The sequence below is a fragment of the Oryzias melastigma genome, linkage group LG8 (genome assembly GCF_002922805.2).
Source record: "Oryzias melastigma strain HK-1 linkage group LG8, ASM292280v2, whole genome shotgun sequence".
Lineage (NCBI taxonomy): Eukaryota > Metazoa > Chordata > Actinopteri > Beloniformes > Adrianichthyidae > Oryzias > Oryzias melastigma.
The window spans coordinates 10,056,460-10,125,461 of NC_050519.1; the positions used below are offsets into that span (position 1 = coordinate 10,056,460).

At 39.7% G+C, this 69,002-nt stretch overlaps 7 protein-coding genes across 11 annotated transcripts in view; 4 read left to right on the forward strand and 3 right to left on the reverse strand.

The window, feature by feature from the left end:
- Window positions 1-354, forward strand: part of rsad1 (radical S-adenosyl methionine domain containing 1) — a 3,874-nt gene extending 3,520 nt beyond the window's left edge. The window contains exon 9 of the mRNA XM_024271302.2: window positions 1-354. This exon is cut by the window's left edge and continues 270 nt beyond it. The gene's annotated coding sequence lies outside the window, so the exon portion shown is untranslated.
- Window positions 355-1,417: 1,063 nt separating this feature from the next.
- rasd2 (RASD family member 2) lies at window positions 1,418-2,927 on the reverse strand. Its single transcript, XM_024272396.2, has 2 exons — window positions 2,180-2,927; window positions 1,418-2,087 (listed from the first exon to the last, which is right to left on the reverse strand). The coding sequence occupies exons 1-2, from the start codon at window positions 2,685-2,687 to the stop codon at window positions 1,564-1,566; spliced, it is 1,032 nt and encodes a 343-aa protein (XP_024128164.1). The 5' UTR covers window positions 2,688-2,927; the 3' UTR covers window positions 1,418-1,563.
- Window positions 2,928-8,844: 5,917 nt separating this feature from the next.
- epn3a (epsin 3a) lies at window positions 8,845-18,343 on the forward strand. 5 transcript variants are annotated; one of them, XM_024272756.2, is made up of 12 exons: window positions 8,845-9,457; window positions 10,573-11,235; window positions 13,834-13,946; window positions 14,231-14,251; window positions 15,188-15,265; window positions 15,605-15,724; window positions 15,985-16,068; window positions 16,160-16,286; window positions 16,366-16,533; window positions 16,606-16,674; window positions 16,762-16,998; window positions 17,076-18,338. In XM_024272756.2, the coding sequence occupies exons 2-12, from the start codon at window positions 10,698-10,700 to the stop codon at window positions 17,360-17,362; spliced, it is 1,842 nt and encodes a 613-aa protein (XP_024128524.1). In that variant the 5' UTR covers window positions 8,845-9,457; window positions 10,573-10,697; the 3' UTR covers window positions 17,363-18,338. The 5 variants fall into 5 exon arrangements, with proteins under 5 accessions (XP_024128524.1, XP_024128527.1, XP_024128528.1 ...); XM_024272757.2 differs by lacking the exon at window positions 8,845-9,457 and adding an exon at window positions 9,486-9,655; XM_024272759.2 differs by lacking the exon at window positions 14,231-14,251 and having other exon boundaries at window positions 8,846-9,457.
- A 1,053-nt stretch (window positions 18,344-19,396) lies between these two features.
- On the reverse strand, window positions 19,397-21,712 carry arl16 (ADP-ribosylation factor-like 16). Its single transcript, XM_024272765.2, has 5 exons — window positions 21,548-21,712; window positions 21,370-21,425; window positions 21,174-21,290; window positions 19,910-20,025; window positions 19,397-19,785 (listed from the first exon to the last, which is right to left on the reverse strand). The coding sequence occupies exons 1-5, from the start codon at window positions 21,621-21,623 to the stop codon at window positions 19,620-19,622; spliced, it is 531 nt and encodes a 176-aa protein (XP_024128533.1). The 5' UTR covers window positions 21,624-21,712; the 3' UTR covers window positions 19,397-19,619.
- On the forward strand, window positions 21,290-24,502 carry fn3krp (fructosamine 3 kinase related protein). The gene is made up of 7 exons (XM_024272764.2): window positions 21,290-21,439; window positions 21,907-22,057; window positions 22,582-22,733; window positions 22,803-22,894; window positions 22,988-23,070; window positions 23,170-23,292; window positions 23,384-24,502. Exons 2-7 carry the CDS (start codon window positions 21,917-21,919, stop codon window positions 23,720-23,722), a joined length of 930 nt encoding a protein of 309 aa, XP_024128532.1. The 5' UTR covers window positions 21,290-21,439; window positions 21,907-21,916; the 3' UTR covers window positions 23,723-24,502.
- A 484-nt stretch (window positions 24,503-24,986) lies between these two features.
- On the forward strand, window positions 24,987-45,993 carry tbcd (tubulin folding cofactor D). The gene is made up of 39 exons (XM_024272755.2): window positions 24,987-25,466; window positions 25,544-25,594; window positions 25,667-25,764; window positions 25,862-25,963; window positions 28,030-28,176; window positions 28,729-28,784; window positions 29,357-29,486; window positions 30,120-30,165; window positions 30,291-30,423; window positions 30,588-30,715; window positions 30,786-30,846; window positions 30,991-31,065; window positions 31,185-31,279; window positions 35,123-35,279; window positions 37,750-37,807; window positions 37,891-37,920; window positions 38,202-38,287; window positions 38,731-38,811; window positions 38,884-38,957; window positions 39,078-39,195; window positions 40,146-40,206; window positions 40,300-40,322; window positions 40,399-40,430; window positions 40,541-40,603; window positions 40,691-40,767; window positions 40,902-40,983; window positions 41,065-41,183; window positions 41,272-41,363; window positions 41,636-41,776; window positions 42,532-42,615; window positions 42,707-42,865; window positions 42,990-43,128; window positions 44,285-44,406; window positions 44,484-44,561; window positions 44,642-44,728; window positions 44,820-44,907; window positions 45,070-45,179; window positions 45,249-45,333; window positions 45,449-45,993. The coding sequence occupies exons 1-39, from the start codon at window positions 25,280-25,282 to the stop codon at window positions 45,467-45,469; spliced, it is 3,576 nt and encodes a 1,191-aa protein (XP_024128523.1). The 5' UTR covers window positions 24,987-25,279; the 3' UTR covers window positions 45,470-45,993.
- znf750 (zinc finger protein 750) lies at window positions 31,373-34,679 on the reverse strand. The gene is made up of 3 exons (XM_024272762.2): window positions 34,551-34,679; window positions 32,125-33,350; window positions 31,373-32,037 (listed from the first exon to the last, which is right to left on the reverse strand). Exons 2-3 carry the CDS (start codon window positions 33,333-33,335, stop codon window positions 31,506-31,508), a joined length of 1,743 nt encoding a protein of 580 aa, XP_024128530.1. The 5' UTR covers window positions 33,336-33,350; window positions 34,551-34,679; the 3' UTR covers window positions 31,373-31,505.
- Window positions 45,994-69,002: the final 23,009 nt, after the last annotated feature.

Here is a 69,002-nt window from a genome sequence, read left to right on the forward strand (position 1 = left end):
ATATTTGTAACAATCCTGATTGATTGTATTATTATTTTTTAACTCCAAACTCCCATACGTAAAAATAATATGTCCTATTTTAGTGTTGAAAAGTACAGACTTTTAGCGGTTTTGTCCTAGTTTTGTTACAGTCAGACTCATTCAATTATTATTATTTTAAAACTTCTGATGCATTCTGGTCAGATGATTTGTCAATATATATTAAATAATTTTATTAAATTACATTTAAACTAAGTGATATAACGTTCTCCATAATTCGACTGGACATGATTACTCTGTTCTGAATGTCAAAGGTATCGAAACACAATAAAAGTTTAAAAATTCAACTTAAATATTGTAAAAAAAAAAAAAAAAGCGAAATAATCTTTTTGTAAGCATGTATAGTGCACGTTCAAGTTGGACTCAAAACCAGTATTTTAGCTCCAATTATATTTGATTAAAAACAAGTCTATATCTGAATGAGAGGCAAAACAAGCCAATATAATTATATCTTTACTGCCATGCTTGACATTTAGTATGAGATACATGTAAATATATGCTTCTTTTGACTGTTTTAGAGTAAGAAAAAACTTTGGTTCTGGTTCTGATTTCAGTTCTTCTGCCAAGACTTTCAAAAGGACTGACTTCAAATGGCACAAAAACCTCATTTCAGGAAAAAAAAATCCACATTCATCCATGATGTAATCAAGAACGTCTGGCCATAAATGGGATTTTTGCTTATTCTTCACTGACTATTTCACCACATTTTTATTTTATTGCCATGGCAAATAGGTACGTAGCATGAAAGTGCATGTTCATCTTAGCTTTTATTTCCAGATTCCAAGATACGGATAAAAGCTCTTAATTATACAAAAGAAAATTGCATAATTTCCTTTCTTCTATATTACATAAAACATAATAATTTGTGAACAAATGTGTCTGGATATCATGAAATTAAGCTAAAATTTGATTTCAAATGTATGAATATTTGACATTTTTCATATAGAATAATTGAAAAAAACATCTCGTAAAGATGTGTTGAAGAGAATCTGAACCTTTTAGAATCAGATTCACCCTTAAACTATATTTGATCAGTGGTTTATTTTCCATATAAGCAACAGATTTTTCTTTCTTTCCACCTGCTCACAAATGATGCTTCAACAGCTTATTCCCCGTTGATGATGATATTAATACTTGTTACCATGGTGACTCAAGAGCGTCTGAAGCAGGTGCTGCATCAGAGATGTTATGAGGTCTCTGCATCACCACGAATCTGCTCTTCCTAGTGGGCGATCTGCAATGTGAAGGACGTTTTACGCATCGTGAATACTTGAAGATGCTCAAAGTCCGTGACTCATAACTCACACCTCTGCTTGTTGATGACGTCGGTGGTCATCTTATAAGCTGATTTATTAAATATGGGATGAAAAAGACAAAATCATTTGACAAAAATGTATAACTTTTATTATTACATCACATTTTACAAGAAAAGCGCACTGGTCCAGCCGGTGCCAGAGTATAACTCTTTACTTAAATGACATTGCAGCATACTACTACAATATGTTTGTGGAGAGACATCACGATTCATTGAATCTGACACTTCTCGGGTTTTTTCTGCTTGGTGCTTGATCCAAGCACCAGTTTCAGGTCGCTGGTGAAGCTCGGGCGGCGCGCCAGCGGGTCCACTGCGGCGCAGGGCGCAGCCGGCTCCCGCGAGTGCCTCCTCCTCCTCCTCCTGCCTCTCTGGTCGACGCACAGCGACTGGTAGGTGGGGATGGATACGATCTGATGCCGCGACGGGCTGGTCTCGTCGGGGAGTCCGCCAAGTCCGGCCAGAGCTCGGAAGACTCCCTGCAGCCCGGCGCCGGTTTTGGCTGACGCTTCAAAGAATGGGACGTCCTCTCCAAGGAGGTCCGTCACATCCGAGCGCGTGACGGCTCTCCGTGCGTCCTGGTCCGCTTTGTTCCCGCACACCACAACCGGTACCATCCTGGGATGGTGGGATTTGAGTAATTTGGCTTTTGCAGCTCTGATTTCTGTGAGCAGCTCGTGGATTTCAGTTAAAGAGTCTCTGTCATCCAAACTGAAGATGAGGAGGAAAATGTCACCTGCAAATAAAGATGAAAAAAGATTAAAATCATCATCTTTATTATCGTTATTTCTTTAATTTCAGTGTTTTATTAAAGCATTTCAGCCTCACCTGTCAGAATAGATAATCTCCGCTTTGCTGGGAAGTCTCTCTCACTCGCAGCATCCAGAAGATCCACTTGGTACCCCTCTCCTCCGATGAAGAACAGCTTCCTGTAGAAGTCCTCTGCCGTTGGTTTGTAGCCCTCCTCAAACTCCTCACCCAAGAACCGACGAATAATATTACTTTTTCCCACTCTAGGCGCCCCAAGGACAACTATTCTGTGACAGTTCCTGTGACTGATCAGACCCGATAAATCCACAGAGATGTCACCAGCAGACTGGATGTTTCCCCTGGAGCTTGAAGACCTGCGCTTCACCATCTTCTTATCCTGTGGTCTCCAGCACCCTTTAACGGACTTGATGATGCTGGTTTTGGTGGGGTGCTGCAGCATCGGGGTGCAGAGAGCTGCGCTCTGGAGCGCCGGGTGCGCAACGCGCGCCTGGAGGAGGTCGCCGCAGGAGTGGAACACTCCCAGGATGCCATCAACCGCGAGCTGAAACTTCTCATTCGCGTTCATGCCCCTGTTGTCAGTGTAGTGAGAGGCTGTTGCAGTCGGATTCTGCCAATGTCAGCCCCATCTGTCCACCGATGCGGATCTGGGTCTCCTCTCTTATAGTGCGCGGAGTGTGCGTCATCAGCCTCATTCAGAAAGTACTCCTTTTTTAGAAATACACCCCCCTCCCCTTAACGGTTTCACTCATGGGGAAAATAATCCACTTAAGAAAAAACATGTAGAACAATCCAGAAAAGTTGATCAGATTTTAGTGATCAAGATGCAAATTGACCAAAGAGGAGAAAATCTGTCTCAAATCTATTTTTAGCAGCATGCGTATGTTTTCTGACTCATTATGGATAATTATAGATTATGAGCTAATGAATGGAGTCCATACAGCTCAAATCCCTGAGGATATAACCAGTGGAGGTGTGAAATGCAGGAACTTTGCAGCATTTTCTCTAAAATCATCTTTTTTTTTTATTTACAGCATCCTGACCCATCACTGCAGCTGTGGTTTTTCTGCTGCATCATCGGCATGCAGCCTCTTTGTTTAGTGATCACGACTTACTCCATAAGCAGGAGATGCTGTTGCTCACTGGCTTTATGATTCATAGAAACTTGATGAGTCTTTTGCAGCCCCTTCAGCAAACGTCACTGCAGTGTTACATTTAAATGGAAAAAAATGTTTGTCTGTGAGGGAAATGACTGCAAATCAAATTATTCTCTATTTTCATGCAAGATAAACTGATCAACTTGCTGCCCTGCAAGCAGTTGAGTTTAAACGCCAACACATTTTTATATTAAGTCATTGACGTAAGCATAACGTTGCCTTTTGACATAAGAAGGGTGGGGTTCTGGGTTGAAATGCATTTTTGGAGCATAAAATTGTTATAAAAGTACAAATTTCTTTTGAGCAAGTTGGTTTCAAGGTCTGAAATTGTATAAACGTGAATCGATTCAGCTGACGTCTTAAAATTAAAAACTCTTGAAAAAGAAAATCCTACTCTTTTTAGACAGGACTGTGAATATTGGTTAAAAAAAAATAATTAAGTGTTTTCAGTTTAAGACCTAAAACATCTTACAGCTCTATTCACTAGGGTGTGTATTGGCAAGAGTCTGATGACATGATACATATCTCAATACACGTCTCACGATATGATACATATCGTGATACATCTAAAGACAGTACCAGAACAATTTTTGACTTTTTTTAAGAGTATGACTTAGAAAAAAACTCTTTCTGAATATTTATATGTCTCACATTGTAATAAAAGGGTAAAATTCATTTTATTTAATGATCACAACATTAAGCGCTCCAACTCTATACTGGCAGGAATGTGGCACAGAGTTTCGGTTCGATACCATCCAAAACTTAGTAGTATATGTTTCAGAACAACAAAAACCGCAAGGCTGACTTAACATTTAACACGAGTTGGTTCTTGTGAGATCTTCTTGTAGTTTTGTAGAAACTCTTCTCAAAGAGGATCAGTGTGCTGTGCTGCTCAGTAGGTGGAAACCAAAAGTCAAACACTGAAGGACGCTCATAAATTATTAATTAAAAATCGTCTAGTCAACATTTTAAATCGATACAAGTATCGCAAAATAAAATATCGCGATATCACTGATTTGATACCTCCTATACCCCTACTAGTCACCCATTCTTAATGACAACTGTTATTGTGAATAAACGTCTTTATTAATTGGTTTTGCACATTTTAATTTGTATTTTGGATTTTAGTAGCAGTGTTTTGTGTTGTTTCAATTCAAATTTGTAAAAGAAAAGAAAAAGCTTAAAATGTATAGAGTTAAAAATTATATTATTAATAGTTATTTCTTTTTTTCATTAATTTTGTACATTTTAATTGGAAGGGATAACATCATATACACTTTATTTGACTAAAAACAAGATTTTTAGCCTCCATTAGTCATGTATTTTGTGCATAATCTTAGTTGATAATAAATTAAATAAAGCAAAAAAACCCAAAAACTAAAGAGCCATTAGGTAGTAAAAAGACCTGAATCTCCGAGAAGAGCCAGAATTCATATCACTATGGGAAACAAGGACAGACTGATGTTTTTACTTGGTCTGAAAATGTTGGCAGCAGACATCGTGAAGCCAAATAAATGAAGGCACCACTTAGCAATGAAACATCCTTATCATGCTATTAAACCACTTACGTTTTTTAGCCTAAATGTGTGTGGTATTTATTTATTTTTTGTTCAATGTTCCAAATTTATACAGAGACTACTAATTATTTTTTTACAGGCAAATAAGTCTATTTTTTGTATCGTATTTAAAAAAATGTTAATAAAGACTTATTATTTAGAAGGTTGTCTATGTTTTTTTTAAATTATTCTTTAATAAAAAGAATAATAAATGTTTTTGAAGAGATATACTTTTAACTTGAGCAAATTGACTTATGATGCCATTGATATTTGCAGCAAAAAGTTGCAGGGGGGGTTCGAGAGAGTAAGTTCTTCATAGGTGAAGAATTTTTGAAGTGCCAGCCTCAACCAGCACCATAACTTGCTAACCTTATACATTAAACAAAAGGAGGAGGTCAAATGTTAAGTCCTCTGTGTTAAACATAAACTTCTCTAACAGACTGACTTAAGATAGTTTGCAAAAATGTTAGAAATGTTCTCATTTGTGCTTTGAACCCAATCAATTTTGGTCTTTTGCTGTATTTTAAAATGTTTTTCATAGATTAAAATCCAACAGTATGAGGATGAAAAAACACACAGAAGCCAAGTGTTGTTGTGTGGGCAGGACTCGTTTTGTTCTCATTCAGAGCTGTCTTCTTTTGTAAGAGACATATTAATATGTCTCCTTCCAAATGCTCCATCTTTTACAAGAAGGAACGTAATAATCCAGCGCTGACGTCCTGCCTGCTTCTCTTAATGGAATTAATCTCCATCAGTTTAAATATCTGCTTCAGACCCACAATGCTCACTAGATTTTTTAGGTATTTCAATCCTCAATGTTACCATACACACCGTTAGTAAGGTACCTAAACATAATAATACTGTGATAATAATAATATTTAATATTATTTGTCCCATTAAATAAGGAAAATAAGGACATTTTTAGTTTTTTATCATAATTGAAGAAAAAAAAAGAGAGGAAAAAAATCAATCGTGCACAAATATCTGGATACTTGAAGTACAGTACATTTTGCTAAGGGTCACTGTTAAAGGATACAACAGGCCTGTGGGATCTTAAAAACAGATGATACAAATGCCTTGGATAGTTTTTTTTTTTAGTTTTTTTGTTAAATGGAATATGTACATCGATGAACATTTATTCAGTCATAGATGTAAATGTACCAGATTATAGCAACAATACTAATTTACATATAGTCGCTTGGAAGGTACATAGAGATACCAGGAAAGGACAGAACATTATCTCTCTCACACACACGGTCACATCCTGGGAAAGCACGTCACAAGACAGGATAACAGCAAAAGGTTAAGATCAGTATACAAAGTCACAATAGAACCTTATCACAGAAAAGAAATGATTAAAATGAGAATAAAATCACAAGAAAAACACATCACAGGACAGTGTAACCGTAGAAGCCTAAAACTCAATGATTACACAACTGGTTGGTTTTCAACAAATGCTTAAGGCAAATTTTGAATGTTTGTAAGGTGGGACATTCTCTTACAGGGAGTGGAAGACTGTTTCAGATTTTACTGGTCTTCACAGACAGTTTTGTTCGAGTGCAGTTCTCCTGTGTGGAACCAATCACAGTCCCTTCTAGAAGAGGCTCTGGTCCTCAGACCACTGTGAGCTCTTTTCTTAAGAAAGTCAGGCATGGAAGGAGGGGCAAGTAAGTCCATGAAGCACTTTGCATATCAAACATTCAGATTTAAAATAGAAAAAAATTCTCAAAACTCAATATAAACTCAATATTTACCTAAAATGTTACAAGTGTTAAATGACTTTTTATTTATTTTTTTATCACAGACCTTCAGGGATGTCTTGTAGAGCAATTGAATGATTTTACAGGTAGTTACATTTGCAAGCGACCAACATGTTAAACAGGATCTTTGAATGTAAAAAATATTCTAGCTGCAGTGTGTGTTATAAATGGTCTTACTTGCTTAAAATTATTCAAGATATTCTTTTAATGTGGCTTTTAAAACTCAGTGTAGAACTAAGTGTCACACCAAGATACTAAAGTTTAGAGACAATTTGCAGATCCTGTTTTCCAAGAACACACCTGAATCGAAAACTGCATTGTGTTTGACTCTGCTGATCATCAGTTACTACTTCACAGACTACGTAACAATGGTTTGGGTAATTATGCAATTGAGTGGTACAGGGGACTATCTTTCAGAGAAAGCCCAATATGTGTTTGTAGACAGTGTGAAATTTGACTTCTTGAACGTTAGCAGAGGAGTTCCACAAGGGTCGATTTTGGTCCCTATGCTTTTCACTATTTTATAATCAACCTCGGTAGTCAATTGCCAAATGTTAGTTCCGTCCATATGCAGATGATACTATCATCTACACAACTGCTTTACCTGCTATTTTATTTTTTCTCCATCAGCTAAAGCTTTGACCTGAATGCATAAAGACTAAATATGACCTTCTCCGGAGTCCATTCACTAAATGTATTATAGATTAGTATTCACATTCTGGAAGGAGTGACAATTGAAAACTCTCTTCTTATAAATATCTGGCTGTATGATTGATGTTCTTTACATCTCACATTGAACATCTGCTGAAGAAAATTGAAGGCATTGCTGCTGTGCTTTTATTACAGTATAGCAAACCCTATACTGTTAAAAAAAAAGACTTGTTCAGACCACCTTCTTCCCAGTTCTGGATGATGGGGACGTTTTGTATTTTAATTGCCTCTTCAGTCATCCATTGACTCAGTTTTTCACAGTGCCCTTCGCTTTATCACCTATATCTGCCTACTGTGAACTGTACTCTGCTTTCATGGCCGTCACTCAACCTCAAATAAAGACACGGGTTATATGTCATCTACAAGGCCACTCTGGGAAAACTGCCCTCATACTTATGCCGTCTCCTGTCTCTAGCTAACAGTGGATATAACTCCCGCTCCTCCTGGCTTATCCTTATACTTCCCAGGATCAGAGTTTGGGAAAACTGCCTTTACCACTCTTGCTCCCGACATGGAATAGAAATCTAGGTGACTGCAGGAACACATCTCCCTTAAATTCGTTTTATTTTCATGTTTTTATGTTTGTCTGTTGGCCAAGTCTATCTAGAAAAAATATATTTTTTTATTTCCAGGAACTTCCTGGTAAAATAAAGGTTGAATAAACAGATAATGTCAAAAAAATAAAACCAAACACATTTAATCCTCTTGACCAGCAGAGGGCAACAATCTAACAATAATGTCCTTGGATGATTACTGATATTAATGTATTAGTTTTTGTAGCAATATTGACCACTAATTTAATATTTTTATTTAAAATGAATATTAAATGTATGCTATATATATGAAAATAACTTTATCTGTCTTCCATGAAAACGATCGCCTTCCTTCTCCACTAAATTCTAATGAGTCTCAGCATAATGACAGGAGCTCCGCGTGCCTCTTCAGGAGGAGCAGCATGACTGCAAGCACAGAGTAAGGCCCCGCCCCCTGCGTGACGCCACCAAACCCCTCCCCTCCACCGTTCTTGCCTGCATGCCCTCCGCGCACTGACCTCACCACGCTTTTGTTGGGAAACAAAAAAAATGTTGAGGCATCTGTTTTGACAAGAAATAAAGACAGAGGGTGCCAAAACAGAGAGGAGAGGGAACAAATGGAAATGGAGAGATGCAAGATGAGGATGATCCCTGGGAGGACCGAAAACTGACTTTTTGTGTGCGATAGGTGTCCTGAAGGCTGTGAAGAGTTTGTGTCTTAAACATCTATGTTGCTTCCAAGATGTTGTTTTAAGGTGGAGCTGGTATTACCTGTAAATCCAGCTCAGTCTGTTTCACTTATCTCTCCTGCTGCTTTTCTCTCAGTAAGAGATTCATTAAAAAAACTGTTTTTCATGTGATCTTGAGATCTTTAGTGAGCCAAAACAGATCAAAATAAAGATATTTACTTATATGGATGCATACATAATGCAGAAGGAGGGCACTTCCTAGCATTCCATTAGAGAGCATGAATAAATAAAAGAGAAAAGGGCTGCTAGAAAGGAAATGGCTGGTGATTTTTTTTCTTTTTGTGGGTGTTTTTCTCTTATACTTCCTTGAATGATGCAGCAAATACAGATGAGTGCTGGAGTTTGAACTCCAAAACATTTTTCTTCATCTTTTGCTATAGGGTTTGATATTTAAAGACAGTTTCCTGCCTTTACCCTATGGGGCGGAAGCGCGCGCGTCTCCAAATTTACGCATTTGGCACAGCTTCATTCTGGCGGTGGCCCCTCCACTGTTGGAGTTTCTATCGAGCACAGCAGTGAAGGAGTTAAGTCTGACTCCGCATACCGCACCGAGCAGGTTTTTCTCTCTCTCCTCCCCCTCCTCCTCCTCCCAACTCCATCCATTTTTCACTGTGTGCGTGTCTGCGCGCACGGCTGTGCCATATGCGGGCTGCGTTTCTCTGCTTTACAGATCTGTGGATTTGTAAACAGTCGAAGTTTGGTGACAGATCAGCATTTCTCGACTCCTTTCACAGCTTTCAGACCCCCCAGCTCTCCTGTTCTTCCTCCTCCTACTCCTCTCTCCGACGGGATATGCGGAGAGGCGGGGACGTGTCCTTTCCCACCCAATTCCTCCCCAAGTCGGGACCCTGCTGACGCGCTATGGCATGAAGGTAAGAGGAAAAGTGGAGGCATTCAGACGCTTCGTTTACACGGTGTACTTTATCCGAGTTTGTTCGAGGTTTGAACTTTTAAAGTCGGGGGAAAACATCGCTGAGTCACCGTCAGTCTTTCACCTCGACGACGCAGTCGCGGAACCAGTCCTGTTTGGGGACAGAAAGGACGCGCCAACCCATTTAAAAGCAGCCAATGTGAGACAAAAAAGTTTGATTTTTGGTGTTTAAAAATCTATTTCTAAGAACCGAGACTATAAAAGAATGTCCTCCAACTGCGCCTGAAGGAGAATGTGCCCCAGAGGACTTTATTCCTTCATTAACTTTACGATAAACTCTTATGGAAAGTCAAATTTACGCATGGGAATGTGTTTGAGAGCTATTATGTAATGCTTTTGAAGAACGGAAGTCAATATCAAAGCAACAAATGCACAACAAACTGTTCTCCTATAGGCTCAGCAATGGAGGCGCCCTGACTGGAATCTGATCAGAGAAAGTGATTAACTGTCACCTAATAGCTCTGATCACTGTTCAAGCAGTGCTCTGATTTGAGATGTTCTGGAGAGGGAAATTTACAGCATCTAAACGAAGTTTTAGAGGGATCACACTCACTTTTAGTGCTCCAATTGTGACCAAAAACTCCAAATGAGTCTTGTTTTCTTATAGTTTGATGGTCATCTATGGACCAAAAGGTTGAGAAACATTTTTTTTGTGGTTTCTTTTATCCAGATCCACCAAATTTATCATGTAGACAAAACAGTTCAACAGTCAAGGCAAAGTCACAAACCTTCCCAGGGATTCCTAAAATAAACATAAATGGGATTCAGCTGTTCATTCCTTTCTTGTTCAGAGCTTCTGTAAGATTTTTGGAGTTTTAAAATGCCCCTGCTGTACCTGACAGCACTTCAAAGTCAAACAGATGCGGTCACATGAGGTCTAAAACAAATATTTGAGGGGAAAAGTCAAAATCTGGTCAGTGTTTATTCACGGTTCTGCTTTCTATGTTCATAAAATGGAAGCTTAAACTGTTTTATCATCTTTACAAAGTCGTCTAAGGATCAGGAGTTGAAAAGTAATGTCCTTTATTTGTCTTTATTTGTGTTTGTCTCCAACAGGACCACATATTGTGAACTGAAGTTGGAAATCGTTTTTTACGACTTGAACGGCTCATCTTCTCCAAAAGCAGTGACTTGACCTGCCGTCTCTTTACCTGTGCTGTGCGTGAAACCCCACCGCCATCATGCAGACCTCATCGATCCGCCGCCAAATGAAAAACATGGTCAACAACTACACGGACGCTGAGAAAAAGGTCCGAGAGGCCACTTCCAATGACCCCTGGGGACCATCCGTCCCTCTCATGACGGAAATCTCAGACCTGACCTTCAACGTGGTGGCCTTCACCGACGTCATGGGAATAATCTGGAAGAGGCTCAACGATCACGGCAAAAACTGGCGCCACGTCCACAAGGCCCTGACGCTGCTGGAGCATTTGGTGAAAACAGGCTCTGAGCGTGTGGTCAAAGCCTGCAAAGACAACATACACACCATTCAGACACTGAAGGACTTCCAGTACATAGATCGAGACGGACACGACCAGGGCGCCACTGTCAGGGAGAAGGCGAAGCGGTTGGTGTCTCTGCTGAAGGATGAAGAGAAGCTGAAGAAGGAGCGATCTCATTCTTTGAAGGCCAAGTCGCGCTTGGCGGGGCTGTCCTGCCCCTTGGATGCCCCCCTGCCCAGCCCAACTTTTAATTCCGATTTGCCACCATCCTACCCATGTAAGCAAACGTGATGTCATCTTGGTTCAAAAATTGGAAGCAATAATTGTTGAATTTCAATTTAAACTGCCACAACTATCAGGAAAAAAAAAAAAATCCCAATTTAGATAATCCATTAGGGACTTTTCTATTTTCCGCTCAGCCTGATCAGCCAGATTTTACCTGTGATCTTTCTATTATGTCATCTGCTTGCTATTTAAAGACCGGTAGCACTTTTGTACAATCATACTTCAGATTGTTATTATTAGTGACTCGTCTTTTGTGCTTGGGCCTAGAAAATGTACGTTTGGCTCTCCTCTGACGCTCTTGCTGCATTCTTTCCACTCTGAGCAATCCTGTCAGCTGAAGTGATCTCACAGAAGACAGAGGCCCCTCCATGTGTCTAACCTTCTTAAATATTAATTAAGTACAAAACTATCGGTGACTTCTCATGCAGTGAATCTGGTTGGGTAACTTCAGGTGATGGGAAAGTCTTTCCTTTTTAGAGATACTTTACTAGAGATACTTTAGATTTTACCCACTAATGATCAAATGTGTTTGATACATGCCTTTGCTTCAGACACACTTTTTTAGTTTAAAAGTTTTGTTGTCTTTCATCTGCTTTAGATGTATTTCCAGAGAAGGATTTTTTTTTGGCATTAATTAGTGTCTAATCATCTCCAAGGAAGTAATCATGTGTATGAACAGTAACCCGCAGCAAGAATGTGGAAAGTCTGGTTTTTAGCATCAACGTCAGCATTTGTGTGAACCATGCTTTTGTTAAATTGCGGTTTGACTTTAATATAGCACCTCTTTTATGTTTCATAAGCAGGAATGGCAGATGCCACGAAATGGTAAAAACGTGCCCTGTTTGTACCGATTTCAGTTGGTCTTTCCCTCTTTAGCCCTGCCCCCACTGAACACGAAAGATGAAAGATTCACTTCAATCATCTTTTGATTTATTTAAAAGGGTTTGAAGTGGTCTTTTAATTATGTTACTATTTTTTTTTTTTAAGTTAAATCAAAAACCTGTCATTTTCTAAGACAGTTTTATTAGAAGTTCTTCTCTGAAATGTGGGCGGAACCATTAGCTCGGATAAACCTAACAAAGTAAAATTGGTGAAGAATTTTGGAGCTGTACAATTATGCCCAGATGTCGGCTCAATCTCGGTAAACAAAGACGTGCATGGATCTAGTCATCTACAAGTGGATGCATCATTTACGTAACAAATACGATTCACAACACTTAAGAAATTAAGAAATACTCAGTTTTATTCTTAGGCCCAATCCGAATTCTTCCCTTCCCCTTGATTTGACCCTCCAAATGGAGAGTTATGACAAAATAGTCTCTCATATTTCGGGCGTCACTTTCGTTTGATGATGTCACCAATGTGCCGGTCTGCTAGCTTTAGTGCGGAGATCCAGTGCTTGAATGTACATAACGACAGCGGTTTTATAACTTTAAAAGGTCATGCTTCAACCAAAAGTCATTACTTACATTTAAATGTAAACGTCTGGTTCAGAGCGCACCCAAGGAAGAAAAGCACTTCTCAGCGCGACGCTGTTTACCCTCACGACAGAGGACTTTGTATCCCTCCGCTTGGAGAGTGAAATAAAAAATATATATATATATCCCACACTTGCAGAGGGCAGAATTTGGATTGGGCCTTAGTTTCTTAATTAATGTCCCCTATTATTAGAAAAAAATGCTACAAGGACATATGCTAAAACTACCAAAAACACAATTTTCATCAGGGTGGGTCTTTTAGAATCCTTTTCAATTTGGAGTACTGTACAGGTCAGGCCTCCTTGCTTCATACATAAAGTAAAAGTCTTGAAAAGAGGAAGTTACTTGATCAAATATGCTATAGAACACAATAATGACTTTTTGGCAACTTGGTGCAACTTTACTCTTTAAAAAAACCTCTATTTAGGTATTAAATGTCATTAAAATCAGGGAAACCTTTGGTTTTATCCCCTCTATGTGATAGAAAAGTGAGACGTCCTCAAACGTGTCCAGAGAAGGGTTCAACAGGAATATTCACTTTGGGATTCCTTAAGGCTTTTTACTTAACTCAAAACTTAAGAGCAGCTGTAGGAGAATTTGTTATTACACTTGAGTGAGATTTTATATGAATATTGTGCACAGTTTGATCAAAATGCTTACGGATGTGGGGGGAGATGGGATGTTGGCTGCAGCTAATTACCAGCAAAAGATTCAGCTGAGGCAAGAGGCTGGCGAGGGGCAGCACACTGGAAGTGATTTGTTTCTGACTGCCTTCGCTTCAACCCTGTGACCCCCCAGCTTGGCACTCACTGTGCCACCTCCACAAATAGGAGAAATATCTGCAGCCAACCTCCCCATCCTGAATGATTTTGGGTTAACAAGGCAAGGTGGGCCCCGATCCAATGCCAGTCTCCCCCCCGAATGAGCGTCCCCACACAGCCGCCCCATTGTTCTCGCTGAAGGCAGAGATAGGCGGACGGGGCGAGCCATGCCAGCAAATGCCACGAACAACGAGCAGTACAGAATTAACATGCAAAATCAGCGCCAACCTCAGCCCCTCTCAAATGATTTCCTCTTCTCCTTGATTTTCATTCTTCTCTGGTTCTTTGCAGCCCTCCCGTCTCGTCTGCCCCCAGACCTGGAACAAGCTCTTCCAACAAGCACTGTGGAAGAGGAGCGGCAGCTGCAGCTGGCCATCGCTTTGAGCCAGCAAGACAGTAAAAAGGTACCTCTAAAAGGAACACACACTTCAAGGTTTGCTGCCACAGCCAGTATCCCTTTATGAAAAATTCAAAAAGTGTCAGATCTGCAATGCATAATGTCTTAAAAGAAAAAGACAAATAGGATGTCAAAAGTTTTATGGCTTTATGACATGGTTTTAGTGAGTGTTGAGTGGGATTGCAACATGAAAACTGTTTGAGAAGGGAGACATTTTTGTCGATAGAAAAACATAATTTACACCTAATCTTTGCAGCTTTTCATTTTTTGTTCTGATTTTGCATATTTTAGTTGCCTGAAGAACCAAGACAGGTGGGTATTAAAAGTTTGTTTCTTCATATTTTTTCTATTCTTTCTTTAACCCTTTAACATTGGAGATGTCGCCGGCGACACCGAAATAAAACACTCTCTTCGATGTGTTGCAACTTTTCAACCGTTCTGAAGTGGTGAAAAGCTGCACAAAGCTGCTTTTCACCACTTCAGAATATGCCAGAATTACATTGGTTGAAAGGCTACAGTAAGTCAAAATCGCTAAAGCTCCGTTGCTAAAGGGTTAAAAAAAACTTTTTGTCTTATTTCAAGCTTCATCACTTTTATAGAGAGAACCATATTCATAAAAAATATATTATCCTATTAAACAAATTATAATGTACATAAAAAATAATTTAAATGAAAAATAATTGCGTCATAAGAAGTGTCAATTCTGTTCTTTAACTGTAGGGGGCAGCAGCTGCAGAAATATGCTTCATCTGCTGGTGCAAAGCCATAACAGAGGAACAATTCAAATGTCAAAGAATTACAAAGTCTTTTAAAGCCTGAATTATACAAATATTTTGGCTAATTGGCCTTTTTAATTTTAGAATTTTGTGCCCCTCCCTGTTTCCCCTGTGCCATCAATTCTCTTAACTGCTAACTGGAAATTGATGTGATGCATGAAAGCATTTGGCCAGTCAGTTCACGTGACGTGAAACATGAGGAAGCTGAGATGGAAGGGACAGAAGCCAAGCAGGAAATGTGCATTGATCCTAAAAAAAAAAAATTCCCAGTCTGCTTGAGATGTCTCCTCAGCCTCTGCAGGAAAGCACTAAAGGGCAAAGCACTTTCCTGTCCTGAAATCGTATGAATCACCATCATTAATTTGATCTATTTTCTGATCAGTTTGTTGTAGAGATTTCTTGGGCAATTGCTTAATCGAAATTGAGCATGCTTTTATTAGCCTTCCTCCTAACTCGTGCTACTTGACTCCAGCATCCTCCCGCAGTTCAAATGGATGAACAGACTCAACTTGAGATGGCTTTGACTCTCAGCCAGAAAGATGCCAATAAGGTAGACACATGCTCGAACCAGGGCAGATTTTTTCTTTGCACCTTTTCCCTTCGGCCTGAGCGTTTTTGGAGCTTTCCTTCTCTGAAAAAAAAACTGCACAAGGGACTCACATTTTCCAATAAACTAATATGACAATAATTTTTGAGCGGAGAAGGACAGCTGTGACTTTAACCCCTCCGCTATGATCCAAAATTAATTTCCTCTTTTTTTTTTTTGTTGGATGCACACACCTGATGCCGAAAGGCTTCACTCTAACTGGTATTATTGCATGTAGTGTACATCTACAGTTTTCAAGCCTCAATTCTCATCTCATTCCCTTTCCTTTTAACATCCTCTCAGTCGGTGCAACGTCCACCAGCCTCTCAGCCAGTCCAACGTGCACCCCAAGTCTCCCCAGACCTGGATGAGGACACCCAGCTCCAATTAGCCATGAGCCTGAGCAAGGAGGAACACCAGCAGGTAGGAGCTTTTTGTGCATCCCTCGTGTATTCTGAGCAGCTAAAAGTTAGATATTCTTTCCTCCTGACCAGCACAATGGTCAGTGGTGCTCTCCTCCCCTTTTCAGAACTTTCTAGTTTGTACCAGCAGGGTGTACGATGCCTTTGGAAAAATACAAGCTGTGCTGTAGCTGAGTCATACATATAACATGATGTGGCAATATGTGAATTTTGCCAGGAGCTGTGGAGCTGAAAGGCAACCATGTGTCTGTGTGTTCACAGGAGCAGCTCAGCCGCCGAGAAGATGAGCTGAGGCTCCAGAAGGCTTTGGAGGAGAGCAAGCGTGACCTGGAATCAAAAGGGGGGGTATGAAATCTTCTCACGGGGGTTATGAATGAAAGATCATTTAAAAAGATATGTTTTATTCATTTTTTAAATTGTATTTTTGTGTGATCAGTCGGCCTTCATGGACCTGGTAGATGTTTTTGGGCAGCCGGCAGATCCTCCTCCCAGTGACTACAAGTGGAAGAACACTTCACAAGCAGGTGCCAGCGCAAGGGGAGGAGTCCTCTGGGACGCTCTAGGTGCACTTCAAATGAATCCACCGCAATCCAAACAAGACTTGGACATGGCGGTTAACTTTTGTCTATTTGTTAACAAAAGATGGCCCCAGCGACCCTCGACCAGACTCTCCATGGATGGCACCACCACCTTCCTACAGCCCTCCACCGCCATGGGAGCCTCCATCCAAACCATGGGAAACACCACAGAGCAGTGTCTCTAAACCGAGCATCTCAAGCAAAAGTTGGGATATGCCTGCAAATCCTGCCTGTGAGTGCACGTGCATATTCTCATACAGGTTTTTTTTTTGCAGCAATAAAATATATTGATCCATTTTTTTAGCCCCACTTGATGCAAAAGTACGAAAGGGATCAGTGAAGGAGCATCGTCCTCGAAGTGCAAGCCCCTCAGGTACAATACAGGAGTTTATTTGACTAAACTTCTGTCGTGTTTTGTTCATCTCTTTATTTCTGCGATGCTATCTCCTTCCTTTGTTAGACGGCGATTTATTCGATAAAGCAATGGATGGCGGTGACTTCGGTGTAAACGATCGAGGGGAAGGAAGCCCGGAGCTTTTTGATTTGTCTCGTCTTGGAGAAAGCCTGGGTGACCCCGCCCCTCGCAAATGCCACACACCCGAGCAATTCCTGGGCCCCTCTGCAGCCCCCTTGGTAGACCTGGACAATCTGATTCCACCAAACTCCACGGCTATGCTCAGTAACCCCTTTTTGCCAGGTATGGCTAACATTTTATGCACTACATAGGTTTAGAAATCACTAACTAAAACGTAAACAAACTTTTTTCTTCTTTAGCTCCAGCCAACAATCCATTCCAAGCCGAACCGCCAAAGCTGTCTCTGAATCAGATGGGGATTGGTTCCACGCCAGCAGCCCCCACTGCCCCATCTCTTTCATACAGCGCCTCCCTGCCTCTGCCTTTAAGCGATCAAGGTCCGCTCATGCCTTCATCGTTCACTCACCCAACCCAAGCCAGTCCGTTTATGCCAAGGACCCTCCCTGAACCCCTGTTGCCCTTCTCCTCACCCAATCCTCAGGGACCTCAAGCTGCACAGAGCACTCAGAACCCTTTCTTGGATTAACATCCGTAATGCAGACCAAATCACAGCTCAAAGGACTTGTCTAAAAAGCCTACACTTGCTGTTTTGATATGGTTGTAAAGTTCATTAACCATTAGATTGATGCAAACTGGTTCAGCTTTCCAATACGAGCTATAGAAGACGGTTCTTTACCAGAACTTCTTTATAGTCAGTCATCTATCCTGGACTTCAATTACAAACTCCAAAAAAAGCACATTTTTATAATATTTTGTTGCAAACAAACTTAGATGTCAAACAGTATATACACTTTTTGGATCATTTGAAAGAGTTGCTTAAGAGACTTTTTCAGTGCCTCAACTCAATTTGCTATTTTCAGCTTTTATGGACAAGTCCTGATGACTGGTGAAAATCACTGGTGGAATGGTGATTCCTTGACATGTAGTATTACTCTAATGAAGAAAAACAAAGTGTTTGGAGCTTTGATAAAGTTTCAGGATTCCTAAGGATGCAAGGCAGCATTTGAGAATGTTCTAATGCGAGTTTCTGTCACAAGCATCGCATCATATGCAGTAGTAGATCTGTTCACTAAATTTGCCTTTTTTCCCTCATTACCTTTGCTTAAGATAGTTTTTCAGAATAAAACACTTTCATTCAGGCATACATCCAAATGAACACTGAGTTTGTAATTTTGTTTTGATGCCTCCTGGTGGCAAAAATCAGTCACTACACTTTGTTTGATCATTGTCAAACAAAAAGGTCATATAAGTATCCAAACAAAGTAAAATGAACACCTTTTCACTTTCTTTATTGCATTTACATTATTTGGCACTCTCTTGATTGATGTGAATTCATTAAGAGAGTTCAACTCAGCTCTTGTTTTCTTTAAACCAACAGCCCAGAGGCATCTAAACTGATTTATTAACAGCTTTTATGAGGAAGTCCTGCCTTTGTTTCTGTGTGCCCTTATAATGTGGTGGAACAATGATCTTTATTGCAATAAAGTGCTAGAATGCAAAAACCAAATACATTATTTCATGGCTCATCTCAGGGTTTTGAACATTTGAGCAAAGGTTTAAAAAATAAATAAATAAATGGTCAATTAAGTATTTTAGCAACATTTAAATCCAAAATCCTTTTCCACTTATGTTTAAATTTTACTTATTAATTTAGTATGTGCTGAAATCATCACTTTTCCTTTATTCCAAGCTTTGTTGACATTTTCTTAGTTTCTGTTTTCAAGGAAAACCCCTTATTAGTGGCTAAGCAAGAAAAATGTAACACAAAAATGATGGGGAATAATGGTGAATTATCCAAAATCTTCAAATTATTTTTGTTGTCTTGTAGAAAAAAATAATGCATCTTTTTCCACATTGCTTTTTTTTCCCACTTTGTAAAAACACTAAGTTTTAAAACTTTTTCTACAATAAAGTCATAACTTAAATAGCAATTTAGTTTAAACAACTGAATTAAACTATTTCAATGAGTACAAATAGTTTTTAAAACTTGTGTTAATATATTTGGATGTCATATTCCATAGGAAATAAGTTACAGAAGCAATAATGCAGATATAATACAAACATATATATTCTTAAATGTTACATAAATAACATTAAAAAAAAGTCCAAAATGTTTTGTCTAACCTTATCTTAATGCCAATTAAAAATCAGCTTATAAAGAGAAAGTGGAGAGGCAGAATTAGGGTTATTTTTGTCCAGTTTGTCATTTTTCCTTGTAAAGCTCCCTTCATTTGTCTGGTGTTTTAATTACAATGTATCAGAAACCTCAAAAAACTGTTGGTGAATAAAAAAGGCCAATTTCTAAGAAGCTTTGTAACTCCAAAAGAGTTCATACTGATTTAAACTAATCACTGCGAGTGAGATCAATTTGCTGTGGTTTTAAACCAGACACTTTCTGCAAGATCTTGGCAAATTTTTTCTTATGTAGGAGAGTATTTTAGGATAAAACATCCCTGTAGAAATGATTGATGCTTGTTGCTGAGTGTGTAGATCTTTTTCCTGTAACTCCTGGTAAGAAGCTACTGATAAATATCAAACAGGCCAGAAAATGACTACATGGTTCCATTCAGTCTATTATTACTTAGTATGTACTTCTCATTTTAACTTTTTCATGACCTCCCTTTTGCTTGGACATCAAATACAAATCACCGTTTATTGCTTGTCATCTACTGTGCATATTTTTTTTTTTTTTACTACCCAAGAGTTACCCATTTTTGGGTTGAATACACAGACTTTGCTGTTGGTAAAATTTTTGGGCACCACCGTAAACACACAATCGGAAATCACTTGACAGCGATGGACTCCAGCCAGCTCAACACCTCCTGCAGTCCCTGTCCAGAGCGAGCGCTGAGCTCCAGCACAGAGACGGGCTGTGTCGCTGATGCAGTGATGTCGTCCATCCTAAACAGCGATTTCATCTCAGTAGGGCTCATAATGCAAGGTACGTCCCTGAAATGAATGCAAAGACACTAAATCATGCAGACAAACACTTTTGGGAAATTAAGTGGGAAAAAAGTGAGCATCTTAGACACATTATTTAAAAGGTCTTTTGTAGGGATTGATGGAGTCGTACCTCTTGTTGAAGAGAATAAGCACTGAAGCGTTACAGAGAGGTTTAGCTGAGAGCACAGAGAGTAGCTGGATACAAGAGGAAGATACCTGTGCAATATTGGCTGAATCCACCATAAACTAAAAAAAAGGAGCAAAAATTAAAAAGATCTTCAGACCACCAAGAAAATGCAAGAATTAACTCTAACAAGGTTCTAAATAGTGCTTCAAAGTGCAAAAATAAGAAAGAGGAACAAGAAAACAAATGTTGTTGTTGTCAATTTATTGAAAATAACAATTTAAATGAAAAAGAGTGTTCATCAGCTGATCAAAAGTTTAAGAACAAAGCCTTTAAAAGCCAGAGTTTGTAACACAATTCGCATTCACAGGTATTTTCCAATAAGTTATCGTCCTGTCAAGGTCTTCTGTTGGCAAAGGCAAAAAAGCTGAATTTCTTTGAAGGTCCCAGGATTGTTGAGCTGCATCAGCAATGCCTCTTACAACATGCCATCACTGCTGAGGTTGGACGCAGTAAAATGATATATATATATATTTTTTAAAGATCCATAGAGATATGGAACAAAAAAGTCAAATGACAGACTGAGTCGGAGGATCTGAAGAGCTGTCCGGTATCTGCAAGAGAAGGGCTTCAAAAACACATACGGGACATTCAAAAGTGGAAAAAAGTTATCTTCTTTTAAAGACAAAAAATGCAACCTTGATGGTAATCATGGCTTCCAACATTACTGGCATAACAAAAAAAGATCTCATCTGAAATGCTCTCCTTGTAGAGCAGTGGAGGAGGAACCATCATGGTCTGGGGTGCTTTTCCTTCAATGGAACAATGGAGCTCCAGGTTATGCGAGAACGTAAAGAAGATGTTGTAAGGGGCCTCATCTGTGGGGTAATCACAACGCCCACCTGACAAATGACTTTTTTTTTTCAGGAGAAAAATTGGATTATCCTACATGTTCTCCTGGTTTAAATCCAACTGAGAACATGTGGATGCCCTTCATGAAGCCATGTTCACCACAGTGTTTTGTTTGGACCCTTAATTTCTGTTTTGAGGACATAACATGATTGCTTTGTGCTAAGGTTACACACTTTTGATCAGCTGATGAAAACCAACATTCAGTTAAATATTGTTTTATCAAATTGTCTGTTCAAAATGGTTGGCCTCTTTTTCCTATTTCGTTCAAATCTAGCCATGCAAAATGAAAATTGATGCAGTTTCTAAACTAATCTTACGATTTTACAACACTCTTTAACAAAGCTGTGAAATGTCTTACTATAAGAGAAGAGCAATCTTTAAAATAACTGGGCCATATAGGACTCATGCAGCCTCCCAGCTCTCTGACTGTCACCTTCTTCTTTTTCATTGTCAGATCTGTCAGATTGGTTCCCACCTGAAAACATTAAAACAGTCGAGATCAGCCCAACCTGCGCAGTTTTAACGTGACAACTTGATCTGCTAGCTGTGCATACTGTGGGAAGCGTGGCAGGAAGAGAGTCAAACTCCACGGAACCATGAACACTGAACAGTGGAGATCAATCTGTAAGGAAAACTGATAATTCGTCACGTCAGTATAGCGCTTTAAGCTAATTATGCTAGCTATCGAAAACAACTTTTATTAACTGTTTTGTGTATTTTGTTAAAGGATATTCTGTAGACGCTTAATTAGCAAAGTTTTTCCGACTCCAGTCGCTCCAAGAAGTAAACACACATTCGCGTCGCTCATTTCTTTTGATTTTTTTTCTAGCTAATGAAACATTTGGTAACGCATTTTAGCCTCACGATGTACCATGGTGACGCTCACGTGACTTATTCAGAGCACAATGATTGGACAAAAAGCACGTCAATCATCCAATCTGGTTGTTGATTGGTTGATTTTTTTGCTAGTATTTAGTGAACGGAACCAAAACAAGAAGTTAGTTAGCATGTAGCGCACATGAAGGAAGCTGTCCTGCAGCGCCTCCATGAACTTTGATATTTAATGCATTTGTTTTCTTATATTTTATTAGGAAGTCAGACATGGAAGCAAAACTGAAGAAAGAGTTGGGGACGAGCATACTAAAACCGACTGGCCATTCTGGAGGTGGTTGTATCAGCGAGGGCCAAAGCTATGACACTGACACGGGGAGAGTATTTGTGAAGATTAATCACAAGAGTGAGGTATTGTTGATAACGCTACATTTATGTTCGTTATTTTAGTTAAATTTAATTGAAAATTGATTTGCTTATTTGAGGATTTTTTTTAATGTGTTCTAATTCTGGTATGACTAAATGGGATTAGTTCTAGTATTTGCACCCTTTGACTGCTGTTTCCAGAAACATTTTGCAATGACAGCAATTCAATAGTTTGTATTTTTCCTCAACTTGGAAAGCTTTATAGAAGCCAGGGGTGTAACAATTGATTTTTAGCAACGATTCAATTCTTATCACAATTTGTAGCTGCAGATTTAAGTAAAATAAACCTATCAAATTGTATTTTCCATTACCGTTATAACCGATTTATTTCATTTTTAAACCATTTTGGTATATGTTGGATAAATTAACAACTTCCCTCAAACAGATTAATCTGGTTGGGTCATGGTGATATAAATTGATTCATCAATTAAATCGATTACACCCCTAATAAAATCGTGTCACTACATTGGTTTCTAGCTTAGTAACATTTTTCATCCCATCTTTTTCAGGCTAAATTGATGTTTGATGGGGAGATGGCGAGTTTGGAAGCTATTTTTAGGACAGAAACTGTTAAGGTCCCAAAGCCCATAAAGGTGATTGAGCTGGACAGAGGAGGATGCGTGTTTGTAATGGAACATCTGGACATGAAAGGCCTCAACAAGTAAGACATTTTTAATTAAAGATGAGCTGTAGAAATATTTCTGTGACTTTAATTAAAATATCTGTGCAGGTACTCAAAGCAACTTGGAGAGCAGCTGGCAGATCTTCATCTTCACAACAAGACACTACAGGAAAAGCTTAAAAAAGAGCAGCAGACAGTGGGTAAATCACTTTAAAGCAGTTTCACAATAAATTCCAGCCTTGCCTTATCTGCAAAGTCAACACAAAAATCGTATTGTGTATGATGAAATTCAGGGAAAGGAGCTGGTCAATCAGAGGTTGCTGTTGTTGAGAAATTTGGCTTTGACGTAGCTACATGCTGTGGATACCTACCACAGGTAGAAAATATTATATTAACTATCAGCCTGTGTTTTCTAAGTATGCATTAACTGTGCTTTTGACTCCAATTTTTTTTGTCTTCCTTATTTTTTTCCTAGCAAAATGAGTGGCAGAGCGACTGGGTGGCTTTTTACTCTCAGCAGAGGCTGCAGCATCAGCTGAACATGGTGGAGAAGTCTTATGGTGACAGAGAAGCTAGGGAGCTTTGGGCCAATCTACAAGTAAATGTGCATTTGATCTCTCGCAAAATGTTCTCAAATTGCCTCAATGTTCTAACAGTTAATGTGCATTTATTCTGTTTGTTGTTCACAGCTGAAAATTCCTCAGTTTTTCTCTGATATAGAGGTTGTTCCCGCTCTTCTCCATGGAGATCTGTGGGGAGGCAATGTGGCCGAGTGTGCGGAGGGCCCGGTCATCTTTGACCCGGCAACTTTCTACGGGCATTCCGAGTATGAGCTCGGCATCGCTGGAATGTTTGGTGGCTTCAACAAGGCGTTTTACGCTGCTTACCATCAAAAGATTCCTCAAGCTCCAGGATTTGAAAAGAGAAACCAGCTTTACCAACTCTTCCACTATCTAAATCACTGGAACCACTTTGGCGGTGGCTACAGAGGATCCTCAGTGCGGATCATGAAAAATCTACTGAAGTAGCTGCTGTTCCAGTTGCTTATATTTTTGCAGTCTTAACCCCAGCACAGTACAATGCAAATGTTAATAGTTTGGCTTAAACATCTGGAGAATAAAAGATAAAAATTCCAGTATTTTAAATATCACAGCTGAAATGAATAGTTTGATTGATGTTAAATGAGTTAAATTATGTTAAGTGAGTTTAAATGTAAGCTATGAAAAATAGTACAACTCAAACCACAAAATGCCAAGTACACACAAAAAAACTTGATTATATTTCCTTTAAAATGACAACAAAATGTGTCTTGTCTCATTTCATAAAAATACACATTTTCTTTGTTTCTCAGGTGGTAACAAAGTAAAATTGAAGCTTTTGACATTCAAACATACTTGATCTTTATCATTTTCTCCTCAAAAAATTGTTTTAATTAAAACTGATCTTTGTGTTCATCTGCAAGATTGAACGGTATATGTTTCTTAATAGATTGCTGTAATTATAAAGAGTGGAAATATATTTTTTACGATAAAACTAAAATTATGCATCTTAATCAATGTAACAAAAGTAAAAAAATACTGCTGCTATCCAGATCTGTGTAAAGAATGGCACCCTTTGTAATGCAAATGTATAGTTCATCATCCATGCATAAGTAACAACGGATTGTTATATATGCTTACTACTGAAACAGAAATAAACCATGCAATAATTTATTGAAAATAATTAGGATCTTTTTTTACTAGTCTCTTTTTGTAGAAGTTGTGGTTTTTGGAAAATAAGAATAAAGGTACCTGAAGTAAAAGTAAAAAGTAAAGTTTGAAATCTTGGATTAGTGTAAAGCCTGAGTTTCATTGCTCACTCAAAGGCTACCACTAAATCAGCTTCATTCAGTTTCATTTAAAGCTCTGGTGCATGGTGCAGTGGACCGCTACTAAACCTGTCTTCATTGGTTTCTGAGAAGGATAAATACATTTAAAAAATGACCAATGCTTTCACAATTCATACATCAGAGGGCTTAAGGCACTTTTAAAAACTTAATTTTCATTTTATTTTTAGCTTAGATGGTATTCCATGCCCATGTGTACATTAGAAATAAAAATAAAAAAGCTTTACCTTATTTTAGTCCTTAACATCATGTATGTATATGTGGAAAATCCTACCAATGCAGATATTTTTAGTATGAAGTGCGTTATTTATTTTCTTCACGATTTCACCAATTAATTTTTAATGATAGCTTGAATTTTTTAAAATAATTTTCTTAAATGAACGCATATTTTATTGCTTTGCTTTTGCTTTGAGCTATTTCGCTTGCCGTAGCGAGGCGTGGTCCAACAGTTATCTCTAAACAAGCATCCTCTGTTTTGTTGAATGTAAAACATTTTAGGCTAAATTTGCCTAAAATTAGCGTCGTATTTTTTCTGTTTGCACTTTTGAAATATGTGTTAGTCTTAGAGTTTGTGTTTTTGTAATTTCACACCAACTTTCCGGTTCATTCGCTTGGCATGTATGCTAACAACAGCTAGCTAAGTCGTGGCGCAGCACAGAAAACTACTGTTCTCAACTGCAGAAACCTCCTTGAACACAGTATGGCTTTGATGGAGGTCGAGAACGGGGCTTCTTCTGGAGGTGAGGAAGTTGATACAGACATCATAGCAAAGACGTGCGTGTTGGGCGGCTTTAGTGAAGCTAACGAGACGAGAAACATCATCTCTAGTCTGCCTGAAGTCCACGGAGAGCAACGGGCCACCGAGCATGTTACTCAGCGGTTTTTAGGTAAGGTAGCACGGCTAAATAAAATCACATTTTCCTTAAACAAATCATGACACTTCATGAACCATTTGTTCAAACAGTGATAATGAATGGATACCAAGAGCAGCCTCATCTGTTGGATCCACATCTAGGTAAAACCCCACTACTGTAGTTCACCCGTGACGTAAAACATGATTCACCTTTACCTGTTCACTTCCTTTTAGAATGGATGATGAACATGATGCTGGAGTATGTGAGGAGGGAAGACTGCCCTCCTTCACTGCTGCACCTGAGCTTCAAGTTCTTGTACATCATCTGTAAGGTCAGTCCATAGAAACGCAAATCGATATGCAAGTGAAGAAAAAAAACCCCATAAATCACAAGGTTGCACTTTAATATCACTCGTTTTTGTGTGTTAGGTCAGGAGCTATAAAATCTTCATGCAGCTTTTACCTCACGAGGTTTCGGACGTGGAGCCGGTCCTGCAGATGATTTCCAGACAAGATCCCAAAGACTTAGAGGTGAGGCTTTATGATTTCCAGGTTAGGATCTCATTAAATCCACTGAAAGCATAGTCGTAAAATAAAAGTGTAGTTTAAAATTAAAAGTAGGATTTATTCTAAAGCTATACAATTATTTCTTGTTGATGCAGTATCCGTATGTATAATGTATTAGCATAATCAAATAGAGTTTTTTTAAATAAAACAGAAGGACATAAATTCCACAAATTGAGGTATTTTATAATTTATTGGAATATATTCAATAATTGCCACAGTAAACAGACTTTGTTTTTTCATGTTTTATGGCAAATCCCTTTTCTGATAATTTTCTGAGGATAATCAATAAACATATTACAGAATCAGATAGTTGTGACAGTGGCATTAAAACAGCTTGTGTTGACAACAAGCCTAGAGGGAGAGCTTGAACAAATGGTGTGATGGGAGAACGCTAAGTTTAAGGGAGTTTGGGAGACAGTTCCAGTCATTTGCATCAGCAAAATGAAAGGAATTTTGACCAAAGACTGAGCGGACCTCAGGAATGGGAAGTGTAATGGGGTTCTTGGACCTCAGATGGTAGTTGTTAAGAGGACAATGCAGGAAAGGTGTCGCAGTGTCTTCTGTGAATGGGAAGAAGCCAGTTAGTTTATACAGTTCAAAAGGTGCACCAGTGGAGAAACAGACCGCTGAGTAATAGAGAACATCAAGCCGTTTGAGAGCACACTATGGAGGCATTTTATGACAGCCAGTTTATGCATAAAACCAAGTAATTCCAAAGAGTTCACATATTTTTTCCTTCAGCTAAAAAAAGAATAATAATAATAAAAGAAAAAGCTCAATATTTTGGTGTGCTTCCTCCCACTCCATTTCAAGGAACAAACAAACTGTACTTGACTTTATTTGATAATCATTATATTTAATCAATCTAATGTGACATGTCTGTGTACTGTGCATTACTGCAAAAAATCTATTTATGATTATGATTAATTACACTGTCAGGAGGATGGCATCATCATTTAACATAGTTATTTTTTTCTTTTTTTTTTCTAGTCATTGCATTGCTTGATATTAAGGGTGTGCAAAAATATTGATATTGCGATATATTGCAATATTTAGTCCTGCGATTGATTCTCGATGGGTTCTCACCAAGTATCGATCTTTTATTTGTGTTTAAAGAGGCTGTAAAACGTTATATTCGTCGTCCTTTGGTGAGACCTTCCTTTGGAGGTAGAGGGGGGGCCAATGCGTCTGGCAGCTACTTGAATTATTCAATGTTTGTTCTGTTATTTACAGCAGTTTTGCACTAAGTAGTGGGAGTGCTGTTCATGTTTACTATTGTTAACACAGAATTTAACAAATAATTCAATTTCAGTTGGTGTCAGTGCTTATCAAAGACATAGTGTTACTGATTTCCACAAAAGTGTCTATAATAGTTGTTTATTAGGATTGTGTTCAAGCTAAAAAATGAATAGGGATATATTTTTAAAAATCTGTGTTCTTCTATATAATGTCAGTTATTTGAGATTATTTTTTTTTACCAGTTATCACAGTATAGTGATATCATTGATATCCAGTGATTCCCAGCCCTACTTGATATATGGAATGAGTTTTGTATATCTTTTTTTTTTAATTTTTTTTATTGCGGTATTCAATTGTTTTAACGCTTGAAACATAATAAATCAAATAAAAATTCAAGGATTATGTTAGAATAAAGACAAAAATGCTATTATTGTTTCTTTCTCAAGTGTTTTGAAACTTCACTTTTGTTTGAACTCACTTTACAAACCTTAAAAACTTGATAATTCTGTTTTTTTGTGCAAATTAACAACATAAGTGCTCCTGCAAAAAGTAAAAATGATTATATAAGATTGCTTTTCAGTAAAGATAGTAAGTTAATTCTAAATGTTTTAATCATCACTTTCTTGTACATTTAAACAGAAATGAATGTTAATTAAAATCCACTTGACTGCTTCAGTGCTAGAATTCTGGACCTAAACAAGTTTGAATGCTTTTTCTTCCTTTAGTTTCATCATTTGTTTTTTTTATTTTACAGAATGAAGCTTCATCATTTTACTTTCTGTTCCTTTTAGACATGGGAAACTCGTTACATGTTGCTGTTGTGGCTGTCCATGGCCTGCCTCATACCCTTTGACCTTTCCCGGTTGGATGGCCACCTGGAGGCCGCTGGTGGAAAGAAGGAGGAGCTTGTCATGAATCGCATTCTTGCTATCGCAAAGGTCAATTAATCTTTTATTTCCAGTTGAACTTTTCCAGCATGAAAATAACTTAAATTGAGAAAAATTATGTTTAAAAAAATAGTTGGAACGTATTATGCAAGTTAGTTTGTTTTTCATAAGGTTAAAAAAGGGATTTAGTCATATGAACTTGATCTTTATTTTATAAAAAAAAAGATAAATATTGTATTTTGCTTAAATAAATTCTAGTATTTTTAGGGAAAACTGCTTTTTGTTTGTTTTTTTAATGCAAAAACATATTGAGTTTTTGAGTTAAAGTTCCTCCTTTCTTCAGCATATTTCAATAGGTCTTTAAAAAGTTTTTTTTTAAATAAATAATGATAAAATTAATTTTGATTTAAATTTATTTTTAAAAAATTAGCATTGAATCATAAACTTGTCAATCAAAATCAAATAGTTTCAGAATTTTGTTGCTTTTACAATGTATGCTGCAGTTTTTCATTAGATTGTTGTGTTCAAATTAAAATGCGACCGGAGCAATTTGCTTTTTTCAAACTTGGATTATTGATCATTATTTGTTTTTGTGTTTTTCAGTCTTACTTAACTGTGACTGACAGTCCGAGAGACGCTGCATCTGTGCTCATATCAAAGTAAGTATATGGAAATATGTCTTATGTCAGAAATAGGAAATATAGACAGACAGATAAATAGACAGTACTTTATTTGTCACTGTTAAAGTGAAATTTTTAAAAAGTGGTCCATGGTCGGTGCAACGTTCATACCTTAAAACAATAATTTACTGTTAAAATTTACAATTAAATGAATAATAAATAGTACAAAAAGTTCACCAGTAAGTCACGAAAAACAAGAAAAGTTTTTGCACACACACCCAAAAGAAGCTGATTAAGCAACGCTAACAAGAATGTAGTTAATGAAACATGTAACACTTGTTTTAATTTTACTGAAACAGTTTTGCAAGTGTTGCTACAATTCACTTTATCCTGATTTTTTTGTGTATTTTTCTGCAAACAGAAGAAAAGCTTCTTATCTTCTTTAACCCTCATAGTAATTTATTTTTATCTATATTTTTTACGTAGTCTTAAAAAAAATCTAAATCGTGCAGTTCCCTCCCTTAGCCACTAGAGGGGGACATTGCTTTTTTATGCTGATCTGTTCACCTGCTATTCCAAACAACTTGGCTGACTTTTACATGATCCTGCAGGTTTATGACCCGCCCTGATGTGAAGCAGAAATGCCTCGGAGAGTTTTTGGACTGGACTCTCACCATGATATTCCAGAGCAGAGACACCTCAATGAGAGACATGGTGCTGGATGGTGCTCTGCAATCCCTGGTAAAAAGAAAAAAAAAATCCTCTGCTTCGGTTTGTCCTGAACGCCTGTCACTGTAGGTGTTTGAAGGTGTGTGCGGCGCTCTCATAAACCTGTTGAGGGCAACCTGCAAGAGCAGACATGACTGTTAGGTTTCACACAATGCCCTCTGCGGTTTTAGCAGGTGTGTGTGATACACCTGTTGCCTGTGTGGGACCTGTTGCTTCAAGTGGAGTTATGTCAGTGTAATTCACCGCTTTAAGCTAAACGGTTCCCTCAGTGATAAAAGCAGCAGGTTAGACATTTAGGGGCAAATCCAGCATTTCATCTTCATGTTTTATGTATTCGTTTACGACAGATGTCAAAAGTTTTAGGATTTAAAGGCGTTTTTGTGTTTGATTGAAGACCGTCGGATGCAGCCCTCAAGCAAATCCACCCTGTTCATTTGCACTTAAACTGGCCGAACAAGTTCAGAAAAAGCTTCTTTAAGTGGTAAAGTCATAAAACAGAGACTAGGTGTTACCTAGGGGGCTTAAAATTGGCTCTGGGTGTTCTGTCACCAGGGCCAGTTTTCTCCAATTGAGCCTTAAAAAGCAGATATACAGCATGACCTTTTTAGAAGTTATCTACAATCTAAAATGTATATATTTTTACAGGCCAAGCTTTTTAAACATGGAAAACGTGATGATCTCTTACAATATGGTAGGTTTTCTCCTCGTTTTTAGATGAATCTGCACTTCTCATATGTTGGTGATATTGTTGTGATTAACTAATTGTATAAATCTTGGATTTTTTCCGTTTGGCTGCTGGGTTTCATGGTGTTCCAGCTCCTACGGTTCTGCAGTGCCTGGAGCAGAAACGTCTGTCGGAGAGCACCGAGGCCATGCTGCGAAAGCTCAACGTCAAGCTGATCCAGAGGCTCGGACTCACCTTTCTCAAGCCCCGCTTGGCTGCATGGAGGTCAGAATCCAAATGACCCAAAATGTTAAGCAGAAGAATAATCCTTCCACTCAGTGACGGGATGAGCTTCAAATCTGCTTTCAGTCGTGACTCATGCTAAATAAAAATGTATTGAGACATGGCAAGATGGGTCAGGAGCTGCATTTGATGATGTGTGTCTTCAGGTACCAGAGAGGCAACCGCTCCCTCGCAGCCAACCTTTCCATGTCCCATCAGTCTTCAGCCCAAACTCCGGATTCTGAGGAGCAGGAGGAGGACTACGACATTCCTGAGGAGCTGGAGGCTGTGATTGGTCAGTTACTGCCTTTATTTTAGTTTTTAAGGGAATCACAGTGATCAAATCCATCTCTTTGTTTTCACAGAACACCTTCTGGTTGGACTGAAAGATAAAGAAACTATTGTGCGTTGGTCTGCTGCAAAGGGGTGAGGAGGATTTATGCAAGCGACTCCCCAAAAACCTGATCGCAAAGATTCATGTCGACGCTTGTCTGGAAATTCTTTATGTTAAAAGCAAGTCTTCAGAAGGAGTTCATGCTCTGCGAAAATCTATTTGGTCTGATCTTCCAGCATCGGGAGGGTGACGGGGAGGCTTCCCAAGGAGCTGGCAGACGAGGTGGTTGGATCAGTCCTGGACTGCTTCAGGTGAGTTCCTCCTTCAGGCGCTTTGGCTTCAGCCTCTCATCATCATTATATACATCACATTTTTGCCAGTCACATTCGCAGATCTATTAACTCTTTGTGCTTTTCTTCGTCCTCATAAGCTTTCAGGAAACTGACAGTGCTTGGCATGGAGGCTGCCTGGCCTTGGCAGAGCTGGGCAGGAGGGGGCTGCTGCTTCCGTCGCGGCTGAACGACGGTACGTGCTCTTTATATAACACTTCCTAAAGACAAAGGGATTGTTTTTTTATTGCTTTATTCATCAACTTTGTATATAATACAAACATATTCATCTTTTAAATAAGTTTATTTTCATCAAAATGCACCACTTTTATACAGTAAACATTGAGTATATATTGTAATGAAATATTATGGATGTACGTTTTGTATTTTACATATGCAAAGTCCTTTGATACTATCACTCTTCAGCAGCATCGAGGCCTTTTCCTCAGAGCCCGCCCCGGCGTTTTCTCCCCCCTGTTTGTTTTGTGGCGTTTGCTGTCTGCTTGTGCGCCGTGGCTCCTCTTGGCGCCCGTCGCCCTGGTGGCTGACCTGTTGGTCGGAGGAGTGCTCGTCTCCTCTGTGAGATCCTGTGAAGCTGTTTGCGCTTTATTAAAATCATTTGAAGAGGCTGCAGAGCTGGCGGTGGCAAGCTGGCATAGTGCAAGAGCTGCAGTCTGCCTCTGGTCACATGGCTCTTCGTCCTCGCCGTCGTTGGGTTTGTGTGGGGAGTCTGAGGCACTCGGAGTGTGTTCGGGGCTGCTGTGAGAAACCCGAAGACTGAGGTTCAATGGGAGCTCCAATGAGCACTCAGGTTCTGGTCGTTGGTCCTTGGCTCGTGTCGAGAGGTTGAGGGGAGCTGGATTATCGTCTTTGCTGTCTTCATTTTGTTCAGACGAGGCAACAGGACACGGCTCAGAAACGGACTGATGGGCGTATCGGCCGCTCTCTACCAACCTGAAAGAGACAAAGCAAAACAGAAAGTTAAAGAAAGTCCCCTACTGTTAAAAAAAAAAAAAAACTAAATCTGTAGATGAGGCTCACCATCTGTCTGTAGGCTGAGCTCTCAATTGAAGCAAACTTTCTGCCGACTCGTCTTGTCTGGAGTCTCTCTTCATCGCTTCCACGCTTGTGTTTCTGTGCAGGAGGGTGGTCTGGGGGTTCGCTTTGGGCTTCTGTGCATCTCTCTGAAAGATGTTTGCTTGACTCGGTTTATCAGGGGACCCCAAAGCCGAGTAACCCTCGATGGGGCTCAGCCTGGGAGCTTTGACCCCACTTTGGCGGTCCTCGTCCTTTGCAGAACCGAGGGGAGGGTTGTGACTTGGATAAGAATGCATGTAGTACTCGTAATTCTTATTGGCGAGCGTTTGGCCGTAATAATCCAAAGAAAGGTATCCGGGTGGTGGAATCGGCATGGGAAGGTCGTGGGGTCTGTATAGGTTGTAGTGCAGGGCGGGCGTGGAGGGCAGATTGTAATATCTGTACTGGTAAGGCGGGAAAGGGGAGGAATGCGGCGGGACAATTGGTGGTTGTCTTTGGGGGTCTAAAAACTCTGGCTGTATGGGAGCAGAGCTGGGGTTATTGGCGTGGGGTGTTCCTGGGACGCAGTAGGACTCATAGATTCGATCTCTCAGCGTATAGGATGGATATTCATGAGCCACGAGGGAAGTTAGCGGCTTCAGGGCGATTGTTGGGGGAATTCTGTCCCAAGGAAAGGTGTGGTAGCCGATGGCTGGACTTTGTGGGTCCTTTGTCTGCTGGGCTGGTATCTTTGAAGCCTCTGCTCCATCACATTTGGGCGTGACCGGGGAAAAGGCGGATTGGCGTGGCAACTCCTTCGTCTCGTCGTTCTCTGACTCTGTACTTGGTTTTGTTCCCCTCTGGCCGTTCTTAATAACTGGACTTTCATGTTCGACGTCGAGTTCTTCCACACTATCTCTGCCGTCTTCCCTGCTCTCCTCTTCTTCTACCTTCTCCTGCTTTTTGTTCTGATCCGCCTCCGCCATGTCCGGACCTTCCTTGGGTTTTGTGTGAACTTCCTTTGACATAGTCTTGATCTGCCGGCTTGTTTGCCCGTTTTTCTGCGACATCAGGGAGATGGAGTTTTTGCACAAGTTGTACTTCATGTGGTTGAAGAGGTGGGACTTTTCGTTGCAGGTGAAGGGACACTGGAAGCACTGGTACTTGAAGGGCTTCCCGGGCGGTCGGGGAATGTAGTGCGGCCTTTTTGGTTTCCGTTCCTGTGAAACGTCCATCTTGATTCAAGTTGTCTGTGAACAAAACAAGGCACACACTGAAGTTAAAGAGCTTTCTTTTTACACACGACCCCAAGTTGTTCAGAGTCTAGTCTGTGAACTCTTGCATTGTTTGTTCATGCCTCTCTCTGGGCTGTCAGTCAAGAAATGAGCCTGATGAAGTTGTTTAGAGTTGCTTGACTGGTTCAGGTGGAGAGCTATTGTCATTGGATGGTTCTCCTCTGCGTTTCCCTTGCTGCTCAGAAATCTGTACTAAACACTGCACCCTCAGGCTAATGTATTTCCGTGTCTGTTAGTTCACTAAAAACTGATCAAATGGCAACAAAATCCTAAAAATAAAATCAAGTTGATATAAGGGTTTGTGTTTAACCGTGGATTAGCGGCGGTGGCTGGCACACGCCTCCGCTCAGCCCTCTCTGTTCACCCGACAGCTCCTTTTTGTATCGTTTTAATCTTCAGCTCCATAACGGCAAATTAACCGCAAACCCACCAGGCCCAAACATCAGCCGTTCAGACCTGGGGGACATGCAGAGACTTGCTTCCTGCCGTCGCTTTACTAAGCAGCGCTGCCGGCGTGGGAACTAGCAGCCACCTGCTTCCCATGACTACACCTGTGGGATACAGTCATCACTTGATGGGCTACGCTCGCTTTACAGAAACAAAACGCTAATACTTTTTAACCGAAACGATGTGAGTGCACTTATTCTAAGATACCGTGAAGGGAAAATTCTCTTGAAATGAAACCTGCCCTGAAGTTAGGACTGGAGCATTGCAAGCAAAGGCATTGAGGAACCTGCTTGTCGTGCACTGTCGCAAGAAGTTGTCACTCAAGTTTCAACTGGAGCAAAGACACTCCCTTCGTAAGAACTGAATTCTTTTTAAAATCTAGCTCATATGTTTGCTTTCTTTTTAAAATTTAGTTAAGGATACCTAAAATCTCAAATGAGGTTTTGAATTTATTCTACTTTTTTTTAAGAGTCCCCTAAACTAATATAACATTTCTGCGTAGTTCAGGAGAAAACATTTTTGTTTGGAAGTTATTTAACAGTTTTTTATTTTTTCATCAGTCTCAGTGAAAGCTGACTTTATTAATAAATAAGAAACGTATATATTTACATCCCACCTTAAATGCACATTAATTTTACAGTCAACTATCTGTAAAGATTTTTTTTTCTTAATAAGATGAGATCATTAAACAAAGACGATAGTTTTTACCTAGATGCAGCAGTGCGTTCTCCCGAGTTCAGCGCCAATGAAGACTCTGCTCCACAGCTCACATCCAGCATCGGTCTCCGGTCGGGATGCGTGCTCCCCGTCAATGTGGCTGATGGAGAATGTGTGTGATACGAGTTGTCAGTTCAGTTTTCCCCTCTAAGGTGTGACAGATTGGGTGGAGCTTCATGCCCAAAACCGCAGGGCCCTCAGGCAACAGTGATGTACCTGACATTAGTCAAGCCTGGAGCAATGATTTAAATGAGGGAAGCTGGGGGGTATCGGACTCTGTGTGGCTCAAATCTTCCTCTTTTTGTAGAAAACGGCTACTTTGTTTGCATAAAGCTGGTAAAGTGAAGTCCGGCGGCAAACTGACTTGTTTCTAACCAATTTTTTAATAACATTTTTTGCACTTTTTATGTAATATTTTCTTTATAATAGAGGAAAAGTCATAAACAGAGCTCTTAAATAGAAGTGTATTAGATATGTTTTAAAAACTGGTGGATTCTGCAACTACAGGTTGTTTTTGACATTTCTTTCTTTTAAAAATACACATTTATGTTGTGTAATTGCAGTTGTGCCTCTTATTGTGAAGTCCCTGACCTACGACGAAAAGAGAGGAGCGTGCAGCGTTGGATCCAATGTGCGTGACGCCGCCTGCTACGTGTGCTGGTCCTTCGCCCGCGCCTACGAACCCAAGGAGCTGGAGCCTTTTGTCAGTCAGATCGCAAGGTAGCCCCCTTCTTTCTTATGTTACAAACTTCAACATTTGACAAAGTGTTTTATTATGTTTATTAGGTATGTTAATATGAAGGGATTTTTTTGTGTCATTTTTGTGAGTGAATTCGCCTTTTAAGGGGCTTCAGCCTGTTGGTAAAAATGTTTAAATAAATTTAAAAAAAGGAAAATCAAAAGTGGGCAAAATGTTATACCACACCTTATACAAATGTATTATGCGTGTTTGTTTGAATTTTTAGCTGAAAAGAAGCCAAAAAATAAAGGAATTTCTCTTGAAAACATTTTTGCAAAGCATTCTGGTTCTTCTGCTTTTTGGACATAAGCACATGGGACCATACTTCCCATGTGAGATACAAAAAGGTGTGTTTTTAGTAGGGTTTCTGTCTCAGTAGATGTAGCTCAGTAACTAAAACATTCAGTAACTCAATAACTAATCTAGTTACTGACCTTCACACCGTATTGTCTGTCTTATTTAATGACAAACTGTAAAATTAAAAACTAAAAAAGTAAAATATTATGGTTCTAAAATGTTTTTTTTAAGCATTAGAGGCTGATTAAAAAATTAAACAATCAGGTGTTTCCAATCAAGCTACTTAACTAATTAACCTGCATTAATTTGTGAACAACAATCACATTTAGCCCAGATCTGCTGGTTCTATTCAAATGACAAGAATTATATAGCTGGAGCAAAAAAAACTGTTTTTCTTTAATTAATTGCACTATATGTATTTTATTTATTCCTAAAGATTTTGTTTTTCACCCCTTATATAAAAAATAAGTAATTTTTTTGCTTTCTAGTTGTACGTAATACTATATTGGAGTTCAAACTGTAATCCAAGTTGTTTCTGTAAATATAAAACAACTGAGTTGTTCTTATAGTTTTCTAAGTAAGACATAAAAACCCATAAATAGACAAAAAACAAAAGCTTTTACCTTTGAACTCATGAATTTGGTAATAAATATACATTTCAGTGTTGCTTTTGTTCATCAATGTCCTTCTGAGAGCTTCGATTGTATTTCTGATGTGTACTTAAGTCGTCATAGATGAGAAACTGTTCTCAACCAGCCCACCTAAATAATTTAGATGTAGCCAGGGACACGGATGGAGATGCGTTTTGCCTCCTCCACCCACCAGCAGCGGTCACGGCCGGTGCAGCAAATGCTGCTCGTATAAAGATCCTCTTGACTTGGCTCAAACTGCAGCCTGGGGAGTTAGCGGTAAGGATGTACATAGTTTTTGCTCCACTGCGTCTGTATTTTGAAACCTCAGTAATTTAAAAAAAGTGACATGTGGCGTGCGTTAATAATCCCTCCAGCTAAGACTTGATAATTAGAGCTTATCTATTTTTCTACGTTTAAAGATTCAGGTTTCTAGCTTGTCTTGAAAACAATCTGCGGTACATAAAGAAGTGAACACAATATAAACATTTTGATTTTAATTGGAAATGTTTAAGAGTGCGGCTGATTGTGGGTAAGCTCTCATTGATATATTTCAGAGACACAGCACAGTTTGCCTCTAAGCTGTATTTTACAGCGTGAAACCAGTTTTTGTCACATGGATGCCCCAGAGCCTTCCCTGCTGGTTTGTGCTTTTCAGTACATGTTGATACAAGAAGGAAAATTGGGCAATTGATCTCATTTTCATACCGCCATTCTGTCATTAACAAAAAGGAGCAAACAGATCATCAAAATATATATTTTTGACCTTGTCAATATTGAAGAAATGCCTTTTTAAACTTTAAGCACATTTAGGAGGTATTAATCCTGTTAATTTGCTGGTTGGAAAGCAAAAATGAAAGTTGATTGATGCAGATTTCGCATTTGTTCAAGCAGAAGTCGTACCTTCAGAACCATCTTTAAAACTAAAGCTGCAACCGGGGATGTGCAGCCTCGTGCAGAGCAGAGTGCTCCCTTTTTGTCAACAGTAACTGTTTATAATCATGCATCTTTTTTTTTTTTTCCCCTGCTCCCTCTTGGCTTGCAAGTTTGGACCTGTGTCCTGTGACTGTGCAGACCAGCTCTGCAGCATCAGTTTTAACTCTCCTTGCAAATCATCTTCGGTTTTTAAGGACAACACCCTCCCTCCCGTCTCCCTCGTCCCTGGGATTGCCAGGTTTCGCCTTCTGTTGTAGGTTTCGGTCGCCGTTTGGCAGCGGCGTTGGGACAAGCTGGTTCCTGCTCTCATTCATCACAGTTTGATGACATTAACAGAAAGTTGAAGCTGGGAGGGGGAGCATGCAATGCGGCAACAGTTGCTTTTTAGCTGAATGTCGTAAAATGAGATTATTTTGTTGTTTTTTTCAAGTAGAAGATAATCGGGGAAAACAAATGAGATTATAAATGAGGCGGTTTCTTACCTCGCCTGAACTGCAATAACTTGTAGAGAAGCGAATAAAGAGAAAACACTTTACTAATGATTTGTTGATCATTATTTTAATGTTTTATATCACTTTTCCTTCTGCAGTACGTTGCTGATCACCACTGTGTTCGATCGGAACATCAACTGTCGCAGAGCTGCTTCCGTGAGTTCCCCCTTATTCCTGAACTAAACACATACAGGTAAATGACCAAAGTTACACTTTTTGTCTTTTATTTTTTGTTCCAGGCTGCCTTCCAGGAGAATGTCGGCAGACAGGTTTGTGACCGAATCCGAACGCTGCGATTACCAGAAACTGCCCCGATTTGACCCGCATCTGTAGGCAGATATACATGTCAGGTTTAAACTTGCCTCTTTGCCCCAAACCTTCAAAGAAAATGACACATCACTGTCGGTATCATGGATTAGCAAACAGTGACATTTGCCAAAAAGCTTTCAGTCACAACTCCTTTAAATTCTGTCCAAAGTGATTCTTTTCAGTAAAAAAAAAAAAAAAAAAAAGAATCTTAGTATTAATGTCATTTTTTTTATCTCAATAGGGAACATTTCCACATGGGATTGACATTGTAACTGCTGCAGATTACTTTGCTGTTGGAAATCTCAACAACTGTTATCTAAAGATCAGGTAAGAGTCCATTTACTTTCACTAACTAAAAGCCCCACCTCAGAAAATCCCCCCAAATTTTAAAAGCTTCCAGTAATTTTTTTTTATTTTGTGCGTGGTCCGTTTTTGCCTTCTGGGAGACGCCTGTGACATTTCCAATCATGAAGGAACTTGCTGGTTATATAAAAGTACCTTTCCAGGGGTGTGATTGATTGATTGGGAGCAGCTCTCCATTTGATGAACTTATAATCTTTAGTGCCGCTCTGAAATTGTCGCCAGGCATGTCACCACAAAAAAGCGAAAGAAAAAAATGACAGCGAGTGACTGAAGACTTTAGCCTCGGGGCATGAATGAATGCATAGCTCCACGTACCAGGAAAACACAATGTTCACATCCCCAACACTTAAGTTTTTTGCATTTTTATTTAAGTGGTTAAAGCCTGAGACTTTTTGTTGTTTTCAAAGTGTCTTTATAGCTGGTTTCCCAGAATACACCAAGTGCATGATAGACCACCTAACGGCCATGAAGATCAATCACTGGGATTGGTGAGTTCTGTTTGGTACAGCACACCTAGTACAAAGAGTTTGCTTTTTACTCCGGTTTTTGTTGTTTCGCAGCGCGATCCGAGAGCTCGCCACTAAAGCACTCCACAACCTGACGCCTCAGGCGCCTGATTATATGGCATCCACAGGTAAACAATGTCACTTTACCTGTTGCCCAAGACAACTTTCAATTAGGACTTCTTTTTTGTTGCTTTGTTGCTCTAACCTCGCGAGTTGCCTTTCTGACCTCCTCCTTCCGCGTTATTCAGTTCTGCCACAGCTGCTGAAAATGGCGGTGGGCATGGACCTCCACAGTCGCCACGGGGCCATCCTGGCATGTGGAGAGATCGCTCACGCTCTGTACAAAGTGGGCCTTCAGACCAACAGGTACTCCCACATGATCCACGGAGCCGATCCTTCTTAAAACTTGTAGTGGCAGGTTTATACTTCGAAGTGATCCGCTATCGCATCAACCGCGTCCCTGCCGCAAGCTAGGTCAAGGTTGGCCGGTTCCATAATAAGCAAGAGTCATCCTTACAAAATAAAACAAACAGCGTAACACGTGAGTGAAGGAAGCATGACGAAGATCATGTCTGATTATTCATGCCCCTTTACCGAAACACAATACACAACAGCCCACAATCTTTGAGATATTTTTTCATATGTACATATATAAAGCAAATTTTTTATATTTAAAGTTTCTCTGAAGATGCTTACATCTATTTAAATATATTTGTGGATAATTAATGCTTGAAAAAAATAAAAGGTTGATGGAACATCAGATTTCTTCTTTTTTTGTTTTTCTAAAGCCTCAACATACCAAATAACTACACTTAAAATAAAAAAAAGTTGAATTTTAAATTATTTGCCACCTGCTCCATATCTTAATTGAATATAGTAAAGGTTATAATTGCATTAGAAAGTAATTTTGCTGTGAAAATTTCTTTTTTTAAATTTATCTTGAAAGAAGTAAGAAGGAAAGAATGTCTAATCTAGGTGGTGGGCAAGATCAAAATAAAAATTAAAGGATATTTTCATCCACATTCCATGTTGTCTCCATCTCTTATGAGGTGGATTACAGTTTGCTTTGCGTTTACGTCCTCTAATCCCTAAAAAAAAGCATGGGTTAAATGGTGCCATTGCACCACGGGCATGAAACCCCAATCATGGATGATGTCATCAGCTCGTTTCGCTTTTCGCAGTGACCAATGCAACCTGATTTATTGCGTATTGCTTTGACGTATAAACCAGAACTGACTGGAGATAATTTTACTTTTTATTTTGTGCCTCCAAAATAAGAGCCTTTCCTCACATTTTGTTTTTGATTCGTCCTCTAGATCTATATTGGACGTCATTTCACCGGAATGTGTTGAAGAATTAAAAAACATTCATTTCAAGGTAAGTCTAGATAAAGCTGAAAGCAAATGTCTTTGTCTGAATGGACAATATCAAAATATCTTTGCTCAAAGACTCAAATATGTTTACTTTCAGCTAAATGAAAGAAAACAATACAGGTAAGCAGAAAGCATGTAAACAGTTTGAATAAAGAATTTACTTTTGGTCATAAATGATGCCTTTGGTTTTGTGTAGGGGTTTTGGTGGTGCACTGATGAGACCAGCAAGTGAGTTTAAACTTGTAAATAAAAAATGGATGAAAAGATTTTAGTTTATTTGTATAATAAACATTTTTTTTAATAAAATTGATGACTAATCTGTTGTTTTCCCACCACAGTTTGCAGTCTGATAGAAAAGCTGTCCCTGTCCAAGTTGCCCTTGAAGAACGACCCTGTCCTGAGTGAGATTTATGTTTTAATCTGATGTTATCTATCGTTTTTATGATGTAAAATGTGGATTCAAGCTGAAGGTTGTGAATGTTTTATAGCTGGCTGGCAGTGGGTGATCGATGACACCTTACAGACTCTTCATTTGATCTCCAGTGGAGATGCAGATGACATTATCGTGAGTTTTATTTTCATAATCATTGTTAAAGGCTAGAATGTTTCCATTTTGATTTGACAGTAATGATCGCTGTAACCCTTTTGCATTCTGAAGAACAGTAAAACATTTTTTTGTGTTGAATTCTTTGTGCGCAGGCTGCTGTTGTTTCTGCCTTAGCGGCTTTATGCGAGGAGTACTACCAGGATGAAACGGGCCAAGTAGACTCTCAAATGCAAGGTGGGGTTGTTTTTTTTAAATTTTTTAAAACTTTTTTTGTCTTTTTATGCCACTAAATTCTATCTGCCTGCTCCTGCTCAGATGTTTTGGTGTCGCGCTACATTGAAGGACTGAAGAGTCCTCAGATCCCCACTCGGTGCGGCTCTGCCCGCGCCCTCGGCTGTCTTCCCAGAGTCATGATCCAAGGCAAACTCAATCAAGTAAGTTTGGTATTTATATATATTTTAATATTTATGATCTCACTACCTTGTATCTCAAGTGTTTTTTCTTTTCTGTATGGTTTGTTAGATCCTCAAAGGGCTTGAGCAGATGTGCTCCATCACCCAGGAAGAGGGGAGTTTCACTGAAGCCAGGAGAGATGCAGTCAGAGTGATTGCTCAGTGAGTCTTTTCTTTTTTTCCCGTCTTCCTATTCTTCTCCTAAATCTAGGGTCTGGTAGTTTGCGCAACAATGGTCTGCTTTTTTTTGTCCCTTCTTCTTAAAGTTCTCGCTGAAACACGTAGCTCCTTACAAGTAATGCTAAAATAAACATGATCTGACTCTACCTGCAGGACCTGTACGGCGTGTCTGTTCTTATTTCTGACTTTTGATTTTCATTTTTCAGTTCTTTGCTTGCGGTGCAGTTTTATGCCGTGACCTTTTGTGTCTTCAGGGTGTGCGAGAAGGCCGGCGTTTGTGCCCAAGGGCGACCCGACTCTGTGCTGTGCCATGAGAATGCGGCGCAGGTTTTCGGCGTTCTGCTCCACTGTCTCAATGACTACACCATGAGCAGCAGAGGAGATGTGGGGGCCTGGTGAGGATTTGACACAAAAATATATACACACAATGCACACATGCTGAGTTAATCTGCCGCTGGCTTCAGGATTGGTCCCTCGCTTCAGGCCTCCAGTGTCTGTTCTGACCCTCCGCATAGGCGTGGAGCGCAAATGTTCACCTCACTCGTAGCTTCAGGCCACGCTTACGGACTCGCCAGGAATGTCACCGGGCTCGTCACTTGTCCTGGCAACAGGGGATGGGCCGCTTCTTAAACGCTGTCTAGGAACCTTCCCTTCATTCTAACGTTGATTTATTTTCCCCTTCATCCCTCGATTGGGCTTTTGAGCTCCTGCCAGACCCACATACACAAAAATACAGTATTATCTGTTAACAAGAATCTTACATACATATGATGCACGTGTCATGATACAGTACATATAAAAGATAGTACCAAACAATATTTCACTTTTTTTTAACTATGAAGAGAAGAGTTATCTTAATATTAATATTTTTTTTTTCAAAAGTAAAATTCATGGCGCTTTTCTTGTGGTATTTTAGGAGAATTTTAAAACCAAAGTTAATCTGAACTACATGATTGCTTTTAAATAATAAATATATATTGTCTTGGCAGTATTTAAATTGATACAAGTATTAAAATAAATAAAGTATTGCGATACTTCACGGAATTTATATTTTCCATTTTCACTCCTTGAATTAACTATTAGTTGCCAGGGTTAAACATTTAAAAACGCTTCAGAAACATTTTATTGCAATTTCTAAACTCTTCGGCAGGGTGAGAGAAGCAGCGATGACCAGTCTGATGGAGCTGAGCGTGCTCGTGGCGAGCAGCGCTCCTGATGTTCTTGTCCCGAAGCTGTGAGTTTGCCTTTTTGGTGTTCTAAATACCCCAAAAAGATTAAGTAGTTGGCACACAGCAGCAGTATGTCCTCCATGCTTCTGTTTGCAGGGTGAGCTCTATGATGTGCGGCTTAGCCCAGCAGGCGGCGGAGAAGATCGACCGCTACAGAGCCCACGCCAGCAACATCTTCCTGCGCCTTCTGCACAGCGCTGAGCCTGCAATACCCCACATACCCCACAGAGAGGAGCTGTTGCACATCTTTCCTGCGTGAGTCACTGCACACCATCTCTAGGTGTCATCAGCTGTTACAGAACTAACATTTGAAAGATAAACTTGATGTTTGCATGGTAAATAAGACGAACTTTGATCTCATCTCTGACCTCCTTTTCAGTGAGAGCGTGACCAGTGTGAACTGGAAAGCCCCATCACAATCCTTCAAGCACATCACGCAGCTGCTGGGTTTGCCGGAGTATCAGTACCACACCCTGCTGGGCCTCTCTGCGTCTGTGGGAGGGATCACAGAGTCCACTGTAAGTGAAAAAGCAGGATATTGGCAAATCACAAAGTGATGCACTAAAGTCCAATAAGTTTGATATTAAAAAAAAAAACTAACATTTTTTTTCCAAGATCATTTCCCAAAGTCATTACATGAAACAACAACTGTGGTTTTCACCCAAATATCATCTAAACATTTGCATCTTCCATAAAATAATACACTTTTTGGTTTTCTGGTTTTATAATTTCCATGAAAGTTCATTTTTGAATAATTATCTTTGTACAGGTGTTTCTCAAAGCTAAGTAAATACTTTCCCTGATTCTCCTCCTGACCAGAAGGAGGGGCTATGTGATAGCATTTGGCAAAATCTCTGACACTTGTAAAATAAATGCCCTTAAGAACTTATTTTTAACTCTGCTCGCTTACATATGTTGTAAATAAAATACTTTTTAAGCGAGCGGTGAGGCCATAAAAGTTTTACTAATCTGTCAACTGAGGTCTTAAATACGATGCCCAAGAGACGACTTCACTTGTGTTTTCATCTCTGGCTCCCGTAAACCTCTTTCTGCCACAGATGCATCCTGAGAGACCAGAGGTACCGATATGTTTGTGCAGGGTTACAGTTGGGGAGCCGAGCCAAGACTGCAGCAGTTCTTGGGCCAAAAGTTAGATTCTCACACCACAGGCACAGATTCACGCAAGCCAGTAAGGAGCGGAGCGTCCACCAACCTGCCAGGGGTTGCATTGACATTGATCATGTAATCCAGCTGAAGCCAAACGGCAGAAACGCTTGGACCACTAGGGAGAAAATTCACTTTAAGATGTTTTTTTTCTTCTTAACTTGATTTTCAGTTATTTCTTATTCCCAGAGACACACAGAAACTAAAGTTTAACTCAAATATATGAAAAAAAAAAACTGAAACTTGGTAATTTTACAAATTCTTTTCACAGCACCCTACTTTTAAAATAACAAAGTTTATTTTTATGTATTTTTCCACTATACCCACACTCACAGCGAGCCTGCATGAAGAAATATCATCTGCTCTGAATTTCTAAATTTAGGCAGAGGCCGAGACAAACCGATTTTGATATTTTCTACAACGATTCACAAAGAATCCTTACATCCTTACCTTTGGGTGTTCGTTTGCATTCATATTGCTCTTATTCTGCTCTCTCATGTCTCCATCTAGGTACACTTTTCCTCCCAATCATTATTTGACTTTTTGAAAAGAATTCAAAGTGACAGTGAAGCTCTGGGACGGTTTGGAGAAACGCTGCTGAGAATCTTCCGAGACAATCTCCGCAACGACAGGTGTTCTATTGAGCATTTCCTTTGTGCATTCTCTCATTCTGTCGTAAAATGTATTTCTGTTTTTTGTCTTTTTTTAGGGTTTCTGTTCCTTTGCTGAAGATGCTCAATCAGTTACTCAGTAACAGCTGCTTTGAAATTTTCACCACACAAGAGAAGTAAGTAATCTGATGCCTTTTTTGTAAAATAAATAAATAAATATGTGTTGGATTGAATATTTCTCTCTGTCTTTTTGAAGTCATCAGTTCTGTGTGGATCTTCTGGATCTCTGCAAAGAGTTCAGGAAGTCCAAGGACATTTCCAAGCTGTCCGCCTGCGTCTCTGTGTAAGTTTCCATCTGAAAGATAACTTCATGCGACGCCAATGCAAAATGACACCCCGGCCTGGAGTTGACAGCGCTGCCATGTGTTTCTCAGTTTCTGTGGGCTGATCCAGTTCCAGGGAACAGTGAGGAAGAAGGTTTTGTCCCAGCTGCTGCTGCTGCTCTGCCATCCGTTCCCTGTGGTGAGCACATAGCCGAGAAATGCTCTCCTAATCCCCGTCATGTGTAGAAACCACTGACGGCCACTGATTTGCACAAACAAGATGTTTTGTTTTTTTTAGGAAAGCTAAAGTCATTGTTCAGATTTTCTCGGTAGCTGTTGGTTCAGCTTTTCCTCTGTGCAGATCAGGAAAACCACAGCGAGTCAGATGTACGAGATGCTGCTGACGTACGATGACGTCATCGATGCAGAAATTCTGGATGACGTTATGACCTGTTTAAGTGACACTAACTGGTTCGTATATTCTTTTTGAATATTTTTAGTACATGTTTTCCATATTGACTTGTTTAATATTTACTCCAGGGAGAGCGACCTCGCCACAGTGCGGACGCACAGGAATCAGCTTTGTGATTGGCTAGAAGTTCCCAAGCCACAGCTGGTTGCTAAGGTAACAGTTTATCATTATTAGGGTAAACAGCTGTGCAGGCAGGAGCAAAAAACGTAAAGAATTGTGCTTAATGTCCGTGTTGAGTTGACCCCAAACCGCGCTCTTTAATCAACAGGCCGCCGTCCAGGCTTCCTGATTACCGTGGCTGTTCCAACCAGTGTCAACTAAAGAAGAAGGTTTGGAGATAATTATGAACGAACCCAGCCTTTTTTCATCTTTTTTTTTTTTTTTTATCCAGTTCGCTCAGAGAATTTCATGACTTAAAAAAAATATTAAACTAATAAATGATCTTAGTTTTTTCTTTTTGAGTCACATTTAGTATAAAACAACCTTGAACTGGCTGGAGTTCGAGGACCAAAAGCGACCGGTTTAAACAGAGCCTGTTGTGTCACAGTTGCTCATTAGAGGCCGATAGTGGCCACATTGTGGCCGTCAGCTTTCTTAACAAAGATGCAATTGTTGCATTGTGCCAGACTTCGTTGTTTCTGATGGTAAGTCATCGACTGCAGAAACTCCCAGAGCCTGTAATCACTATATTACATTTTCTGCTGTGTGTAATGCAGTTATTGTAATATGATTCATAAAACCTAATTTGTCCTCCTCCGTGGAAACTTGACATGTATTTTGACCCCAATAAAATGAGCCAAATCTGCTGTCATATCATGTGTTTGCTCTGTGCAAAGAACTAAAGCTTTCCAAAAAGCAGCGTTTATCCATTTTTACTCACTTTTACTCACTTCTTTAATGTGAACATTGCAGCAATATGTCACTTTTGCAGTTGTTTTACAATTTTCATCAGCCGGTTTTGTTTAAAATCTCCAAATATTTATCTTCAAATAACCGGGTCATTATAAGTGTAGCCTCACTCACAGTCTCACTGCATGGGTGTTTTAAGTCTGGGTTGCCCTGCATTGCTGCAGCCCATAATTCTACTTTAATTAATTTGCAGCCTTGTAGAAATTCCTGCAGATGCTAATGAAAGAAATGGTGTGTTTGTCTGTAAAACAGGCAGGGCACAGAGGAATGCTAATAATTCCAAAAAGGCTTACAGTCTGCCGGCTGTATCCATGGCGATTCTCCACATACAATGGTGGCTTTTTTAGAATAGAGTGGGGGGGGTTTGCTCCCGTTGACTGGGTTTGGTTTGATATAAGGAAAGAGCTTCCTTACGTTTTCCACTCTCCTGGTCATTATGAGATAAAGTGCTATCCGTTTACCTGACTCTAGTTATGAAGATGTAATGATTGTTTTGGGAAAGACTCTGGCTTTGCTGCATTTACTTAAAACACACATAGTTTTATTCTAAACACTGAGCCCGGTATCTCTGCAAGATTATTGCAGCTTTGCCCCAACAAACGGTAGATTACAGAACTCGCAAAGCAAATGATTTTGATTATAGTCCATGTTTGCTGTGTGCGTCACGCCGCAGGGCCTGCAGGAGGACAGTGAGTGTTTGTGCAGCGCCGTAAATAAAATCATACCCTTTCCCAAAACTTTTTATTTTTTATTTTTTTTTTTAAAATTGCATAGAGAAAACTGTGTTTGCAATTTGCCCCGTGATCTGGTGATTGCTATCAACACGCATGCAATCAAAATCACTTCCCCTTTTGCAATCAATGCTTAAACTCGGCCAACAGCTGCCTGCAGGATAACCTCTTGTTTATTCATATAATCACTTTCTCTGCTCAGTTTAAATGAGCTGATGCTCAGAATGCCACAATGTTAACACAACATGGAAGCATCCATAATTTAATAATACGCCAAACCAATGCTTATGACTCACTAACCACGTGAAAGTTATAATTTACTCCTAATATTTAAACCTAATTATCTTTATAAAAATGTATTCGCTTTAAGACTTCCTTTCACACCTGGTGGAGGAGTAACAACTAAACCACCCGCTGGTTTTTAGCTTCATTAGTGGAGCTCAAGTCTTAATTGCCCTGAATTTATGGGGCGGTGGTCCTGCAGAGCTGTTGTAAAGACTCGATTGTCTTTTCAATGCAGGGATTTCTTTAACCGCCCGTCCAGATGGACCTGAACAGTTTTTACGTTGATCCGACTCTGTGGAAATATTGATTTACTTAAGATTTCAACATTTAGGAAAAAAAACATGTTTCATATCCAAACATCTGCATACAATTAGCAAAGTGCTTAAGCAGAGGCTTGAAAAGAACAAACTGCATAGCATCTGAGGATCAACATGAAAACTTCAAGATGATACAGAAGCTGAGGTGAAGAGGAAAAAGAGACTGTAATTATGTGACTGATAGAAATAGCAAATACGCAATAATTATATGATCGATAGAAATAGCAATAAATGCTGTAATTATGAATATGACAGCTGATGTGGTCTCCCTCCAGGAAACCGCCATCTTTATACGTTTCCAAAAAGCCATAATCAGGAGCACACCAGGCATGCGCTCACTGCTGAGGAAATTGCCATGTTGAATGGAATTATAGTCATTTGGGATTGGGGCAGCTGTACAAGTTTGGGAATGTGGGTTAATTGCTAACCCTGTGCCCTTTTATAAACCGCAGGTTAATGGTCGGTGTATTTTTATATCAAGAAATCAGACACGAGCGCTCCAGGTACTCGATTGATTGATTTATTTAAAACTTTATTATTGTATTTCCTCCTGAATAGAAAATAACATTTATTAATTTGATTAAACTGTAATCTCTGATTAAAATGTAATTGTTTTCTTTAATTCTCAGAAAATTCATTTTTCTCCAAGTTAGCCATCCTTGACTGTAAGCTTTGAATTTCCAATTATGACAGAGTACTGACAGCTGATTCTTTAGCTCCTCCCACATTCCTTTGCTACTTATTCAATGTCTGAGCATACACCTGTGTTCTGTCTGTATGCAGACTTATGGGTAGTACGATGAAGTATGGGAGGGAACATGGAAGGAACTTTTAGCTTTAAATCTGTAATGTTTTCTGCTTTTTATGTCAATAAAAATCATTCCTGGATAAATTTCTCTGTCAGATAACAATATATTTTCATTTAGAGAAACGTCCCCCCCCACCCTTTTTTTTTTTATCCATCTGGAGCTTTTGAAGTCTGAGCATGCTCAGTGGAGCAGCTTCTCTGGCTTTCATCACTCCGGCCTTGAATGAACCACAGAAACTCTTGCTGACTGTTTTTATGGGGCTGTCCAGAGAGACCGTTCTGCTGCTGCTGCTGTGTAAATCTCCGCTTGCAGAGGGACTTTACGGAGGCGGCTCACACGTCAGGGGTCTGGCTCGCCTGCAGTTTGGACGCCAGCCAGAGTGAGCTCATCTGTGACAGTGCGTCCAGCTGCTCAGTCTTGGGAGTGCTGTTCTTTGTTGACCTCCTCATCTGGCCCCGGCTGCTGTGAGGATGCGGGTTAGTGTGACACTCGTCAGAAGGCTCCGCTAGGGGTTGACCACTGGCAGCCTGCCGCCCCCTCGGCGCCTGCTGAGCAGCGCGGCCTCAGGCCTCCACTGTTCCCCACGGAGAGGCCCAGTTTGTTCTGGACACACGCCAGTGCTGAGCAGCAGGGGGCATGGGCAGGTCAGCTCTCAGGGGTGGTCTTGCAGTTCATGCGTGTGAATAAATGTGTGATGTGTTTGGAGCCGGGATGATTAGCTTGTGTTTTGCTTCAGTGTGATTCTGTTGTTCTTGCTTCGGAGTTAAGCTTTGGGATGTGAGAGCTCTCTGTCTTCATTAAACCTACTGTGCATCCTGGGAATAGAGAGGAGGACAGCTCCATAAACGATTACAGTTCATACTCATTCAGGAGTTTCTTTAACATAATTGCCAGCAGGCTCTTAAACAAAGGTTTTGTCGAGCTGAGGAGTTGCTGGTTTCACCACGCAGTTGCCTCACTTCCTGTGTGGAAGGGCACCACAGTCTGTCAGCAGGACTGTGGTGCCCTAACATGCTCCACAGAGCATGTTAGGTTTCAGCAGCCTGGAAATAGAGTCCAGGTTTGCTGGACTCTGTCACTCAGTCAAATCCTGAGCTAACAAAATCAAGCTGCTCCCAATCTATTTTGAAAAATCGTGAGGCCAGCCAAAGGTCACAACCTGAGAAAGAGTCAGATCCTCTCGCTCACCCTCCTCCTCCTGATCTGGTTCTCTGTTTTTGACCACCTCCTCTCACACATAACCCGCTCTGGCATGAGCCTGCCATTTGGAATCCATTATCTGACCCAGTTGGTGGTTTCTGATAATTAAAAATACATGTTTTCCACGTTCTCTCTCAGATTAATGGCCAGCAGGGTGTAACGCTCACTCATGGGATCAGCTCCTGCTCCTCCAGGTGTGTAGGGTTTTGTTTGGACCGAATGGACCTGGATTTTGGGATGTTGTGGCTCTACAGACTTTCAGAAAACCTCACAGAGATAGTTCAAAACCTCTCTCTATCAGTATTTCAGCACCACTTGGCGTTAAGTGTTTTGTCATAATATTTTTTGATGAAAATAATTCCTCTCTGTCTAACCTCCTTCTGTCTGTGCAGTCAAGCACTGTGCAGCAAGGACAAACAAGTGAGAGTCAGTTTGTGTGGATCTTTGTGAATAAATGTCACTTAAGGTCAATGTATTTTTGCTTGTACTTCAATTTATGCTGTTCTACTGTATTTGACATCATATCCTGTAGTCCTTCATGTGTATTTCTGAGTGATTAATGCCACCAGAGTTGTGTGGTTGCTGCCCACCTCTGGGCAACTTGTCTTTGAATGTGTTGCCCTACCAACACTAGTTTCCCCTTGTGGGATTCATAAAGTTTGTCTGTCTGTACGACCCACGTTTTCTTTCTCTTGGTGGCAAACAAATGATGCTGTGCTGCACAGAGATAACGTCAATATTTAAAGAAACACTCCAATGAAAATTGTTTTTGACATTGCATCATTTGTCTCATGTATTTGGAGAAATTAAGGTTAAAATTGAATTTCTGAGTGTTTTTTTTTTTACATTTTTTAAATCAATGTAAATCAGGAACAGTTGGAAAAAGTTATAGGTGTGACGTAGAAGCTACTACTCTCCACACTGCTTCCATTTTGGTCCACAGCCCACCTGGAATTCCCTTTCATTCAGTGTCCCCAACAAATCCATCTGTAAACTAGTTGTATTCTATACTACTGTGATGGACCAGGCAATCACCACTAAGAGCACAGGGTTTTAGTCCAAAAATAAATCATTTTAATATCCAACAAAATCCAACTGAACAAACATTTTCGGTTTAAAGGGGCCCATAAAAGAGGTCAACTCAACAAACATAAAGTAAGCTGTAACTTAGGAAAGAACTCAAATAACTGACCTGCCATTACCACACACCTGGGGACTTTTAAACTAGTGGGTCAAACTACTAGTGATACAGTGGAGGGGGGTGGGTGAGATAGAAAGTCTTAAAACAGGACATGAATTCCATTGCCCTCCCCATGGAGTCCAGGTAGTGGTAGCACCCTCTTGCAGAGCTTCTCCGTTTGGCACCATCTTTAGGCCGCCTCGGGCAGGTACAGCTCCACATGAAACTCAAAACAAAAACCAGTGGATAAACACAAATAAACCGCAACCAAAGATGCATATCAAATTAAGTGGAACTGTACACTACACCTTCATGTTATTGTTGTGTGACTGGAGTCATCACAACTACCACCACATAACCCCAATCCTACAGCAACCCCACTGTCTTCCGGTCTACTAGAGTACTACGACATGCCACAAGCTCCCTGCTCTGCTCCATTCTGATGCCTCTGCTTGTAGATGTCTAAAACTGTGTGGCTGGATAGCTCCCAATATTGCTCCCTGTTTTTGTTGCAACTGTAATGTTAGGTTAAGGGTGTGAGGGGCTGTAAGCTAGTGGGACACAGTGTAAACAGATGGATGAGGGGAAGTCAGGGCAGGCTTACTTCTATGCCAGCGGTCCCGCCCACAACTCAGAAGAAACTTAGAAAACGACACGGGTTTTTGATTTTGGCTAAAAATGATTTCATCATAATTAAAAGAACTCTGGACATGCTTTGAAAGTAGAAAAGAGTCAGACGTTAAAATGAAACTAGTGTTTTTTGGGAGAGGGATTTATAAAAAAAAAAAAAAAAGCATATGTATATTCAATAGAGTTCATGTTATCCGAGTCATTTTATATTCATCCATCAGCAAGTTTGAGATTTCTGTTTTTGGGTGCACACATGACCACACCGTTTGCACTTTTTTTTATTCAAAATAAAAGGATCATAACAGCCATACGCTTGCAGAAGAGCATGTGATGTGCGAGTGTGTCTGATGACATCAAAACTAAAGCGAACTTGTCCACAGAGTTCCACAAACCGCGGCAGGTCTTGAGTGTTTGGCATCAAACCTGACCAGCCCGTCACAGCCGCCAGAGCTGCCAGAGCCTGGAGCTCGTCACAGGACTCCCACATCAGATGATACTGTGGTTGATAAGTCTTTCTGAATTTGTCCTTAAAGCTCCTTCGTGATACTATTCTGCTGTCATGTGATGCGGGAGGCGGCCACTGTGCGTCTGTGGGCCTGAAAGTTTTCAATCTACGCTTTGTTTCGTTCACAGCTGCATCCTGTGATCCATGTTTAAGTGAGAAGTTAGACTGAATTATTTTTAGGGCTTTGCTTCAGAGGTCAAGTCAACAAGTCTGTCAGAATTAGGAAAATATTTTTAGAAAGGCTGAGCGAACGCTTTTGGTAAAGTCCATCAGCTTGTTCATACCATAAAATAACTGTTTTTAATGTTTTCATTAAGCTCTGTTTGTTTATGAAACAAGATTTTTTTTTTTTCATTTAAAATGCGGTGGCGCCCACTGCTTTCGATTCTGGTTAACCTCATTGAGTCATCTGGTGTTGAAAAGATCCATGTCTTTTTTTTTGTTTTGTTTTTTTTTAAATTGCTTTCACCATCAACAAAATAACATTTCTGCAGCTTCTTCTACTGTTTTCAACCATTTCTGTTGTAGAATTCGCTGGCCTTTCTGGTGAAGGTCCAAATTACAGGGTGACTTTCAGCTGCACGCCATCTGCTTCTTTTGAACAGTTTTAGTTCATGCCTCATTTCCTAGCAGCCTCTGTGCACACAGCGACTACCCTGTGCCAGGCGTGTGTGGTTTATTAACACAATAAATACCCAGCTGACAGTCACTTACAGATCGCACTGGTTACACACGTGTTTTAGATGATCTGGCGGCGTCAAATAAATATTTAAAAAAACCAACACAACCAGGAAATAGTCCTCCATCCAGCCTTGTTGGACCGTCTGTGAGCTTACATCCTCCGTTTATGAAATCAATAAAGCTCTGACAAAGTGAGAATAAAAGAGGCTTTAAGTAGATTCCAGTGGGCCTCCGAGTCGGCAGATCCATGCACCTCTCCCCCACATGGCAAGCCTGTTGCTTTAGTCACAGGTCGACAGCAGCTTAATAACAACTTGCAGCTCCAATCAGAGGAATTCACATATACGCCAGAGCCAGCCGCCTTCCCCTCCATTCCTCTATTTTAAGAGTCAGACCAATGGGGGTGAAATTACACTCCAATATACTTAATCATTTCCATCAGTGATGTGGGATGCAGAGATGGAACTGCTTTGCTTTTTTTTCTCTTCTCTCTTTCCACAAGGCACATTTGCTATCCACATTAATGCTTTCAAACAGTTTGTACAATAGTCTTTGAAACTTCCAGAGCCGTGCGTCACTCCTCCTTTCACCCCAGCCAGAGCGAAGCAGAGGAAGAGATCCAGGATGAAAAGAAGGAAAGGGACAGTTGATGTGGTTGTGGCTTTTATCCTGAGTGACTCACTTCTAAGAAGTGGGTTTTTTTTGCACGCGTGCAGAGGAAACGTGCCAGTTCCTCCTCACTGATTAGCCTGAGCTGCATCTTCTCTTCAGTGATGTTAAATATATCTTATTGGCCTCACAGAGATAATATGCTAAAAAATTGCAGGATGTGGGATTCCCAAATGCAAAAATCATCTGTCTTCCTGCTTTCATTGGTGTGGTGAAAGCAGAAGAAGTAAAAAAAGCAGTACTTGCTGCTGCTCCCGGCAGGATCGCAGGTCGCTGTGTATGGTGATTCCTTGACACACACCGGACACCAGTCTATCGCCGCAGTGGCGCATGCTAACAGGAAATCCTCAGCTATCTGCTGAATGACACTGAAGGTGGTGAGAGAAGGCCATGCATGTCTCCTCAATTCCTCAGAGGGGCCCAGCAGGAGTCTGCTACAAATCTGCCGACAACTGGAAGTTCATGTTTGGAATTAACTGGTCGAAGTCTTCACATCATAAATGCTATTTCTGGCTAAACCACAGCTGGGAAAGCATTAAATAATATTTGTTTCTCCAACAGTATGTTAGAAAAAAAAAGTTTTCAAGTTGTGATGCCCTTAAAAAACCTAAAGAATTTCCTCATCTGACCTCTTTACAACAATGAGAGGTAAATGTGAATATGGATCAGATAAAATATTTTAAAAAAATTTAAAAAAATCCTATCCTGTTTAATTCTCTTTTTTCAACATGAATTTTGTCTGCAACAAAAAAATACAAATGTTTCAACTCATGTCTGTACTCATATTTATTTTAAAAAAGACCAAAAACATGGTTAAAATGACTTTTCTTAGGATTTAAGGGGATAAAAAACACCCAGCAGCTGCTAATAATCAGCTTCTGATACGCTATTTAGCGGGTGAGCTAATTAAAGGCAGAATTCAAGTCAGAAGTTTGCTGATCAGGATCATTATTTTATGCGCCAAGAAGGAAAGACACTGGATAAGCCAGGGTTGCTGCGCGTAAACTTGGAAAGCATCATAAAAGGATTTCCAAAAAATCTTTTTTTTTTTTTTTTTAACTGAAATTGGATTGTTAGAAAGGATCTGCTGGGAAAATGCAACAGATTTTTTTACACGTGAACAAATCGGTCACAAAAATTCATTAGTTCATTGATGAATGAGCTGCAAAGCTTTCAGGATCAATGCCATGTTCGGTAGAAACAAACACAGATATGAATACAACATTTCTACTCTGAAGCATGGCAGAGGAGGATTAATGACGTGGGCTTTTTTATTTATTTATTTATTTTTTTTATTAAAAACACTGGATCTGGATACCTTAGAGCCTCCGAACGGATCCTGAAGTCCTGGGGTTATCAGAGTGTTATAGAGGTGACCCTGAGGTTATCTTATTGATAGTGAAGCTGCAAGGAAAAATTGGGGGAAGTTGCAAGACATGGATTCAAATCCAAACAGTGGATCGACAGCATGACAGAAAAGGATCCATGAAGGTTTTCTGTTCGCTTGCCTAAATAAAAATCAAGAGCCACCAGTTCATGCTCATGGCTGGAAGAGAAGCAAAACAAACTCAGAGGTCTGTAGGTTCGAATTGCAGCTTTAAAGTTGCTACACCAGCATTTATGTTTGAGTTAGATGGATAGTTAAACTACACTTACCTTAATGAGTCAACTGTGGTCGCCCAGTCCACCTGAGCAGCACCTCAAATGAATGAGTGAGTGATTAACAAAGAGCAGAGTCCAGGATTTGCCTCCACTGAAGGAAAATAGCTGTATTATGACTGCTCGGCTCCACTGTTTACAATCTGCGAAGGCCTTTGACTCCTGCCCTCCATCACTAACCCGCTCCAACCACCACCAAATCCTCTATTTATTAAACAACCCACCACCTGTCTGCCAAAGAGGAATGTGTGAGCTGTCAGGATCCAAAGACCGCAAACACTGCTCCCAGTTTCTGCCTCCATTCTGGAAGAGACAGTAGAGAAGGAGAGGCGCTGAAGGCTACTGGGGCTTTCAGACCTGTCTTCATAGACACTGCAGCCTGCTGCTTCTTTCATTAGTCGGCTCTTTCTCTTTCCAAAATGTTTCTCTACCCTTCACTGCACTGTGAAGTGCTGGTGTGGTTTAGGAATACTGAAATAGCCTCGTGTCTTCTTATATTTGTCAAACATTCGGTGAGAATTCCCCCTCCAACCCACAGCTGGCTCAGGAATGTCCTCCAGCTCCACTCACCTTCTCGTCCTCAACTCTGTTGTACTTCTCCATCTCCATAGCTCTTCTCCTCTAAGAGTTTTATCTCCATCAATACTCAATACTGTCCTCCTGGCTGTTCGTCCCTTCAGGATGGCAGGAGGAGGCTGGAACAGGGAAAGAAGGAACTCGATGCCAAAGCTCACAAACCTCTCACTGCAAACACAAAGGGTTGCTGTGGAGATGGGATCATGCATGGCTCAACCGGAGCTTTCATTATTCCTCTGCCTGTTGGTTGTTTTTGGCTATTAGTCAGGCCGGATTCCTCATTGGAATTAGAATACATATTAATACATAGATGTTTTGTATCTATTGGGAATAAACTAAAACAAATTCTTTGAGGTTTGACTCTTTACGGCAGTGATAGAATATCTGAATCTCTGTTTAACTTGTCAAACCCCTAAAATTGAAGCCTTTAAGACTTTTTCATGGAAAAGAGATTTTTCATTGAATTGGTCTAAGGACTAAAAGGGAATTTAGACATAGAAGAAAAAAAAACAATCATTGATCTGGACTAGCTACACACACGTGTGTTCAAAAATAGGCCAAACATGGATCCTTGAATGTCCACAAACCCCATAGTGTTCACACTGGACAAGCAGGGAGGGGCTACTTGTAAAGAGTTTAAAAGCAGAACCCCAAAGCACTTTTTTTTTGTTTTTACGTATGTTTACATAGACGTTTCATTGGAAGTGGCTGCTAGAACCCGCATTGCCGAAGGTGGTGTGAATGTAGCATAACATGCCATTTATTTCACTGACTGTTTATTTTTATTGACAATTGTTTATAGCTTTTGGCCCTTACTGTCATGACTTGTGATACCGTCATTCAAGTGAGGACATGTCATTTGAAGTAAAACCAAAAACTGTCAGGTACACTTTGTCTGCCTTAAAGCTGTTTTCATCACTTTGATTCTGTTCTTCAATGCAAAAAAAAACAAAAAAAAAAACAGATACAGACTCTGTCTAAAGCCGCTGCTTATAAACTGTAATGGATATTTTTGTTTATACAGGGTGCGTTACCAATTATTATGCAAATTGTCAAAAAGAGACGATTCTTCAATTAAACTCCTGGATGATTGTGTCTCAGGGCTCTTTGGATCACTGAAATCAATCTCAATCGTATTATTAATTTGTCAGATGAGCTCAATTAAAATAAAAACTGCCAAAGATGGACGTTCAATGTTATTAAGCAGAACAACATTTTCAAGCAATATGGGAAAGAAAAGCATCTCTGCTACTGAAAGCGTGAAATAGTTAAATGCCTTGGACATGGGATGAAAACCTTGGATATTTCAGAAAAACTTAAGTGTGATCATCGTACTATTCAGAGATTTGTGGCGAATTCAGAGCACACATGGGTTGATTCAGATAAAGGCAGAATGAGTAAGGTTTCTGCCAGACGAAAACATTAGATTAAGAGAGCTGCTGCTAAAGTACCATTACAAAGCAGTAAGCACATATTTGAAGCTGGTGGTGTGTGTGGAGTTTCACTAACATCAAGGTGTAGGATCGTCCAGAGGCTTGCAGTTCATGTAAACCACCCCTCAACAGCACTCACAAGCAGAAACAGCTGTACTGGGCTCAGACATACATGAAGACTCATTTTCTAACAGTCTTGCTCACTGATGAGCGCCGTGTAATCCTGGATGATCCAGATGGGTGGAGTAGTGGGTGGATGGCCACCATGTCCTAACAAGGCTGTGACATCAGCAAGGAAGTGGCAGAGTCATGAAGAGAGAGCTGGTTGGTCCCTAAAGGCATGAAAATGACCTCTGAGAAGTCAGTGGAGTTTCTGACTGACCACTTTCTTTCGTGGTACAAAAAGAAGAAACACGCTTTCTGTAACAAAATCCTTTTCATGCATGACGATGCACCATCTAGTGCTGCAGGAATACCTCTGTATTTTGGTCCAGATGACCCCACTTTTAATGTAAACGTGCCGATAGCATAAGGGTTAAGATGTTTTTGATTGGAATAACTTTTGATTTTAATACATATGACCTCTTAATGTGACAAATTCTTTAGAATCCATTTAATGTTGTGGAAAATAATGTGGAACAGTGTATTTGAAGGTAATTATTTTGTGGAAAACTACTATTATCTTTAGGTGGTTGTTCAATACCATTTAATATATACTCCAATAGTAAATTATGCTCTCATTTGCATTGAGTATTTTGAAAAATATCCTTTGCATAATAATTTGGAAAGCACTTTTTTTCTGAAAAGTTGAATTTGGAAGCAATTTTAAATTCAACTTAAAATTTTTAGTTATTGGTGTATAGAAGCAGTTTTGCACACATTTCTGGGAAACTAAAATGATTTTACAAACTGTTAACAGATGTTAGCTAAAGCTTGATGAAAAAGTCACAACTGTAATGAGTTCTTAAAAAAATGTAATTATTCTTCTATCTAATTATGAACACGTATGTCTCTGTAAAAGTTTAAAAACTGAAATAAAAATTTGGTTGAGTATGAACTTTTATTTGAGTTTGAATGTTTATATCTTCCTTCATTTGCCAGGGTTACTAAAATTAAATTCTATAATAAAGACATCTAAAAGCAACAATGTTATGATAATTGAATAATTATTTTGTAAGCGCTTTTTGCAAATCCATCAGGAGAAAACGTCCAAAGAGGTTTTCGTACATGTAGAAGAGGGAAAAATAGATGTGCGGGGTCACACATGTGCTTCCTGCCCAGCTACCTGCCCTAAGCACAGTGGAAAGCAGCAGCCATCCTGGGGGAAGCAGCTCAAGGGGGTGCAGATACTCAGTCAGCAAAGACATTACAAACTACAACTCCAACCTGTGACCTTGTCTGTTTCAAATGATTTACAGCATGGCACCTCCTTTTTTTCCGCTCTTCAAAGACAAACAAAGGCAGCGCTGTTCGGAGCATGAAGCCCATATTTATCAGTTGTTCTTATGAGCATAAATCAGCTGGGTTAGGATGAATTGCTGGTAAGCCTAATTTTCCTCTGAGGCTGATTGACCATGGTCTTACATGGCACGATATGTGGAGAAAGTTTGATCACTTTCCCCGATTCAGTACTCTGGCATTTAGTGTTATCGTGATTTTCCATAATAATCGCACTGTTTCCATTTTTTTCCCCATCTCTCCCTGCTCTGCCCTACTCTAAAATCAGTCTTTTTTTGTTGAGAAATTCCGCAGAACACAAATTCTTCCACAGAAAATCACCTAATGTAATTATGAATGGGCTGCTCTGCTGGATAAAGGCTTTATTGTGGGCTTTTGTGGATTGTGTGAATTCAAATTCTTCACTATGAATCTATTGTTCTGCTCCTTGTCTCTCAAACAAAACAGCAGCGTAGACCATCATGAATAAAAGGCCATCAAAAGCCTCATGAAATATACATTAGTTGCTGTGCTTTGTCACACTTTATCCTATATGTTTCATATGTGCTTTCTTTGTGCGTCCGCTGCAGCAGCGCCGTGCTGCTGGAAACACTTGTTGATGTTGCAGCTAAAGTGAACCAGATGTACGGAAGGAAAGAGGCTGCATTGCTCTGCACTGAGGTCAGATCTGGATTCTTGTTTGCAATGGTGCATAATTTGCATGCTTACGCTGGAGTGAGTAACAAGGAAACAAGGAAATGTTTTTTACAGGTGTTTAGAGGAAGTCGCTGCACTTAGGGTGAAATAATAATAAAAAAAATCCTAAGTGAAAGAAAAAACTGTGGAAGCTGCTGTTCCTGTTTATAGTCTTTTGGCAGTTACTTGGAAGGTTGAGGCGGAGATATAAAAAGCAGGTTTGGGTTAAATATTACAAGGAATAACTGCTGCTGTGATTGAGAAAAAAAACTGAAAAGCTGTTGATCTCTTTAAACTGCCAATCACAGCGACTTGAAAGGAGACGCAGATCTTCAGATAAATGCATAATTAAAAAAAAGTTGACTAATCCTATAAGTGGATAAGAACTAATGCAGTATGTGCAAGAGACTTAAAAGACAAAAAGTATAACTGTTTTTTTTTTTTTATAAGAAATCAATGTTTTCATGTTTAATCTATAAAGTGAACCATTTTTCACTATTTATAAAAAAAGTATTTTCTTACATTTTTTCTGTCTGTACTTTGTGAAGTTCCAAAGAGTGACTTTTTAATTTTTATTGTTTGAAATAAAACTTGGCTAAGCACAAATCCAATAAAATGACTTAAAAATCTTTTGGAAAAAGTATTTTTCTGGCATATTTTTCAATTTTGCCCTTTTTTTGCACTCATTCTTTAGTGAAGGTTATGAATCACCAAAAGAAAAAAATAAACAAAATAAAGACAGATAAACCTACCTTTCCCACATTTCTTATAACTTTTTTTTAAGAGTCACAGAAAACCGAAATGTTGAATCTTTAAGTTGTGCTAACAGATTGGTGGATTCAACGACCATGCACACATCAACTCCAGCACGGACAATGTGCAGGTCCATGCAGACACCCACAAGTTGCAGAGCAGAGCCCTGCTGTCTTAGTTCATTGTGAGGGGAGCCACAGGCATGCTTGGACGCATCAGCCGAGGATCAGATTGCTTTTGTTGGGCTCGTCCCAGGTCCACGCTGTTTTTCGCGACATGAAAGGGCCCTGTCAGTGTTTGTTAGCAAAGATGAGAGGAGGTGCAAGCACAACATAGCCGACTGTGATCAGTAGGGGCCACGAGACACCCTTAGGACAACACGGTGCTGTGTTAGCAGGAGGGGCAGTCATGCAGTACTGACAAAACAAGCAGACGCGATAGCTGAACCAAGCTAACAGAGGTGCACATGACAAGAAAACAGCAGGACATACAGGTGGAGGAGCGCTAAGACAAAGGGTCTGAAAACTCAAGAATTTATACTTCTAATACCCCCTTATTTGCTAAGATATGCTGTATTTAAGAAGTGTTTTTAATAAGTTCTTGTAGCATTTTTCTCATGATATAAAGTAGGGGTGGGAATCAAAAAAAAATTAACAGATTAAAAAAATTAATCACGATTAATCACATTTTATTTATTTTTTTTAGTTACAGTATATTTCCCAACCACTCATTATCTGCAAATAATCACAATATAAAATCTAATGCAAAATTGTACATTTAAAATGCTTATTTTTAACCCTTTGAAATCTACGGCCAAAAACTCAGTTTTGTGTACTTTTGAATTTACGTCTGTATTTTCAATTTTCAATTTGACGGACTACTTGCTTGCTTTTTGGCATTTTAATCATCACAACCACACCTATGTGACACTAACTTTATTCGGTCATTTTTTCCATGTTGTATTCACACACTAGACATAAAATCAAGCAAAAACAGAAATTTGTTGTCCGCCTTATTTATTAAAAGTAAAATATTGCTTTTGTTGAAAAACTGCAAATAAATGTCACATTATCTATTTAATGTAATAAAATCTCAATGACAGAATATAAAAAAGTTTATTTTTGATGGGGTTTTATTTTGCTGAATTTACAGTTGTACAACAGGATGCCTGTTAATTCTGATCCATTATTCGCATGTGTTAATGCGTTAACTTTCACAGCCCTAATATAAAGACAATTAGGCTTAAAATTGTATTTCTGAGAAATTTGAGAAACTTCGTCCTAGAAAACAACACTATTTTTTTTTTTATTTTGCCTAAAAACATCAATCATAAATAAAATCCTCTGGGAAAGCTTTTAAAATAGATTAAAAGATGATCAGAGTGGGACTTTAAACAGTGGTTATGAACCACCAAACTGAGCGCACGCACAGCAATCATCAGTTTGATAAGAGCTACAATAGGACTGAGGTTTGGCAGGTCGAGGGAGGATGGCGAGGGTCAAAAGCCACAACACAGGAGGCAAAACATCCTCTCCAATACTCCCAAAAATCACATCCCCTACGGGCTGTTGCAGGCCGACCTGCACATCCTCTCTGCGGTCCAAACACAGCAACTGTCTTCGCGGTGCACCTAGTCTGTAACGAATAACACGGTATAGAAACTTCAGCTTTGGAAATGTTTGGTTTGTTGATCTTTTTGGAATTCATATAACACATAATTTGAAATACTTTCTTGGCAATATATGTCTAAATTACATTGCAAACGTGTGTCACTATAACACAGCGAGTAAAAACATGTTTTTAATAATACTGTTAAACATTTTTGTGCATCAAACTTTATAGGATTTCAGGTTGCAGATTAAGGCTGGTGGAGCATTTGTCTTCAATGTTTTGGGGTAACTGCTCCTTTTGTTTGCACATGGAGGTGTTTTTTTATCGGCAGGTGTGACTCCTGACCCTTGCTCTGTCTGTCTGTCAACACATCCAGACCTGACGTCTCAGCCTGGGCATGGAGAACACGCCGCATCACCACAGGCTTTGTCTGCTCACCTGCCTGCGTGGATACAATATCCACTCGGTTACAGACAAGAGAGTTTTTAGTTTCTAGCTCCTGTTTGTGTTTAGATATTTGTTTTGTTGCAAAGTGTGAAGATAAACGCACAGGCCGGGCTCCATGTTGGACCGCCCTCCCGTGAGTAATGACTATAAACCGCTTGTTGATGTTCAGTTGGAATACGATGATGTCAAAGCCGAAATATCTCCACCCGTGAGCTTCCTTGATTTATTTTTTTGGACAACAGGTTAACCTTTTACACAATGATAACATTCTTGGCAGCACTCCTGGTCAAACACACACAGACACACACACACACTTTGATTCAATCAGCAGATGTTTCCAGATGCTTCCTAAACGGATGACGGACAGGGACGCTCCTCAGCTGGAAGCCGACCAGCCAGAACCACCCAGTCATCCGTGCTGCTTCCTCCCCTCAGAAGACCAATAGTTGTGATTTATTTCCACAGGAAGTGTCCGACACGTGAGTGGGAAAGGGAGTGACATTCTAATTGTTAAGCTTTAAACTACACCATAAGATGAGCCCAAAGGAGCAGAAAGTCTTTTTTCTTCTTCTTCTTAATAAATATATTTATATCTCGTCCATTTTTTGGCAACATAATTGGAAACATTATCTCCTCAAGGGCTTAAGATTGGCAGCGAGGAGTTATTAAACTATTCCAGTGGATTGTTCTTTCATCACAGATCCACCTTGTAAAATTGTCTGTGTTATTGAATCCGTCGCTCTCTAGACCCTGAGCTCTGCCTTTTATGTGCACACATTAAAACACAAACAGCAGCTTCTCCCCACCCAGGAAAAATGTGACCCACCTGATTAATCTGACTACTGGATCATCCCCAAAAGCCGCAGACTTCTCCAAATGTCAGCAGAAGTCAAGAGTGGGTGTGCCGTCCACCTGAATGGTAAGATTGTAACAATTATGGTGCTACTCCGGCTCACACAAGAGAGCCATTGTGCGGGGTATGAACTGCTGCTGGTGGATCTGAAGCTTGGCAGGACCAGAGCTGGACAGGGGTGAGGTGCGGAGCGCGCCCACTGCTGAATCGCCGGCTTTGTTTGCAGCCGTATCCTGGGATTTTGATCATATGGTTGGAATAGATGAAGTTCAAAGCTGCACAGGACATCAAACACCTGTAAAAGCATGTTTAATCTCTTCATGAATAGCTCACTTTTGGAGACTTTTCCAGATCTACAACTCTAAAAGACAAAACCCCCAAGTTAATAATGCCTGTTTATACGTAAGATCAGGTTTTGTTTTTTACGTCTCGTGGTGTTATTTTGCAGATTCTACATTTGTTTTCAACACAACTGGATCTGCAGGACATTTTGCAATCAGTCATTATTTGTGTGTCTCACCTGTTACACCTGGTTGTGATTCACCTGCACAGATACGTGTCTCGTCATGACTCTTGTATTTCAACAGGTGTTTGCTTCCTCAATAACATGAACTCTGGCATGGGGGCAAATTCAGCACTGAGAAGCAAATCCTGATATTTAAAGAAGAAACTCACCAAACCGAACCAAACACGTTATCTCGATTAACAGGAATCTTCAGAAACTTGACACTTTGCGTATTGTTCGGCGGTAGTATGAGTTATTAGCTGTTGGAGCGTGTCAGCAAACAAGATCATGTGACCAGAGGAGTGTGCGTGGAGTGTGTCAGCGCTGGGAGGCAGGATCAACGCTGTGTGTTAGTCAAAAACACAAACCGGCCCGACAACTCACGGCCTTTATGAAGGCGTGTGTGTGTCTGTTTGCAGATGCTTAGCTTCTAAACCGAACCAGCCGAGTGGAGCAGAGGGCAAGCTGCGAGAAAAGGACAATAACACACAGAGCACAACCGCCATGCCCAGTTCCCATGATCCCTCAGCTGATCCCGCTGCTGATCCTGCAGCTGATCTGGCAGCGACGGACTCAGTCAGCACATCATCCACTTTGTTCTTCATCCAGGTTAAGACAGAGATTAATTCTCTCTCTACAAGAAACACCACCTGCTTCGACTGTACAATATCCCGCCATGAATGTGCTCTTTCAGAGCAGACAGACTAATTCCTTTAATAATGTTTTAATCACACAGCGCTTTTTAGACTGAGCTGCATTACTGGAAAAACTCCTAATATTAACATTTGTGTGAAATGTCAAGATGTGGAAAAGACAGGCGGCTTTCTGTTTTTACACCATAAAGGCTACCATGCAAATATTTTGATCCTTAACCAGTCTGATTTAAATCTTCATCTTCATAAGCATGAATCCTCTTTACTATTTGTGACATTTCCTCATAATCAGTAAACATCCTATTTTTTTTAAATAATAACTGTCATCTTCCTTTAAAAGTGTCAGTTTTTACTAAATTTACGTACTTCCTCGGTGTTTGTTTTTGAAAATTCCACATATGGCTCATGATTCCTCATAAGAAATCACTTCCTGAATCTCATGATAAGTCAGTTTTTCTTTGGAAAAGCAGCTTATGTCATAATCATGACCCATCACCTCACAGTTTCTCTGATTCTTAGAAACGTCTTAGCCTGAAACAAGAAATTGGTCATTCTCGTAACTACAATCTGTCACTTTTTGTCCTCAAAGAACATCCGAAAAGAAAACAAGCTCTTCTCATGTTAGTAGGAATTATGAAAAAGTTCTTGTGTAATAAAAGCACCTCACTTGTTCTCCCTATGTTACCTCCTCTTGTTCTCTCTTGCAGTCTAAACAATAATTAAACGCTGAGCAGACGCAGAGATAAAAGACTTTATGACTGCACATGGATTGCTTCATTTTAGTCTTACTTTTTTTTTTTTATGTTGATAACTTCCTTAATTTCAGTTCCTGCTTCTGTTCTTCTTCTGTCATAATCACATCTGGCTTCAGTTACTAAACTATTATCAATTGCTAATTAGAGTCAGTGTGTTTAAGGTTTAAACCTATAATTTCTATCCCTCTGTCATAGATTTATTCCTTACATCTATAAAGTCATGTTCCAGTTTATTTAATAATTGTATGCCTCCGAACTGCCATTTGGTCCTTCACAGACCTAATAGATAATTAGTGTAGAATTCATTTTTGTGTGCTTTTGAACATGTTTGAGTCCAAGCAGAGATTTCCGTCTTTTAATCTTGTTTGCTTCTGGTTAAATTCTACCAGAGGGCTCACAGGTTACAACAATCATTGTCAGGTTTTGTGTAGCAGGTTTCCTTGCCAACTCATGCATTGGTTTCTCCTCATGTTTGGGATATTTATTCTAAATAAAACTAGAGAAACTTGGTTTTATTGTCCAGTTTGTGAACTATCCAGAAAAAACCTCAATAGTTTCGTTTACACCGCCCTAGGCAACGTGCGTTAAAGGGACTACTTTCAAGAACGTCCATGTAAAAAAGCGTAAATTTAAATTTAAAATTCGAAGTAAAGGTCCTCGTCTACAAATATTTTCCTAGCTTAACTTCAAGAGGCCAAAATTACAGAAGAGGATTAGGGTCACTGAAAAAAAAAAGCCCGTGAAAAATTCTGACTTTAAAGTCAGAATTCTGAGTTTGAAGTCAGAATTCTGAGATTAAAGTCAGAAATTTTCATGGGCTTTTTTCCGTACAAATAATACAAAAGGAAACTACAAAATTCTGAGGAGTCCTCACTGCCCTCGGATCATTGGGACAACATGTGCTGGAATGTTACACATTGACTTTTTTCTTTTTCATTAGTTTGACACTTAGTTATCGGGAAACTAAAATGCCAAAGTGTTTCAGAGTCTGATATTGTAACCACTTGATAGGAATGATAAGAATCTGAAGGTGATTTCAGGAGCAGATCCAAACAACTTGGAATTTGACAAAAGAAGGTTGTCTTTTTCTTCCTTCCCTCCCCCACAGTCTTTGAGTCTATCATGGCTGTCACCTAGCATCAGCAAGTGCAAAGGCTGAAACTCCTGGTGTATAGCATCCTGGACTGATCCAGACAATCAAAGAATGAGCGTATCCATCGGGTCACAGGGAGTTTTAAAGAAGGAGGTTTGTTGGCAGAAGGAAGAGAGGCTAAGCAGGCAAGCGGAAACAGGGACGTTAATGAAGAAAATGTGCTTTGAACATGCAGAGCTATTTCCTTATAGGGGGAATCGGTCTTTAAATCAGGTAGTGTCGCTTACTCAAAAGTTGTGCCATAGAATGACCTTCTGGGTGCTGGAGTTCCTCAGGTTCCTTGAAGGGGGCTGATAGCATAGAGATAACAGTTTAAGGACACGCAGAGATACAGTATGACTGTGTTGAGTCTTTGCAATCATGTTCACAAGCTGCTTCAGATAAAGTACGAGGATAAAATGTATGCTAACGTTGTGGTCCAACATGTTTTTCTTTAATTACATCTTGTACAAAAGACACTGTTTGTTTTGCTGGATTGTAAAAACTTCAAGGAATTTTGAGTGAGATGGACCAGTTGCTGCATACTTTGAGTCTCATGCTAACACCTACTGCTATCTTTGTTCAAGACCAAGCAATGGAAAGAGAGCAACAATGACATGTGAGGTGTTTTAGGGGAAAAAAAGACCCTGTCTCTGTCTTCAGATACGAGGATCACCTCGAAATGGCAGTCTTCCTGTTCACCGACAGGAATGCGACAGAGGCTGCGCTCAGATAGATTGCTGACAGTCTGGAAAGGAGCCAGAGAGGGATGATGACAGGCAGACGGCCTCTCGATGGTATCAGCACCTTGCTTTCTGCCTGTGCATACCAAGATATCGGACATGCTTGTGTGACTGCAGTTTACAGTTCAGTATTGGCCCAAGATGGAAAGCTTAATGGAACAGGTTGTGGTTACCTTTGAAAAAGAAAAAAAAAAACTGGTTTTCTAGTTTCTTGTTTAAATGTTTGTTAAAATTACTTCCAACCTGAGAAGAAACACATTAAACATGAGGTTTGAACAAGCTATGTAGGTTTGATTCATGCTTATTTGGCTTCAGTGAATTTTTCAAATAAAAGCAATAATTCTAAGGTCAAAGTCAGTTGTCAGAGTCCAGGCGAGGGTCAGGGCAGGCAGCAGGCAATCAAAGATAAAGTAGGCTCAGAAACAGAAGATTGGCTCCAAATAGAAACGCTCAGTAATGCAGGCAGGGTGGCACAAACAATACTTCGCACTGAGCCAGGCTCTGTGCAGTGCTTATGTGTCCTGTGGGTGATTCTCAAATGAGAGACAGCTGAGCAGCATCTAGTGAGTGTGCGCTGGGGTTGCTGGGAGATGCAGTGTCTTCAGTATTCTGGAGATGGCTCCCGATGAGGCAACGACATTGGTCTGTCATTTCAACCGAAGCAATACTGAATATCATTATCTTATTGGTGATGTCCTTCAGTACCTACCTTTTCTGGTTTCGTATTATGTTTCGTTTTTTAACATTTCATATAGATTTCTGGAAAATACTCTTTTTTTTTTAAATTGATTCACTTTTGTTTTGTTTTTTTAAATCGTGTTTTGGTTTCTGGAATTTTGTTTGGATTTCTAAGATATAATGTTGCTTTTTTATCGTTTGTTTGGCTTGTTCTGATCTTTTTTGCATTGAGAGATTTGTTGGCGTGATTTGAACCTCAGGGCTATTTTAGAATTCAGTCAGCAGTGAGACAAGATTGGGAAGGAATAGTCAACTAGGAGCGTAAAAACATTATATATATTTTTATTTTTAAAAAATTATTGTCTTACTGTGTCCTCCTGCACCCTTTATTTGTCCACCGCTGAAGCTCCACCTCCATCAAGGCGACAGATGACATCTGTTTCTTTAAAGCTGTGATGCACAAAACAACAACCAGAGCGATCCGCCAAGTGCAGTTACAAAACCAGTGTGATGCATTCCTCTAAAGGGAAACAGTAAAGACATCTTTGTCATGACAAAGGTATTGCTGACACTCCACAAAATTGCCATGACACTTCAACTTGTTGATTATATTGTTTAGTCTATTCATTGTGAAAAAAAACTCAACTCCGTTCCCCAGGGCTTTAAGTGGCATTTCTTAAAACAAATTGTTTTGTCTGGATGATATTTGGAAACCCAAATCTTTCTTCCAAAATGATTTGTAATAGAGAAATCTTCATCTGCAGCCGCAATTTTCTATATGCTTCCCATTTAATAAGAATGCAAAATCTGTGGCAAGTCCTTAAATCTATTTGTTGTACACTGTGTACATCTTGGATTTGGATCTGAACACTAAAAAAAAAAAAAAATTGGCATGCACTCAAAATGCAATTTATCTGCAAGATTTTCATTGAAGATATGCATCTGTTGTGTAAGTAGCAGCACTGAGCCCTAAGACGAAGTTTAATCTTATCGCTATAGTCTAGTAAGAATACGTGCATGTGTAGCTTTTGGTGTATCCTTGTGCATCCTGCCGGGGCACGTCTTGTGGCTTTGTTACCTCATCAGGACATTTTCCCAGACAACGTGCAATGCTGCATTGACACACAGACCAAAGCAAAGCACTCGCCAGTCAAAACGGCTAATCCAGATTACGCAAACAACTCCTGATATATTTGCTTAATACTTGGACAATAGGCAAGTGATGGTCTGATTTTTGTTAAAAAATGTCATATGTAGCAGAGTTAAAAAACATTTTTTGTGCATTTTAGGTTTGGGGAGCCCTTTGGTTGCCTGAGGGCAAAGCCTGGTCTTGCAGTCGACAAGTTGGGTCAGTGATATTTACCTGCTAAAATCAATACGAAGTCCGGAGAAACCAGAGACGAGAAGTAGCAGTTACAAACTGCTCTGGTTTTCCTCGTCGGACAAGTTTCTTTCCCATGCCATCCATCCACACACACAAACAGACACACATCTGGCTTTTAAGAAGCAATTTCTAGGGATTCATGACATGAGTGATGGGTCGTTTGTGTTTACACATGCAGCTTCAACAGTAACGACCCTGTTTCTCTGCATGTCCCCACAGCTCTTGTTGTACTTAAAAACAGAGCCACGTGTAAAGTAACAGATTCAGGTGAGGTTGCTCCAGCATTAGTTTAATCTCATGATACTTATGATATTTAAAAGGCTGTTAAAACAAACTAATAATAGTTTTACTTTTTTAATGAATGACCTGAATTCCAGAATTCAATTTGGCAAGTAAATGTAAATGCAACTTTTTTTTTTTTTTTTTTTTGCCACAAGGTCTCCAAATCGAATAATTAACCCCTTAACACTGGAGATGTCACTTACCACTACTTCTTGATTATTTATTATTTATTAACATGAATCAGCTGATTCTGGTGCGGAGAAAAGCAGCTTTTAATATCAGCTTTGCATGGTTCTGCAAAACTTTACT

Bases quoted from the DNA above. Each gene is read 5' to 3' on its own strand.
- rasd2 (XM_024272396.2), bottom strand. From the start codon at position 2,687: ATGAACGCGAATGAGAAGTTTCAGCTCGCGGTTGATGGCATCCTGGGA. The intron at 2,088-2,179 runs GTGAGGCTGAAA...CTTTATTTGCAG, and splicing joins GAGATTATCTATTCTGACAG to GTGACATTTTCCTCCTCATC.
- epn3a (XM_024272756.2), top strand. From the start codon at position 10,698: ATGCAGACCTCATCGATCCGCCGCCAAATGAAAAACATGGTCAACAAC. The intron at 15,725-15,984 runs GTAGGAGCTTTT...GTGTGTTCACAG, and splicing joins GCAAGGAGGAACACCAGCAG to GAGCAGCTCAGCCGCCGAGA. The intron at 16,675-16,761 runs GTACAATACAGG...TTCCTTTGTTAG, and splicing joins TCGAAGTGCAAGCCCCTCAG to ACGGCGATTTATTCGATAAA.
- arl16 (XM_024272765.2), bottom strand. From the start codon at position 21,623: ATGAGCGACGCGAATGTGTGTTTACTTCTTGGAGCGACTGGAGTCGGA. The intron at 21,291-21,369 runs GTATGCACAGCT...TAATGTTTTCAG, and splicing joins TTCCTGCCACGCTTCCCACA to GTGGGAACCAATCTGACAGA. The intron at 19,786-19,909 runs GTACGACTCCAT...CATTCATTTCAG, and splicing joins CTTATTCTCTTCAACAAGAG to GGACGTACCTTGCATTATGA.
- fn3krp (XM_024272764.2), top strand. From the start codon at position 21,917: ATGGAAGCAAAACTGAAGAAAGAGTTGGGGACGAGCATACTAAAACCG. The intron at 22,058-22,581 runs GTATTGTTGATA...CATCTTTTTCAG, and splicing joins AGATTAATCACAAGAGTGAG to GCTAAATTGATGTTTGATGG. The intron at 23,293-23,383 runs GTAAATGTGCAT...TGTTGTTCACAG, and splicing joins AGCTTTGGGCCAATCTACAA to CTGAAAATTCCTCAGTTTTT.
- tbcd (XM_024272755.2), top strand. From the start codon at position 25,280: ATGGCTTTGATGGAGGTCGAGAACGGGGCTTCTTCTGGAGGTGAGGAA. The intron at 31,280-35,122 runs GTACGTGCTCTT...GTGTAATTGCAG, and splicing joins TCCGTCGCGGCTGAACGACG to TTGTGCCTCTTATTGTGAAG. The intron at 41,777-42,531 runs GTGAGGATTTGA...ACTCTTCGGCAG, and splicing joins AGAGGAGATGTGGGGGCCTG to GGTGAGAGAAGCAGCGATGA.
- znf750 (XM_024272762.2), bottom strand. From the start codon at position 33,335: ATGGACGTTTCACAGGAACGGAAACCAAAAAGGCCGCACTACATTCCC. The intron at 32,038-32,124 runs GTGAGCCTCATC...TGTCTCTTTCAG, and splicing joins GCTCAGCCTACAGACAGATG to GTTGGTAGAGAGCGGCCGAT.